Genomic DNA, 72,089 nt, shown 5'->3' with positions numbered 1-72,089 from the left:
AAACATTGCATGATATTTACCAACCTGTGTTTTGTCATTCTGTTTATTAACCACACTGTTTAAAACACATTTGTGTTCTCTGTGTCTATAAATAGTTGGGTATTTTCTTAAGATAATGTATAAAAGTTGGTGAATAATTGTTCTTAGTTTTTCTCTGATTTGTTTGGCATTCTAAGCCATTTCTCACCTCGTGTAACAATTGTTCAAACGCTTTTTCAAATAATTATATAACACTAAGAAATACTTCCGCCTTCAATATGACATGACCACATCTTCCAACGAGTGCAAAATTAAGATAAAAATTCTGGAGCAGAGCCCCACTTATTTTTAGAGCGAGAGAAGGGTAGAAAAATAGGTCACAATGGGTGGAAATTTCATCGGTATTTTTAAAAGAATGACTGCAGCTTGTGCAGAGGTAAGAGAACGTGGGTTTCAAGAAAATTCCGCCAGGAATCTATAAAAAGCATTTGCTTTCATGACAACTCCAGCTTGACATCGGCTTAACCAATGCAGCCAGGTTCACGAACTTCTAAGAAAAAATACTAATGACTGGCACAGACTGCCAGAAGCTGGCTGCTTTGGTACCTTATTTGGTGTTATGGGTGTTACATTTGGTCTTCATTCTCTATGTGAGAAAATGCCCTGAATTCCATTCAACCTCTCCTACCATATGGAGAGCTGTGTCCAGGAATTCACTTCAGAGGGGAATTCCTCCCTTTTTATGGCATAGCATTTTAGTGCTCTGATTTTTTGCACAACCACTAACCCCCTCCACAACCCGCCCCCAACCAACAGCTCATATTTAATGAGGAAAGGGCCCTGTTGGTTTTGGTGTCTCTGGACTGGAGAGGGGTAAAAGCAGCTGAGATTCCCATCCCATACACAATTCATTAACTTCTGCTGCAGGAAGTTAACTGGTCAGGAAGTCTTCAATTTAAAATTTAAAAATAAGGGATCTCCCATTTAAGAGGGAGATGAGAAGAATTTTTTTTCTCTCAAGAGTGTGTGAGTTTTTGGAACTCTCTTCCCCAGAGAATGGTGGAGGCAGGGTCAATGAATATTTTTAAGGCAGAAGTAGATAGATTCTTGACTAACAAGGGAGTCAAAGGTTATTAGGGATAGGCAGAATGTGGAGTTGAGGCCACAACCAGATCAGCCATAATCTTATCAAATGGCAGAGCAGACTCGAAGGGCTGAATGGCCTACTTTTGCTCCTAATTCATACATATGTTCATGTCATCAGTAGAGCAATATTCCACCATTTACACATCAAGTTCAGGAAAAGAGGGAAAATTGGAGGAAAAGACTACAAAACCGTGCACAATACCTTGTAAAGTACATTTTAACAATTGATTTGAGTTCAGCTTTGAGTGCAGGAGAAAGAATATTGTCCTTGGTTTATATTTCATGATTTCTGTATTGTCAATGGAGTCATTAAGAATATGTACTGTATATGAGGTAATGATGCAGCACAGAACTTTGGAGTGAAAAGCTACTATATTAAAGTTTTACTCTGTAAACTGTGGTAAAATTTATCTTATAAAAACAGGAGTAAGCAATTTAATCCTCAAATCTATTCTGCCATTCAATGAGATCATGGCTGATCTGCGACCTAACTCCATATGGCCTTTGTCTCATGTGCCTTATCAACAGCAAAAGAGAAAAATTTATCACACCAATATTATGACCTATTCCATAAGAATAGCAAAAAAGTAAACATTTAACATCAGGTTGAATACCTATTGAATGCTTGAAATATTACTGTAAGTCATGATCCTGTATATAATGGTTGTATTCATTCTTGAGACATGACTGTCACTGGCAAAGCTAGCACTTATTAACCATCCCTAATTACCCTTGAGAGGGTATATTACTGGAATGAATTGAACTGTTGATTTGATACCATGTGATTTGTACATAAATTAATATATATTAGACAGTGAACCTAGATGCTGAATACTATAGTTTTTATGCAAAACTTGTCATTTCATTAATAGAAAATACATCCATTTCTTTGCATTTAATGTTATTTTCCTGAGTGTTTACAAGTAGAATATTCAAATTGCAACACTCTAAATGAAAACTGCAGGAGAGCTTAGAACATATTTGTCCTTTTAATATCTGAATACATTAGTAATTAAATGGATTGTCATGATTAATAAAAGTCTGAATTGAGTTAAAATTCAGTTATTTACAAATTGACTAAAAATGTCATTTCAGTACTTGGGTTTCGAATTTGATTCAGGTTATGGGCTGATGATTAACACTTCAAACTGGTACACAAATTTTCAAGATGTTTTATCCCAATGTATGATGTGTGCTCAAAATTGCAATATTTTTCAACTTATAAATTAAAATCATTCAATCCTGCACTAGAATATTTCCACACCCATCCTTGGAGATAATACAATGGGCTGAATTTTCTGGCTGACGCGTGGGTGGTGGAGAATGCACATCAGCGCTTAAAATGTTGTGTGCTGACTTCGCGCGAGCGTCCCGACGTCAGCGTGCAGCGTCGTGATATTTAGGTGGGCGGGCGCGCTATGCAGCGTGACACGTGCCCGCCATTAATTAAAGGCCTTGTTAAGGCCCTTAACTCGGCAGTTGAAGCCAATTTTGAGGAACCCGTGCGATCTTTGCCTTGGCGCACGGGCCCAACGGGCAGACGGCTAACTGATTTTTTAACAAACCTCATCCACGGGTGGGATATAAGGGCTCAGAGGGGTTGTTCATGTTTTTTCTCAAGTATTTAATGCAGAAAGTGTTTTAAACTTGTCTGTGTGATTGTTAGCAGTTCAGATCGATTTCCAATAGCTTTCTCTGTACTTCGAAGCTTCAGCTCAGCAGTCTGCAGACAGTAACCTTTATCGGGCCTGCAGCTTTCTGGAGGCCTCCATTTAGCCTGGGCATGGCTTCTGACATCTCCACTGGAGGCAGCTCCTCTGAGGAGGAAGGGAGGGATAGAATAAGGAGGAGGCCAGGAGTGGACAATCAGCCTCCAGGGGAGCCACCTTTGGGAGGCCAGGCGCAGGCACAAGGGCCGCAGGGCCAAGAGGTTGTCCAAGGTGGAAGGGGCCGCAGAAGACGCCACTATCCTGCTGCCAGGGTTTACAGGCAGTGAAGCAACTATCTCAATATGACTGAGGTGCAGTGCCGAAGGAGGCTCCGTCTGTCAAGGGAGATAGTCAACTATATCTGTCAGATGATTGGCCCTGAGATCTCCTCTAACTGTGTGGTGGACACCCCATGCCAGCGGTTCTGAAGGTCACAGTTGCCCTCCACTTCTATGCATCTGGCTCCTTCCAGGGCTCGATGGGTGATCTTTGCGGTGTCTCCCAATCAGCTGTAGACACTTGTGTCAAGCAGGTTACAGACGCTCTGTTTAGACAGGCATTGACCTTCATCCATTTCCGGTGTGACCAGGCAAGTCAGGCACAGCGAGCCAGAGGCTTCGCGGCCATTGCTGGCTTCCCCCGTGTCCAGGGTGCTATAGACTGTACGCATGTGGCTATCAAGGAGCCAGCAGGTGAGCCCGGTGCCTTCGTCAACAGGAAGGGCTTCCACTCCATGAACGTGCAGATAGTGTGTGATCACAGGATGCAGATTCTACAAGTCTGCACAAGGTACCTAGGCAGCTCCCACGATGTCTACATCCTCAGACACTCCCAGGTGCCAGCGCTCTTCAGTTCTCTGGCTCGGCTGGATGGTTGGCCGGTAGGTGACAAGGGCTATCCCCTCCGAAGGTGGCTCATGACGCCTCTCCGCCATCCAAGAACTGAAGCTGAGGAGTGCTACAATAGGAGCCAGGGCACCACAAGGGCTGTGGTGGAGAGAGCCATCGGTCTTCTCAAGATGCGCTTCCGTTGCCTGGACCGCTCAGGGGGCGCACTCCAGTACCCCCCAAATCGCGTCTCTCTGATAGTGGTAGTCTGCTGCGCTCTACACAATCTTGCGCTGGAAAGGGGGGATGCAGTTGATGATGAAGACCTTGACGTACTGATGAGGCACATGATGAATCCAGCAGTGGCTCAGAGGATGAGGAAGCACAGGTCAATGATGAAGGGCAGCACGCCGACCCACTACTACACCAAGGAGGCAGGGACACCCGGGACAATTTAATCCAACGAACCTTCAGCTAGCTCCACACACATGGATCAGCAGGAACAGCATTGCCTGGCGCTTCCACACATGGCACTTAGGTGCCACATCTTCCACCTCATCAGCTGCAACTAAGGACTTAGTACAGAAACATCAATGTCCACTCAAACACTCATGAGATGTCTGTGAAACATACAAATGCAGCACAAAGGAAACACCCTCAGCCATGGTCAGAAAAGTGGACTTTATTCTGTCCAAAATAAAACACAAACGTCGCTCAGACGTACATAAGTACCTTTGCCCTAATCTAGGGTCAAGACAAAATCACCAGTGACATACCCGTGGAGTGTCTAACGTGCCTTATGCTTTCGTTTGCAGGTACCACCCCATCGCTCGGAGTGGCTTGTGAGACAGCCTGTTGACTCTGCTGTCCTGTTGGCATCAATGAGCTTGGCGGCCGTTCTCTGGCCCATGAAGCCTGTGATGGCCCCGCCTGGGAGGGAGTGGCCAGTTCCAGAACTGGCACCTCCCCAGTTGTCACAGCCTCAACGGATGCAACGGTCACTGGCAGAGGGGCGGAGGAGCTGCTGCCCTCATCCGGAGTGCTGAGAGAAGCTCGCAGCGACGACAGGCAGCTGCTGCGCTGACGTGAGGTCACATTGGACCTCCCTGCTCACCGCAGATGCATGGGCACCGAACGGCAACACTTGGTGCCCAGAACATCTCCCACATTGCGAATGACCACCCGTGGCCATTACTGCTGTGTGGACTTGCAGGTCAGAGCGTAACCCCATCAGAAGACTCTCAATCCGATCGAAGTGCCTCTCCATGAGAGTCGCCAATCTCTGTGGAGGAAGCCTGACGCTCTGTCCTGAGGTTCATGCCTTCACTGACACTCTGCCTGGACTCGTCCACCACAGATACCAACTGAATCACACCCTCATGCAACCCCACGCATCCTGCCGCTTGTCCTGCAGCTGCTGCATTGGTGACATCTCCAGAGGCACATCATCACTGCTGGACACAGCATGTGCCTGGTCCCCTGCAGTCCTCTGGCTGCTGGTGCCATCGGCACTCTCTGTCCGTGCCATCTCCTCCAGCGATTGTGAAGTGCCCTCTCCGCTGTGCCCCGGTACACTAGCCGACGTTATATTCCCCACCGAAGTGTTCGTCACTGCGCTGGTGCCTGGCTGGCTGAAATGATGTGCTGCAAGTTGCACGTCTTGGCCCTCAGGTGTGGAGGGGGCTCCGGACGTGTTGGGGGCGGCCATGCGGTGGTGATGCTAAAATTAACAACAAGGACAGTGCATCAGTTAGCATACAGTCAGTAACACCTTTCATCCCTTTCCCCCCAGCCTCATAAGTCGCTCACCCTTCAAGAACCTAAGGAGACGAACATTGGTGAGGTGGAAAAGAGTCAAGAGGAGGCTCAAACATTACACGCGCATACATACAGGCTGGTCAGATGGCCTAAGGAATGCCACATGGAATATTATGTGGATAAGTGTTCGGTTAAGCACTTGGGCAAGACAAGCAAGGTACGGGAATACATGAGTAATGGTAGGACCGTGGGAAGTCACGACGATTACAGGGACCTTGCTGGACAGACCCGTTAAGGTAGCAGAACAGGAACATAAGGCGTTTAACAAAGCCGAAGCCACATGTGCCTTCATTAGCCGTGGAATAGAATGTAGGAAAAGGGAGGTCATGTTGCAAGTGCAGAAAACGCTGTCAAGGCCACATCTACACTTCTGCGTTCAGTTGTGACCCGTGCTTCATGGGAGGGATGGCATTGGAGTGGGGAGAGTGCAGAGGTTCCTGACCTGGATACATGCTGGCCTGGAGAGTTGGAGTGATGAGGAAACATTGCAAACACTTGTGACATTTGCTGTGGAGCACAGGAGATTGACAGCTCACATTATTGACCTTCATACCTTCAACATTTCCCCTTGATGCAGGGATGACTAACGTGGTGGCATATATTTAAGTTGAGTGCCATGAGGTTGACAGGTGAGGTGCTGAGCACCTTTTGGACAGAGTAATGTGGGACGCACTGGCTGAAAGGATGGTGGAGGTACAAACCCTCCTAAGATGTAATAAGTCTTTGGATGCGCAGCAGCGATGCCATGGCATGTTAGGCCATGAGGATAGTGGTCACAAATGGGATAAGGCGACTTTGGAAGGGGCTAGAGACGCACATCCCCAAGGGGCCGAAGGACCTTTGTGTATGATCCACACGTCTGACTGTATCAGTCTGTGAATGAGCAGTGTTGCAGCATTAACGATTGCAGCAGCCATCAGTGGTTTGGATGGTGGGCAGATAGTTTGGATGGGACTGTGGCCCTCAAATACCTGGCCGCTGCACCCCAGCCTCCCCGACATCTGCCGCCCTGGCCGCCTGCCTCCTCCCCAGCTCCATGGCCTGCTCCTCATACGTGGTGAGGCGCTGGAGCAGGGCGTGCCCACCACCAGTCCTCTGGCGCTCTCTCATATTGTTCTCTGTTTTTGCCTGCAGAACAGAGAAGAGGATTTATTGAGGCTGATTGCTCATGTACTCTGCACGCGCACGCCGCACCCCAACCATAGTGGCCCATCTGAGGCCTCCAGCGGCTCCTGTTCACACTACTGGTGATCAGTCCCCAGAAGATAACATGGCTGATCCTAACCCCCTCCCCCAACAGACACCTTGGACACATTCGGCGTCCATCACTTTGAATAACACACGGGTCTTAGCGCCCATGGCAAGGAGGCACAACTAGGTGCAGTGCCGAGGCCAGCAGATGGCTCTTGGCCACGACACCTTGAGGCTCCCCTTCCACCATCTCATCACCATCAATAAGACATGTGTTGGAGTTCTGGGTATGTGTCTAGCTGCCTCCCCTGCAGGTTGCCCCCAGGCTACTCAAATGCGACAAACACCAATATATGCTGCGGGGAGAACCATCTTCTCCTCAACCACTAAGGCTGATGTAAGCATGGTCACTATCTGTTTGCCCACCCAGTGTGCGCCAAATGCCCAATGCAGTAACGACACTAAGATGTGGGGGGCGGTGGGGGGGAGGCCTCAAAGGCTAAGGCTACCTGCTGGGTCAAACGGCCAAGGCTGACATGGTACTCACCCTTCCAGAGTGCAAGAAATCATTGAAGCGTTTGCGGCACTGTGTTCCTGTGCGCCGCACAGCATCATGAGAGCTAACAGCCTCCGCCACCTCCTGCCATGCCTGCCTGGTGACGTGGGGGGCCCTCCTCCTCCCATCCTCTGGAAACAAAACATCCCGATGGTTGGACACCTCTTGGAGGAGGACAGCAAGGCAGACATCTGAGAACCGAGGGGCACCGTGGCCCCTTGCTGGCAATCCTGCAGCCTGCCCCCCTCCTCCTCTGCCCTCAAACCATGTTCTTCCCTATGAGTGGCCATGGTGAACTGCCTCAAGGAGGCTGCCTGGCCACTCTTGATATAGACTGCCGGTTCCCCATTGGAACCGACGGTCTGAACACGCCCACCGCCAATTCGATTTTCCCGTTGTACACGGGAGTCACAAACCCGCTGGGTGGGCCTTAATTGGCCTGCCCGCGCAAAATGGCGCGCGGCCCGTTTTGGCGGCGGCGATTGGCTGCCCGCCCGCCGCCGAGTCGGTCGGGCCCGCCTACCCATCAAGGGCAAAATTCAGCCCAATGTATTAATCCTAAATTTGATCAGAGGTTGCATTCCAATGTAGAAGAGGAACAATAATGTTTAACATGAAAGGATGAAATCTGTACAGAAGTAACAAGACAGAAACTGAAGACAAATCATTTGATACACCAATAAACTGTTACCAATATGGTCACGAGCATATATTAGGGGAAACTTTCGACAAAGGCAATCATAATTAGTCTGACGTAATAGGAATTCTCATAAGTGGTAGTAAGAGATGCAGGAGTAAAATGTATCCATATGTTCAAACTACGGCACTTTAACAAAGAGTAAAGTCGGAAGTTACTGAAGTCAGTGACCTAGAATTACTCTGCATTCCGACAGTGCAGATAAATAAATATGGACTTCCTGAATACATATTGTAATATTCATAGTGTATATCTGCTGGAAACTCCACTAACCTAGACTATAAACAGTTAATGTAGTACCTTCCTGGCCCTGATAGGATATCATAATAGGGTTATACTATTGTATATGGGCTTTCAGAAGCACTATCAAAATGCCATAACTACTGAACCAGTTAATAATGTGACGTTCCAAAAACATTTATAGATTGGAAAAAAATGGTCAGCAACTCACATTTGCATTGTTCTAGGTAACCAACATTCTTCCCTGATCCTCCAAAGATTTTTGTTGGTGATTCTAGAGCCTGTATTCACTTTTAATTGGCTGAGATGACTTCCAATCTCCTTGGCAGATCTTTCCATTGATGAAGTGACTCAAAGCTCTCCAGATCTGAGAATAAAAAAGAGAAACAGAATTTTAGAACAAAGATTTGACCATCAAATCACCAACAATGACATAAGACAATATGACTAATTTTATTTGCTCTTAACCTTTGCATGTATTTTTAAATTATTAGTCAGAGGTATTGCAGCATTTTGAATATTATATAAATAAATGTTGCATTTAACATCCTTTCCTTTACATTCATTACCTCAAATTGTAATAAATGTAATTAGATTGTTGTGTATAATGGTTTACATTTTTATGTATGCAATGTTAGTTATATAAATGTAATTCTGTTCAATAATTTAAGTAATTAAATTATCAGTAATAATTAGCAAGTATATGCAAAGGATAAATAGCAAAGAAAACCTATCAAGATTTGTGCTGCAAGTTAAGGTTTTAATTATTTGTAGTATTTTTCTATGTATTCAATTTTAGCTGTGTTTCCAGTGTTGTCTTTTCCACTCTCTGTCAGTCTTTCTAAATAATTCAACATGGAATGATCCTTTCAGCATACCTTTCAGCATCCTTAGTGCAGTCTATGGAATGACCAGTCATGTATTTTAACCCTGAGAGTTCTGGCATCGTGAATTACATGGAGCCTGTTCCTGCTTCGGAGAGCTGGAAGCGAGTAATTACTTCCTCCTTGTCAATGTTGCACTGGCATCCATTTTCACTGCATGCATTCAGAATGTAATATATAAAGGGAGCTCATGCATACGTTGCAGTCTATAGCTGGATATAATCAGGAGTAGTGCATGATCCAACCACAAATATTAGCATTGGATACACACATTTTTTTTATTATCAAATACATTAAAGCATTATTTAATTTGTTCTAACTATTCACCTAAACAGATCAGAATGGCTGCTCTGTTTGTCTAACACTGAATGCCAGTAATTACACTTGGATGAATTGAGATCCCAAAACTGCTTTGCGATGTTTCAACACAATAAAACACTATGTAAATGCAAACTTTATTTATTTATAAATTTAGCCTGATTGCATGGTTTACAAGTCAAATGGAATGCATTAAATGTTAATTTAAAATTATCTCTAGTCAGAAAATCACCTCCAAAATTTATCATTAATCACTTAATGATATACTACATAGGGAGGGAATGCTCCATCAACATATTTATATCAAAGATAGATTGAAACATTAAAATGTTTCTGCATTGTGCATTGAAGAGTTATTGGAGCAATAAAGGGTGAAAAGAATTAAAATAACTATGTTAAAAAATAATGCAATTCAGTACTAACACCAATGTTTAAAAACACAAAGAATGAATAAGGTTCTTGGGCTCAGCATCGAGCGTTTTCACATCTCCTCACCATGTTCAGCAAAGAAATAGCTCCTGTGGTTTGACTTTGGAGCAACTGAGAAATATCAAAGCCACCAATTGCTGCTGCAAAGCAACTTTTAATGATTTAACTTGCATACGATTGCAACATGTGCCTGATGGAAAGGAATTTGATATAAAGTTATCCTTGGCTAAAATGTAAGCATGACCTTTCCAGAGTTAAGTTAACCAGTATACTTTATATTGTAATTAACTGGAAGGGGATTGGGATTGTTTAACTTTAACTTGGATTTGATCTTACCAAAGTTCATTTCAAATATATCTCACTTTGCGCAGTGAGTGCAGCTTTGCTGCAAACTCTCAAAAGGGAACTGGCCTAGTTCCTCACTGCTGACACCACTGTGCATTGAAGGTAGGTGGGGTGTTGGTCCTCTGATCATGAGGATCGGAGAGACATTTACCAAGTTGTTCCTTCCCTAAATGTGTTGAAATGTGTCACTCTCCCAGGAGATTGTGCAGTTGTTTGGGGGTGGGGAGGCAGAAGAATGAAGCTCACAATGAGCAGAAGTTGCACCATGACAGTATAGAACTGGTTCAATGAACCAACTGGTCCTTTCCTGACTTTCATTTCTTTATGTTCAGATGACATTGTTTGATTTTTCCTTTTTAAGTTCTGCCTTTCATTTTTATTAAGCCACTTTGTTCCTTTATCTTAAACAGCAAAAGTGATGTGCTGACATTGAACTACATTTCTGGAAACAGAGTTTGCACTTTTTTTCTCCAATACAGTAAATCACAAGATTGTTGTTTATTAAAGAAGAAGCTTTAATACACTGACTCATTTAAAGAGTATTTAACTGAGCTTTATGGTGTGGATTTGGAGGTTAACACATCCTACTTACCTATGCTTAGAGGTTAACCAGCTCTAACTTGTGAAACTAACAGCTGGAAATTATAAAATTAGTGGCATTTTGAGACACTAAATTGTGTTTACAAATAGATAAGGTGGAATTTTATGGCTCCTTTCGCTGGTGGGATTTTCCAGTCTCGCCGAAGTCAGTGAACTTCTAAAACGACTCGCCGTATTTTATGGCCCTGCCCCCACCGCGATGGTGCCATAAAATTCCGCCCATAAAATTTTATTGTGGCAAACCATCCACTTGTTCAAAGATCATTGGACTATATACTTAGAATAAAAATCAACAAGAAACCTGCCTATGATACCACAGAATAGCTTTCCCTCGCCAATTTTCATTTACTCTCCCTTCACCTTAGTTATTGACTATTTGCTGAGGTACACTTCCATGCCTTCACCACTGCCTCCCCAGCTGAGATCAGCTAACTCAACACAGACCAATGACCAAATCCAACACATTTTTGGCTTCTTTCTCAGCTACGCATTGGATAACCTTGGTCAGCCTTCAGAGAAGTATTCCAACAATACTAAACAAATTGAATAGGGAAATGTGTAGGTTGGAGCCTGGTGTCTGCAATATTCCCTTAATCATTAGCAATAATAAGCCCCCACTGGTTCAGTGATCTAATCCAGTGTGTAGCTGAGTTACACTGTTCGAGATAGTCCTAGGTTAGTCCCCCGTTCATGGTTAGTTAGTTGCTCAGAGCCAGGATGATAAAAGAAGTAATTCAAAATAAAATGACTACTCTGGAAATATGATCAGTGCACTTGCACTTAGAAGGGACATTTTGTTCATCATGTGGTCCAATAGATTGAGGGCAGAGTGAGCTACCTTCAAGATTGGTTTAAAGCCAGAAAGTGAGTGTGTTCAAACTGAGCATTGTACTAATTGTGTCCTGGAGACTAGTAAGATCCAATCATCCGAGGAATGTTGTTATTTTAAGTCATAGATAACTTTGATAATGAGATTAGGTCTACAAACGTGGATGCAAGATACTTGCTGGGGAAGGAATAACTGATCTGTATCAAATATTATCTGTGGAATAAAGAGCTGTTACAGCTTTTATTCTGATAGTCAATCTCTCACCTCTTAATCTAATTCTCCACTTTATCTCACAATTTCTTGTTTGTCTCCATTTTTATGAATTTTACTATGGTGTTTGGAACTTTCATCTCTTGTTCCTCCAATGTTCACCTATCTCATCCTCCTCCCTGCTTCCTCAATTTGTTACAATTATGACTCATGAATAATTCCTAGAACCTCCAAAACATGGACTTCTTCCCTCCATCTTACAACTTGCAAGCTTTTAAAAACTGACCCTTCCCCTTGAATGCTACTTCTTGATTTACTTCCCCCTCTCCACTATTCTCTTCAACCTTGGAGGCATCCACACTATGTACATCAGTCTTCAGTTGGTTTTCTCAGCAAAGCTAGGGACTCCCTACCCACCCCCACCCCATGGAAGAGTTTCTGTCACTCTCCCCAGTATTCCCGACAAGATGTATTGAATTCTTCTGGGAGATCCACGTGTAAATGCCCTGTTGGATCTTTTAATTGAGAATCTAATTCAACAGTTGTACTATTATATTGTCATCCATTAACAAATGTTTTATCAATAGTTTTTGCAAAACCTAAATTTCTTTTGCCCCAGAGAATAATGGAGAAATTTATAACTTGGGGGAGGCTGATTAATATTTCCGACATGTAATGGAAATTCTCATGAGAAAAGAATTATTGAATCATTATATTATTGAAAACAGCATTGCTCATTTCTTAAGTACTTTTTTCAGTCACACTCAGCACTCCTCATTATTCAAACACAGTAATTGTAAAGTGAAACAGTTAAACTGGTAGAATGACTCAGTGTTAGATGTGCTCCGCGACCCAAATAACACACATTTGCACTGGAACTGAATGAGTTTAGACAATGAACTGCTAGTTTATAGCATTACACTTTTAATTTTCAGAATCACAAAATTGTTACGGTGCAGAAGGTGGCCATTCGGTCCATCGTGTTTGCACCAGCTCTCCGAAAGAACAATGCCATTCTCTTGCCTTTTCCCCTTAACCCTCCACATTGCTTCTAGTAGAATAATCACCTAATGCCTTCTTGAATGCCTCAATTGAGCCTTTCTCCACCACACTTCCAGGCAGTGTATTCCAGACCTGAACCACTTGCTGTGTGAAAAAGTTTTTTCTCGCATTGCATTTGCTTCGTTTGCAAATCACATTAAATCGTGTCCTCTCAGTCTCGATCCTTTTAATTTTATATTTATATTTTATACTTTTGATAAATGTGCTTGAAAAACAAACACAGGTACATCAATTCACATTCTATCAAGGTTGAGTGCAGTAATTACAAGCTGCACAGAGCATCACACACGTTGTAGCGCAATGCGCTGTCTACAATCCGTAGAATATTCACCAATCTCCTTCCTGCAGTATTGGTGAGTCTAAACATAATAGTCTAATAGTATATCTCTCACTCTGCTGACTGGAATGTGGGACACTCCTTAAGCATTGAACTACCTGGAATACTGATGTCCAAAATGTAGGACATCACCTTTTCAATATGCACATGCATAGCCACTCGCCATAAATGGAGATCTGTGTTGTTATGAATGAGCATCTTTAAAAGATTTCTTGACTGTTAACATTTCTGACTGAAACAGGCCATAGAGGGGAGGTGATGGCGTAGTGGTATTCTCGCTGGACTAGTAATCCAGAGGCCCAGAGTAATGCCCCGGGGACCCGGATTTGAATCCCGCAGATGGTGGAATTTGAATTCCATAAAAATCTGGAATTAAAAGTCTGATGATGACCATGAAATGATTGTTGTAAAACCCCTTTAGGAAAGGAAATCTGTTGTCCTTGTGTGGCCAAAACAAACCACTACAGAGTCACAAAAAAGGAATGAAACTAGACAGACCACCCAGCATCAACCTAGGCACCAGAAATGACAATGGCAATCTCAGACCTGTCGACCCTGCAAAGTCCTCCTTACTAACACCTGGGGGTTAGTGCCAAAATTGGGAGAGCTGTCTCACAGACTAATCAAGCAACAGCCTGACATAGTCATCCTTATGGAATCATACCTTAATAGAGATCATTACGGGTATTGTTCCTAGACAACACCATCACCAGCCCCGGGTATGTCCTGTCCCACCGACAGGACAGACCCAGTAGAGGTGGCTGCACAGTGGTATACAGTCGGGAGGGATTTTCCCTGGGAGTCCTCAACATCAACTCCAGACCCCATGAAGTCTCATGGCATCAGGTCAAACATGGGCAAGGAAACTTCCTGCTGATTACCATGTACAGCTGATGAGTCAGTGCTCCTTCATGTTGAACATCATTTGGAGGAAACACTGAGGTGGCAAGGGCACAGAATGTACTGTGGGTGGGGGACTTCAATGTACATCACTAAGAGTGGCTTGGTAGCACCCACTACTGACCGAGCTGGCCGAGTCCCAAATGATTTAGCTGCTAGACTGGGTCTGCGGTGAGGGAACCAGCAAGAGGGGAAAATATACTTGACCTCATCCTCACCAACCTATCTGCCGCAGATGCATCTGTCCATGATAGTATCAGTAGGAGTGATCACCGCACAGTCATTGCGGAAACCAAGTCCCGCCTTCACATTGAGGATACCTTCCAGTGTGTTGTGTGGCACTACCGTGCTAAATGGGATAGATTTTGAACAGATCTAGCAAATCAAACCTGGGCATTCATGAGGCGCTGTGCGCCATCAACAGCAGCAGAATTGTACTCAAACACAATCTTTAACCTCATGGCCCACCATATCTCCCACTCTACCATTACCATCATGCCTGGGGATCAACCCTGGTTCAATGAAGAGTGCAGGAGGGCATGCCAGGAGCAGCACCAGGCATACCTAAAAATGAGGTGTTAACTTGGTGAAGCTATTACACAGGACTACTTGCATGTCAAACAGCATAAGCAGCAAGTGATAGACAAGGCTAAGCGATCCCACAACCAATGGATCAGATCTAAGCTCTACAGTCCTGCCACATCCAGTCATGGCGGTGGACAATTAAACAACTCACTGGAGGAGGAGGCTCCACAAATATCTCCATCCTCCATGATGGAGGAACCCAGCACATCAGTGCAAAAGATAAGGCTGAAGCATTTGCTACAATCTTCAGCCAGGAGTGCCGAACAGATGATCCACCTCGGCCTCCTCAGGAGGTCCCTAGCATCACAGATACCAGTCTTCAGCCAATTCGATTCACTCCATGTGATATCAAGAAATGGCTGAAGGCACTGGATACTGCAAAGGCTATGGGCCCTGACAATATCCTGGCAATAGTACTGAAAACTTGTGTTCCAGAACTTGCCAGGCCCCTAGCCAAGCTGTTCCAGTACAGCTACAACACTGGCATCTACCCAGCTATGTGGAAAATTGCCCAGGTTTGTCCTGTACACAAAAAGCAAGGCAAATCCAATCTTCCAATTACCACCCCATGAGTCTACTCTCTATCCTCAGTAAAGTAATGGAAAGGGTCATCACCAGTGTTATCAAGTGCCTCTTGCTTAGCAATAACCTGCTCACTGATGCACGGTTTGGGTTATGTCAGGGCCACTCAGCTCCTGACCTCATTACGGCCTTGGTTCAAACATGGACAAAAGAGCTGAACTCCTGAGGTGAGTGAGAGTGACTGCCCTTGATATCAAAGCCGCATTTGACCGAGTGTGGCATCAAGGAGCCCTAGCAAAACTGGAGTCAGTGGGAATCAGGGGGAAAACTCTCCGCTGGTTGGAGTCATACCTAGCACAAAGAAGATGGCTGTGGTTGTTGGAGGTCAGTCATCTTAGATCCAGGGCATCACTACAGGAGTTCCTCATGGTAGTGTCCTAGGCCCAACCATCTTCAGCTGCTTCAACAATGACCTTCCTTCCATCATAAGGTCAGAAGTGGGAATGTTCGCTGATTATTGCACAATGTTCAACACTATCCACAACTCCTCAGATACTGAAGCAGTCCATGTCCAAATGCAGCAAGACCTGGACAATATACAGGCTTGGGCTGACAAGTGGCAACTAACATTCATGCCACACAAGTATCAGGCAATGACCATCTCCAACAAGAGAGAATCCAATCATCGCTCCTTGATGTTCAATGGCAGTATCATTACTGAATCCCCCACTATCAACATCGTGGGGGTTACCATTGACCAGAAACTGAACAGGACCAGCCATGTAAATACTGTGGCCTCAAGAGCAGGTCAGAGGCTAGGAATTGTGCGGTGAGTAACCCACCCCCGACTCTCCAAAGCCTGTCCACCATCTACAAGGCACAAGTCAGGAGTGCGATGGAATACTCCCCACTTGCCTGGATGAGTGCAGCTCCTACAACACAAGAAGCTTGACACCATCAAGGACAAAGCAGCCCGCTTGATTGGCACCACATCCACAAACATTCACTCCCTCCACCACCGATGTACAGTAGCAGCAGTATGTACCATCTACAAGATGCACTGCAGGAATTCACCAAGCCTTCATCGACAGTACCTTCTAAACCAAGGACCACTACCACCTAGAAGGACAAGCACAGCAGATGGATGGGAACACCACCACCAGGAAGTTCCCCTCCAAGTCACTCACCATCCTGACTTGGAAATATATCACCATTCCTTCACTGTCGCTGGGTCAAAATCCTGGAACTCCCTAACAGCAGCATGGGTGTACCTACACCACATGGACTGCAGCGGTTCAAGAAGGCAGCTCACCACCACCTTCTCAAGGGCAATTAGGGATGGGCAATAAATGCTGGCCCAGTCAGCGAAGCCCATATCCCATGAATGAATTAAAAAAGAGATGTGCGAACTTGGCGGTGCAACTGTTCCTGGTTTCTGGTCTCAGTTAAAAGCCAGGACATGCTGCAGAAGCTAAATTAATTAGCCACTGGTACTCACTGGCCAGGGAGTTAGGGATTGTCTGGATCTCATTTTGAGCTGACCGGCTGCTCGGGATGGGTTTGGTTTGGAGGGTGGGGGTGTGGTTAGGTGCAATGCCACCTCAATACTGCACAGAAGTGTCAGGCGGAAACAGAATCATGTACTCAAGTTTCCAAAGTGGCTTAAGCCCATAACCTTCTGACTGAGAGGTGAGAGTACTGCCACCAAACCACGACTGACACACACTGACTGCAGATAGGTATCTACAGTATTACTGCAGCTTTTCATGGAATACTACCAGACTGCATCCTATTTGACATAACAAGAAGAGATTTGTGCAATGGTTGCAGTTGATGGAGATATCAGGAAAATAATGCATACTTTCTATATTCTTGTTTGTTCACACCACATGACCGCAAGTCAGCCTCTGGTGAATTATTCCGCTACAGAAACCAAATAAACAATCAAACAAGTACATAGATACAAAATAATAGAGCACGTCCTCAATTGCTGAAGCAGAAAAAAAATCGTGAAAGGTGTACTATTTTTAAATATGAGCAGAAAACTTGTAAATGGAGATCATATTAACTCACTATATTTGCGAGAATGTGGTGCTTTAACTCCAGCTAAAAAACCAACAGGTCCTTAAAAATAAGCAAAGAATGAAACAATGAAGTAGATACTATACAGTATCATAAAGAGGCAATATCCAAATTTGTGAGGATTAAGGCACTTTAGAAATATGTTGATGATCTTAAAGGATGTAACATGGAGCTGAAGTGTAGAGGTGATCTTATTTCATTTTGAGGGAAAACCTAATGTGCTTTTATGTGGAATTAATCCATTCCCAGCAATCGCAAACAGCAAAAAGTAATCACGTATACTAAGTTGGGTCCACATGCCATGAAAAGGAAAAATGGACTTTCTGTCGAAACAAAAAAGATGGCGGCTACAAGTCACATGACTGCAGGATTGGCCATTTGTTCTGGGAGCTAGCACCAGGAGTACGAAGAACAAAAGAATCCTCCTCTCTCAGCCTGTGGAATCTCATACCTCATTGCACAGATTCCTTGTAATTAGCAAAAGCAGGGAAAGTGCAGACAAACTGGTTCCCCAACCTAAACTATCACAAAAGAGATATGTTGAAACTCATTATATTGGAAGAGATGCTAATAGCCACCTCATCTCTTTCCTTAGGGTGAACAATGGAACTCTGGCCAGAAGCACAAAACTGATTGTTAAGCTACAATTAACCATAATGGGCCATGTCACATGACATTACTCCTAAGGCGAGTTTGCCGCGAGTTATTTGTAAATTGGATCACACAACCTGAGGGTTTGGGAAAACACACCACAGCATACTTTGAAAAGAATTCAAAACACCTTCTGCTTATAGACAGTTGGTGAGAGAAAATAAGTACAGTTTGCCCGTCTCTTTCCTGTCCATAACAACTCCATAAGCCACTCCATAAAATTGCATAAATTGATTACTAACATTAAATAACTGAAAACAAAATATAATTCAAGAGGCAGCATTGTCTCAGTGGTAGCATTCTTGCATGCGAGGCAGAAGAATATGGGTTTAAGCCCAACTTCAGTATTTATGCACATTATCTAGGTTGATACTTACGTGCAGTCTTAAGGGAGCACTGCATTACCTAAAGTGTTGTCTGTTTAAACAAAGATATTATCTGTTCTTGACGTTAAGATCATATGGGGAACGTTGGAATAGGAGCACAGGTAATCTACTGTTCTGGTTACCATTATATCTCAATAAACATTACTGAAAACAGATTGATTGGTCATTTATCCCATTGTTTTTTGGTGGAATCTTGCTGCATGCAATATTTGCAGAACAACAGTGAATATGGGCCCAATTTTAACTCTGTGCAAGTGGATGGCTTTTGAATGAGTTTAAATGGGGTCCTATATTTCAAAAGCACTTTGGTATAATCCGAGGATTTGTAAAGCTGGTTTACACATGTTAAAAATTTATTAATTAAAAATATCTACACCCTCTCCAAGTGTGCTGAGGCTGAGGATTTAGTGGAATTGTCTAATTGTTTATTGGTGACTGCTCTGGGATGTTCAATCACATTGGGCTGGATTTTATTGAGCGCCATGTTTCCCGTCCCCATCCCTGCTAAAAAGTCGGTCGGAAGTGTGCCCACGAGAAAGCCAGCAGCCTGTAACCAACACGTGGTGGGGTGTTCATTGGCGAAGGGTGAGTCTTCTGCCCCCATCTGAGAAGGAAGTCCTGCCTTTGAGAGCTGCTGGCCAATTTGATTGGTCTACAGTTCTGCAGTCCCAGCAGCGCCAGGTTCCAGTGGTGGCCACTGCTGGGGCTACAGGTAGCCCCTGAAGAAGAGGAGGATAGGGGAGTTGGACTTCAGGGTAAGTCTGGGGTATTGGCAGGGCTTGGCTAGCAGACCCCAGCTAGGGGGTGAGTAGCCAGATTAGAAAGGCCAAAGAGAGGAGGGTTAAAGGGCGGGGGTGGCTGTATGACCTTGGGGATGGGATGCCTCTGCTGGGCATGGGGACTCCTCCAAAGGAGGTCCTCCCTGAACTTACTCAACACCAGCTCGCCCAGTAATACCTGCTGGGCTATCTGCTTGGACTGAGCATCACTCTGTAGGAGAAAAATTAGTGGTGGGGATGAGATGAGGCACTTAAGTGGCAATAAATTGGGCACTTTAGGGCCTCAATAGGGCCAAGGGTGAGTGGGAAGGTGGTAGGCAGGCCACATGCTGCATTCTAAGTGCTGCCCTCTCTTTCAAACATGCCTGCAGAGGGCCATAAAATCCAGCCCATTGTTGATTCTTGTGCCTGTTGTACTTTATAGGTTCAGAGGGCAAATTGACTTGCTCTATCTGCAACAAGTAATTTAATTTCTTTGAAAATACGTACAAGTCCAATACATTACATGCACAGTGTGAAGATTCAGAATGACAAACTGATCTATTGTGAAACAAATATATTTTAGTTAGTGCCAATGTAGACAAATTGTTACTGTGAGTGCATGTTGCCTGCACATTCATCAATTGCACACTCGTTTTATTTAATACCTTCAGACAGGTATTAAAATATGTCAAGAGCACTTCCAGTGGCTTAATGGGTAAACACAGACCCCAATATGTAACTGAGCCATATTAGGTGCTTGATCCTTAACTTGTGGCTTCTTCTTATCGTGTCCACGGACAGTCTATACATGGCCCAGCCAGAACTGGACATTTTTGCACCTTGTTGAATTCGGCAAGATCTGCCACAGTGCAGGGTTCCTCTAGCGATAGTCATTGCAGGAGATGTTGCATAGTCTGTGGCTGAATTCCACATTCACAAGTTGTCAGGCAGGTTGTAAATCCCCATTTGCTTAGTGACACCTTTGAATGACCTACACCAGTCCTAAGCCTGTTAAGGCACTTCCAGGTTGCCCAGTTGCAATTAGCTCCTGGGGGAAGGCTTTCATCCAGTAGACGCGTTCACGTCGCGGCCCTGTTTCAACCAATTCTACCATCACCACGCACAGCAAGTAGTGTATACAACTTGTGGCTGACTTATCTGATCTCGGAGGTAGAGTGCTGGGGAACTACAATAGCCCTCAGTGTCTCTGGCCTATGAAGGACACAGTAACAATATGCAGTAGCTGCATTATTTTATATATACTATTTAGTCTGCAGTTTAATTTTACGAAGCTGGTACTAGTTTTGAAAGTAATAAAAAAAATAGTCTCAATTTAAAACTGTTTCAGTGCTTTAATGATACTGTGCCTCACAGACAAGCTGGCTCAGTCCTCACTGAGCGCTGCCAGCAATATCAGCTTGGCAATTTTAATTTCTTGCATGGATCATGCAAATTAAAAAAAATCCAAGGAACCTCAGGATTAAAGAGGAGAACCTCAGGATTAAAGAGGAAATCCTCTTGTAGAAACTCATGGCTGTGCACTGACATCCTTTAACCCACTGCCCCACTGAAATTACTTTGGCATAGCGACTGGGAGGAAAATTAGCCCTCATGCTTCTGATTTTGCTGGAGATACATTCACAATGTAGCAGAAGAGTACTCACCTCACCAATGTAGAAACTTCCAAAGCAATCTCCACATTTTTATTTCAACATAGAGCACCTCTGTTCCTTTCAGCTTGTGCTACTTTGGACTGGTAAATTGCAGAAAGTTTCTATGTGCTGCAAGCAGCAGAAAACTCAAAAGGAAGTTTGATTAGATGTAAAATAATAATCTTGTAATTTTCTTTTCACACTTTAGCTTTGTGACCTGATTTGAATTATAAGATATAGAGAGAGAAAAATTGAACAGGAAATCAGAGAATATTTTTTGTTATTAAAGCGGCAATATTTCGTCACAGCCGTGGTTGACTAAGTTGTGGTAAATGCAGCCGTGGGCAAACATCTATAAAAGCCCCATTAGAAAACAAGTACAATACCAGAGGCTGGCAAATCACCCCGGCTTCATTCTTTCAAGCTGATCAATCAGGGGCTAAAGAGTGAGAGAAAATAATGGATCACAACACACGAGTTTTGGTTAATCTAAAGTCACTGGTGATCCTGAGCATGCTCTGGATTTGTGGATCGTATGCAAGTAAGTCCCAGAATACCTCTCCTTTCATTATATGTAGGTTATTGTTTCATCATCTAGTCACATAATATTAAGATAGAAAGTTATAAATGTTGCCTCAGTAAGTTATCATTTAACAATTGGAAACAGAACATGTTTTAAACTTAACATGCAACATATTACTGGGATAATGAGATTTTGGTGATTTTAATGTAAAAAATGACAAATGATAAGTTTTCAGCCGTGGTTCAAATGGCAGTACCCTTGCCTCTGTGGCACAAGGTTGAGGGTTTAAATCCTACTCCAGAGTTTTGAGCACCAAAATCCAGGTTAATACTCCTGTGAAGTACTGAGGGACTACTGCACCATTGGAGGTGCTACCTTTCAGATGAGGTGTTAAAATGAGGCCCCTTCTGTTTGCTTAGGTGGTCATAAAACTAAAACTAAAAATAGCACTATTTCGAAGAAGAGCAGGATAATTGTCCCCAGTGTCCTGGCCAAAGTTTATCCCTCAATCAACATCACAAAAACATATCAGGTCATTATCACATTGCCTTTTTTGGGAGCTTGCCATGCAAAAATTGGCTGCCGCATTTCCTAAATGCCAACTGTGACTACACTTCAAAAGTACCTCATTGGGTGCTTTGGGACATCTGTAGATTGTGAAAGGTGCTATATAAAATGCAAATCTTTTTTTCCTTTCTTTCTCTAGTTTTGTTGCTTTCTCCTTTCCTACCCTGAAGATGGCCTTTTGCACTTGAATTGAAATGATCAGCTGGGCAGCTGAAATTTGGGTGGAGAGAATCAAATGCCCCTGACAGACCCTACCCAATTTTCTTTCTGTTGAAATTAATGTGTCGATATTTGGACAGACTCCATTAGATGTGTTCGGTCCACTTTGCCCGATTTTCCTCCATGTGCTCCATCTTGGTCAATTGACTGTTGAACTACCTCAGCTGATTTCCAGATGGACTTCTGGACTGATTATTACTGTCTCCCTAGTGTGAGGGTACTGGGGACAAGCACCCGCTGACTTCGGTTGGTATCCTTGTTGCCCAAATAGGGAAAGGGGATCAAAAAGAGGTGATAGAAGAATAAAGAAGATGCTGCCATGTGGAGCTGGTGGAGATTGAAGAGAAAAATGGGGCATGACCATGGGTCATGTGCAATTCACTATGTGAACTCTCAATAGTAATGTGCTTAATGTGGTTGACTCTTAACTGCCCTCTGAACAAGGGCAATTAGGGATGGAGAATAAATGCTGGCCTAGCCAGCAATGCCCACAGCCCTCAAGTGAATAAAAAATATATACAGGCTTGTAACACTTCTATGAATTCCTTTTTTCAGTAAGCATATCTATGAAAGACTGTTGCCTCAAATATTCAAAAGGATCTCTGCCATTTAGGCGCATTGCTGGCTACGTGGAGCAGAAGTCCAATGAAGTTTGCCGGATAGATGCGATTGTGTGAGTACAGTTAGTGATCCCAGAAGGCAAATCATTTCTGAATGGTACAATTTAATTTAAAGCCAATCAGAAGTTATTCTTTTCCACCATTTGTTTGAACAGACTGTATACTGTGAAAAATCGGTGGGTTTGCGCAGATCCTCAAAATATATGGGTGAAACGTGCACTTCGCTATTTAAGGTAAGAGCACAAACATTGATTTCATCCCCCCAAAGACTCTGTATATTTAACAGATTAATAAGAACCTTTGATTATCCTGGAGTTTCAATGACACACCCCAAATGTCAGTACTATTTAGATTGGTACACAATTTGGGTGTAAATTATGATAACTATGATGACTTTAGCTTTTAGTTAATCATTTGTTGCCAAAAATTCCAACCACTGAGGAACTTAACGTACTATCCATACACTCGGATCAAAGTGGGAAAAGGTGATGCATTAACATTTTGAAGGATCTATAATTACGATGGAATATTTTTTGATTTGCAGTCAGAGGCTGGGGAAAATGTCCCAGAAGATCACAACTGTTCAGCCTACATCAGCAAGAATTAACTGATGTCTTTATGACCATCCTACAAGGTTACTGTACAGTTTCTTTTTACAGCAAAATCTTAAGCACTTAGAATTAATTAAAGCCATTCTGTAGTATTAGCTGCTGATACATGTTCAAACTGTATATATACTGATCTAATTAATAGCAGGTTGCCTGAAGATATGAGGCTACCTTTGGGATTAATTTTGGGCATGTTACCTTCAAAGAATGTATTTCTGCATTAACCCCTAGTATGTTGACGTTGGGGTTTCAGCGATGGTAATGTCGTTGAATGTCAGGGAGATGGTTATATTCCCTCTTGTTGGATATGATTCTTGCCTGGCACTTGTGTGGCATGAAAATTACTTGCCTATCATCACAAGGCTGAATATTGTCCAGATCTTGCTGCATGCAGGCATGGACTGCTTCAGTATCTCAGGAGCTGTGAATGATACTAAACCACGTGCAATTGTCAGCAAGTATGCAACTTCTGGCCTAGGGAATCCAGTAAGTGGTAATCAACAGGAGGTTTACTTGCCTGTATTTGACTTGATTCCATGAGACTTCATTGGGCAACATTGAATGGAAGCAACAGGGGTCACACCCACCAGCTGGAGAGCATGGTGGGAGCCCTGCATCACTTCTTTTAAGCACGGCCCTACAAATTAAGTGCCACTTAGGCACTTAACTGGACAGCAGCAAGCCTTTCCTATGATCAAAGACCCCGGGGGGGTTGGGGTGGCGGGGTGGGGGTGGGGGGGCAGAGTCCCACCCATTGAGAGCTGCTAGCTAATCAGAAGCCAGCTACTCTATTGAATGGTAGCACCACTGGGGAGGTGGTGACTGCTGCCGGTACTAAACGCACCCAAGGCCCAGTATCATTGCTGAATTCCAGGCTACAGGCAAGAGGGGGGTGTTGCAGGGCGGGGGTCACAGGAGGAGGAGGGGTCAGCAGCAAAAGTAGGGGGATGGTTCTCAGCACCCCTACCCCCTATTCCTGATGCCGGGTCCCTGAATCAGGTACTGAGTGCCTTTGAACAAGGGGCTTGCACCTCCGGAAACCTGCAAGCAACCCCACAAGATTATTTGCTTGTCATGCTTCCTACATGGCAAGCCCCCTGTGCACTGCTGGGTTAATGCCAGCGGTGGCAGGATGAGGCCCTTAATTGCAGGCCTCAATTGGCAGCAGGAAGCGAAATTGTCCACGAGCCTTCTTGCCCTGGACTTAATTGGGGTGGAGGTGTGAAGGCAATGGGATGCCTCCTCCAGCACTAAACTTGCCATGGGGGAGGGCATTAAATTCTGTCCATTGTTGAGGACTCCTGGGGCTACCCCATCCCGACTGCAAGCTACTGTCCCACCACTTCTGGTGGGTCTATCCTGCTGGTGGGACAGGACATACACAAGGATGGTGGTGTATGGGCCATTGTCCGTAAGGTCTGATTCCGTGATTATGACTATGTCAGACTGTTGCTTGACTAGTCTGCGAGGCAGCTCTACCAACTTTGGCGCAAGCCCCCGAAAACTAGTAAAGAGGAACTTGCAGGATTGTCCAGGCAACATGTGCCTTTGTCATTTCCAGTGCCTAGTTCAATGCTGGGTAGTCCATCTGGTTTTATGTTGATTCAACTTTTCTGTAGCGGTTTGATACAACTGACTGGCATGCTCAGCCATTTCATTTTGATGCTTGCTTATGTTCCTATAAAATGAATCATAACTATGTATTACTGTGTATTGTCACAACAGGCTACATTCCGTGTGAGATGGTTATTTGGTTCTGTATCTTTGAATTACAATGTTATATTTCTGACATAATAAAATAATATAAACCTGTGTGTGACTTTGTTTATTTCTGTCTGTCTCCAAAGAAAAATAAATCTATTTTGTCATGTTAACTAGTGCCCTCTAAACATTCAGAAGGATATAGGCTCTATTACTACCATGAGGATGAAGGCAACATCTGAGCAGCAAGATTTATGTAAACCTCAGAAATGGTTTTTTAATAAAAACAAATATCCCAAATACTGGGGCCAATTCCACAATGTATCCCAGCAGAACTTGAGACTGGAGAAACGTTGTTAAATTGCAGGCCTAAAAACCATAGATCACCTGAAGTGCAGAGTAGAACATAACAAGATGGAACCAGCACCAGGGGAATAGAGAATGAATGTTTGCCATTCGCATTGTCCTCTGCAGAACTGCCAAACAAATAAGATTGTCTCTGTTCTGTCAAGTTCTCCTGGTTTTGGTTGGCTGATTAAAATTTGAGCACTTTGAAGACTTTTTGGCAATTCTTTCATGACAATCCTGTTTTCTTTCTTGCTCTCATTTTGTTGAGTTTTCCCATTTTCTAGGAACTGCTTTGCTGCTTATTTTCCAATGGCTGTTTCATTTAGTATTGACACAATTCTGATCAAGGCTATGCTGCATCTGGGGACCAGGCACACATGCTCAGTCGGTGGCTGATGATGTGCCTCTGGAATCGCTCGTGAGGCAGCAGACACTGGAAGTGCAGTAGGGTATGCAGGAGGACCTGCCGGAGACACATGAGGCTATGTGTGGCATGGTGCCCGTGCTGGAGGAGTCCACGTGGATCATCACCAATGCAATGAGCCTCATGGCCGGGTGCTATGCTTCCTCCATGGAGAGATGGTGACACTTGTAGAGAGGCTCTTCCAGGAGAACAATCAGAGCCTCCTGGGGTTGTGCTCGGACCTGCAAACACTCACAACGGCATTGACCTCAGCTGGCCATTGCCCATGTGGTAGATGGATTGGGCACCAAGTATCCTAGCTCGGTGCCCATCCATGTACCATGAGCAGGGAGGTCCGAAGTGGCCTCACATCGGCATAGCAGCTGCCTGCCATCTCTGTGGGCTCCTCTCAGGGTGCTCCAGATGAGGGCAGCAGCTCCTCTGCCCCTCTGCCGGTGACCGTGGCATCTGATGAGGCTGCAGAAACAGGGAAGAAGCCAGCTGTGGAACTGGCCGCTCTCTCCCAGGCGGGGCCAGCACAGGCTCCACGGGCCAGAGGATGGCCGCCAAGGTCATCAAGGCCAACAGGACAGCACAGTGAGCAGACTGTCTCAGATGCCAGTGCCAGCGAGGGGGCAGCACCTAGACGTAACTCCCATAAGTGTAACTTTAAGGCACATTAGGCACACCATGGGTTTCTGACTAGTGGTTTTATGTTGCCCCATATTAGTTCATTTAAGACTTGGCATGATATGCAACACTTTTTTTTAGTTTTTGAACTTACTTTTGTAAACTCAATAAATTTTGAAATATTACCATGCCTCAGGGTGATTTCTTACTTCTGCAGGTGGATGGGAACCTGTGATGTTATGAGTGAGTTGTTTGACATTGAGCTTTATTGGCAGGGGCCTTAGTTAATGTTACTATCCAGGCAGATTTAGCACTTAGGTATCGAGTATGGAGCCTGCAGCCCTGGCATGTGTTGAAGGTCCATCTTTGGTGTGCTAGCTGAAGGTTCTTTGGATTAAAGTCTCCTGGGTGTCCCTGCCCCCCCTGCAGTAAGACCGGGTCAGCGTCTACCCCCTCAGCATTTCCCTATGCGTGCTCACCCTCAGACTCACAGCTGGACTCATTGTGTGCAGCCACAGCCACTGCGTCTACATTTTCGTTGTCCACTGCATTGCCCCTTTCCAGCGACAGATTGTGGAGAGTGCAGCATGCAACCACTATCAGCGACACACAATCTGGAGGGTATTGGAGTGTGCTCCCTGAATGGTCCAGGCATCAGGAGCGCATCTTGAGAAGACCGATGGTTCTGTCCACCACAGCCCTTGTGGTGCCGTGGCTCCTATTGTACCGCTGCTCAGCTTCTGTTCTTGGGTGGCGGAGGGGGCGTCATGAGCCACCTTCTGAGGGGATAACCCTTGTCACCCAGCAGCCATCCATCCAGCCAGGCTTTATCGCATTTATCGCCACTTTGTCGCCTTTATCGCCACTGGCATGGGGTGCCCACCCACACAGATCTCAGGGCCTTTCATCTGACAGGTGGAGGTGACTGTCTCCCTTGAGAGATGGAGCCTCCTTCGGCACTGCACCTCAGACATATTGTGGTAGCTGCTTCGCCACCAGTATACCCTGGCAGCAGGATAGTGGCGTCTTCTGTGGCCTCTTCTGCTTGGACTTCCTGTTGGCCCTGCGCCCCTTGTGCCTGCGCCTCTGCTCCCAAAGGTGGCTCCCCTGGAGGCTGAATGTGCACTCCTGGCCTCCTCCCCCTTCTGGCCCTCAAGGGCTGTAACTACATGAATAATTAATGGCTGGGGCACATCGGAGAACATCACCCACCCGCCCTCAGAGGAGGCGCCTCCAGTGGAGAGCACATCTCCCATTCCCAGGCTAAGGAACGGCTTTCTGAAACCTGCAGGCCCCAAAGATGATCTTCACTGTAGAGTCCTGACCTGAAGGCTGTTACTCCTATCCAAGCATGGTATGCTTGGTGTGAATTCTGGTATGAATTCTGAAGTATTCCTGCTCACACAGGCAAGTATCAGTAACTTTCACAATTAAATATCTGACAGATAACATTCGCGATCCCACTCACCCCTCTTATCCTGCCTGTGGATGATATTTATACAAATGTCTCCTACCCACCTGCCCGTTGCGCCCCTGTGATGTCCTGATGATCGTACGGGTGCCGAAAAATTACAGTCAGTTGCTGCCTCAAGGGCCGTAACTACATGAATAATTAATGGCTGGGGCACATCGGAGAACATCACCCACCCGCCCACTTAAATACCGCGATGGCATGCGGTGATATTGGGATGCTCGCCCGATGTTACCGCGCGTCATTTTATGCGTTGGCATGCGGGGCCCGCCCTCGCACGCCAATGGGAAAATTCTGGCCCTAGAGTACCACCAGCAGTTCTAGTACCACACCAGAGGAAGGATATATTATACTTGGAGGGAGAGCAGTGTAGATTTATTAGAATACTACCTGGACTCTAAATTATGAGGGGGGATTACACAAACTAATGTTGCATTCCCTGGAATTTCAAAGGTCAAAAGATGATTTGATTGAAGTTTTCTAGATATTAAGGAGAACAGATAAAATGGATAGAAACTGTTTCTACCTGTTGGGGAGTATAGGACTCGGGGTAATAGTATAACATTGATAGTGAGGCTTTACAGGAGTGAAATTAGGAAATACTTCTACATGCACAGAGTGGTAGAAGTTTGGAAATCTCTTCCACAAACAGCAATTGATGCTAGACCTGACGTTAAATTTAAAATGAGATTGATAGTTTTTTGACAGATCGACCTAGAATAGGCATACCTAATGTCTCTGTAGTATTGCCTCACCCTGAACTGCCACTTTCTAATGATGTACCTGATGCTGCAGTTCCTGATCATGTCGATCCAGTGGGAAAAACTCAAGTGTTAGAGCTACGCCGCTCTAACTGAATAATAAAACCACCTCAGTGACTTAATCTTTAATCACCTGACCTGTATATACATGCGTATGTTGTGGGTTAAAATGTTCTTTGTAAATAGGAAATGTAAAAAAACTAAAAAAGTACTGCCTATTAGAGGTCATGCGATTGTTTTTAATGAATGAACCCTATGGGCAGAATTTTCTTGCTGGCGTGTGGGTGGCGGAGCCCGCACGTCAGCGTTTAAAATGTCGTGTGCTGATGTCGCGTGAGCGTCCCGATGTCAGCGCGCGGCATCGCGATATTTCAGTCAGCGGGCGCGCACAGCCAAGGGATGCTCTCCCGCTATTAATTAAAGGCCTCGTTAGGGCCCTTAACTTGCCAATTGTTCAGGATTTTGAGCGGCCCGTGCGAACTTCGGGTTGTCTGCTGTCCTGTTGGCGTCGATGACCTTGGCGGGAATCCTCTGGCCCGTGGAGCCTGTGATGGCCCCACCTGGGAGGGAGTGGCCAGTTCCAGAACTGGTACCTCCCCAGTTGTCGCAGCCTCAATGGAAGCAACGTTGACTGGCAGAGGGGTGGAGGAGCTGCTGCCGTCATCTGGAGTGCCCTGAGAGGAGCTCGCAGTGATGACAGGCAGCTGCTGTGCCAACGTGAGGTCACGTTAGACCTCCCTGCTCACCGCACATGCATGGGCACCGAGCACCGACACTTGGTGCCCAAAACATCTCCCACATTGGGAATGACCACTCATGGCCAGTACCACTGTGAGGGCTTGCAGGTCAGAGCGTATCCCAATCAGAAGACTTTCCATCCGATCGAACCTCCTCTCCATGAGAGTCTCCAATCTTTCTCTGGAGGAAGCGTGAAGCTCTGCCCTGAGGTTCATACCTTCACATACACCCTGCCTGGACTCCTCCATCGCTGAGACCAAGTGAAGCATACCCTCATGCAACCCTGCCAGACGCTCCCGCGCATCCTGCCGCTTGGCCTGCAGCTGCTGCATTGGTGACAACTCCAGAGGCACGTCATCAGTGCCGGACTCAGCATGTGCCTGATCCCCTGCAGCCCTCCGGCTGCTGGCGCCATCGGCACTCTCTGTCCCGAACATCTCCTCCAGCGATTGTGAAGTGCCCTCACCACTGTGACCCGGGACACTAGCCGACGGTATATTCCCCACCGAGGTGTTTGTGTCTGTGCTGGTGCCTGGCTGATGTGCCGCAAGTTGCACGTCTTGGCCCTCAGGTGTGGAGGGGGGGCTGCGGTGTCGATGGGCGCGGCCATGTGGTGGTGATGCTGAAATGAACAACAAGGACAGTGCATCAGTTAGCGTACAGTCAGTTAAACCTTTCATCCCTTTCCCCCCCAGCCTCATAATTCGCTCACCCTTCAAGACCCTAAGGAGACGAACATTGGTGGGGTGGAAAAGAGTCAAGAGGAGGCCCAAACATTAGATGCACATACAGACAGGCTGGTCAGATGGCCTCAGGAATGCCACATGGCATGTTATGTACCATTGGAGTGGGGAGAGTGCAGAGGTACCTGACCTGGATGCATGCTGGCCTGGAGAGTTGGAGTGATGAGGAAACATCGCAAACACTTGCGACATTTGCCGTGGATCACAGGAGATTGACAGGTCACATTATTGACCTTCATTGCGTTAGGAGGGGCATAGAACAGGTGGGCAGAAGGCAACATTTCCCCTTGGCACAGGGATGAGTAACGTGGTGGCATTTATTTAAGTTGAGTGCCATGAGGTTCACAGCTGAGGTGCTGAGGACCTTTTGGACAGAGTAATGTGGGACGCACTGGCTGAAAGGGTGGTGGAGGCCCCAAACCCCCCTAAGTTGCAATAAGTCTTTGGCTGTGCAGCAGTGATGCCATGGCATGTTAGGCCATGGGGATAGTGGTCACAAATGGGATAACTTTGGAAGGTGGTGGAGATATGAATCCTCAAGGGGACGAGGGACCTTTGTGTATGACCCACACGTCATAGTGTCTCAGTCTGTGAATGAGCAATATTGCAGCATTACCGATTGCAGCAACCATCAGTGGTTTGGATGGTGGGCAGATAGAGTGGATGGGACTGTGGACTTCAAATACCTGGCTGCTGGACCCCAGCCTCGCCACCACCTGCCGACCTGGCCGCCTGCCTCCTCCCCAGTTCCATGGCCGGCTCTTCGAATGTGGTGAGGCACTGGAGCAGGGTGCGCCCACCTCCAGTTCTCTGGCGCTCCCGAAGATTGTAATCACTTTTTGCCTGCAGAACAGAGAAGAGGATTTATTGGGGCTGATCTCTCATGTACTCTGCACGCACACGCCGCACTCCAACCAAAGTGGCCCATCTGAGGCCTCCAGCGGCTCCTGTCCACATTACTGGTGATCAGTCCTCAGAAGATAGTATGGCTGGTCCCAACCCCCTCCCCCAAAGGCCATCTTGGACACATTCGTCGTCCATCACTTTGAATAGCACACGGGTCTTAGCACCCATGGTAAGAAGGCACAACTAGGTGCGGCACCGAGGCCAGCAGATGGTACTTGGAAACCACACCTTCAGGCTCCCCCTCCACCATCTCATCACCATCAATAAGACGTGTGTTGGAGTTCTGGGTATGTGTCTAGCTGCCTCCCCTGCAGGTTGCCCCCAGACTACTCAAATGCCACAAACACCAGCATATGCTGCAGGGAGAACCCATCTTCTCCTTAACCACTAAGGCTGATGTAAGCATGGTCAGTATCCGTTTGTCCACCCAGCGTGCGCCAGATGCCCAATGCAGTAACGACGGCAAGACATGGTGGGGGGAGTCAAAGGCTAAGGCTACCTTCTGGGTCAAATGGCCAAGGCCGACATGGTACTCACCTGTCCAGAGCACAGCAAGTCATTCAATCTCTTGCGGCACTGGGTGCCTGTGCGCCGCACATCATCATGGGTGCTTACACCGTCACCCACCTCCTCCCACACCTGGCTGGTAACATTGGGGGCCCTCCTCCTCCCATTATTCGGATACAACACATCCCGACGGCTGGGCACCTCTTGGAGGAGGACAGCAAGGCATGCATCGGAGAATCGAGGGGCACAGTGGCCCCCCGCTGGCCTCTCCTGCAGCCTGCCCCCCTCCTCCTGCTCATGCTCCTGTCCTGTGACAGCTGCATCTCTCTCTCCCCGAGTGGCCATGGTGCCTCAAGCAGGCTGCCTGGCCACTCTTTATACAGGCTGCCGATTCCCCATTGGAACCGGCGGTCTGAGCACGCCAGCCCCTGCGACTATTTTCCCGTTCTCCACGGGAGTCGCTAACCCGCTGGGCGGGCCTTAATTGGCCTGCCCGCGGAAAATAGCGGCACGGCCCTTTTCGACGGTGGCAATCGGCTGCCCTCCCGCCACCGAGTCCATCGGGCCCGCCTGCCCATCAAGGGCAAAATTCTGGCCTATGTGTGGGTAATCCGGAGAGGGTGGGGCCTTCTAGTCATGGACATGGTTCAAGCATGTCGCTTCCAAAAGAGTCCTCTGTAATGAAGTTATCTGTTTCAAGTCCGATACATCAAGTCATTACAATGGGGCAGTTGTTTTGTTGATGGATCCTATACTGACACCATTGTCCTACCAGAAAGTCCATTCCAAATAATATATGTATACATATGCAAGTGTTATGACACAGCAGTTGGTAAAGGTTGAGTTGTTTAAACCTCAGAGGGGAACTTGAGCAACTGTCATAACTTATATTTTCAATTGGTATGTTTGAGATGCAGCTCTGAATAAGACCACCGAGCCTCAAGACGTTTTTTATATAAAACTAAATTAAACATTTATTAATTTAACAACAAATTAAACACATACACATGTCTACAAATTACTACCATAATAACTTTTAAACAAATCCCGAAACTAATCACCCCCAGTAAATCTTCACCAAGGCAACAGTAGACTTTAGACAGACACCAGGCAAAGCACATTTGTCCTTACAAATTCAAAATGAGGTACCTTGTAATTTGCTTCCTTTGTAGACACAGTTGTAGGCTTACAGACTGGTTAGATCTTAAATGCCTCTGCCTTACACATACAAACTCTTTTCTGTTTATACCTAGCTTTTCCTTTGAATGTAAATTTTCCATTGTATCACCAGGCTTTTGACGTTACATCTCCTAACAATAATACCCTTTCATTTTACCAATTTTATTGGTAAGCTGAAAAAATATAAAGACATTGCTTGGCATCTTTTAGCTATGTGCAAGATCTTACTCTGACTCTTGAATGCTTTATTTAACAAATACGAATTTACACTTTACCTTCTATCCTCCTTACGTTTATCTAATTAACATCTCAAAACTACTATGCATCAAAGCACCCAAGCTAGCTGGCTTTAATCCAGTTAAGACACACATAGTGAAACACATAGGCACAGACCCCACTACAATTCCACTTTAAAAATAATTTCCAATAACATTATAGACATTAGTATCTCTTCATGACAGCAAGGCCCGATCTTTAGCCATTTGGTGCAATGATTATGACTGTTCAACCTCAATTAAGAAACAGCTTTAGCCTATACATGAATAGATAAATATTGAGATGAGATCAAAAATATTGTTTTGGAAGCATTGTTTATTGACCTGTGTAATACATTTGGTTTTGCATATTCATAATTTACAAAAACATTCAAAATGAGTTACAATTCACCTGTCAACATATGTAGAAATATAAATTTAATTTTGAAGAACTTAATAGCTTAACAGCTGAATGCTTTTTGAGATATTGATAAGATGTGCGTAGGTTATAACATTTAAGTGAGCAACAATTTTTTTAAAAATTCCATCATTGTAAAGACGTGACATTGCCTGATGCCCATGGGATTAAGGTAGCTGATCCTTTCACTGCTTTCTCATTTCTTTCCTAGAAAAGAAACATAAAAGGGGAATGAGATACAATACCTTTTAAAACCAAAGTGCAGGAGATTTCAACATTCAGGTTCATTAAATTGATTAATTCAACCTTTTCCTTTGGTTGTCACGGCTTGTTCTTAGTGAACATGCTTTAAAATAATGGTTGTCCAAAGGTAAAATGTATTGATCCAGTGTCTTACAGAACTGATATATGGTAAGATATTCTCTGTGCTTTTTAAGAACAGTAATAGTCCAGAGGAGAGGAAGCTCTGTAGAGTGTCCTGCTAGCATTTCTACATTAATTCAGGTTTCATTTGTGCTTTTGATTTGGTAAATAAATTTGACAAAAATGGATAACTGGTAAGGTTTTAAATTCTAGTATATTCAAACTTGCAAGGTCATTCTTAGTTTAACAAAAAAGTGAGCACATTACAGCTTATTATCAATAAAAAAGACACATCCTGCACTGAATAGTTTAGTAAAAATTTGTACATTGTCTAAAATAATCTATTCCCTTACTTCAGAAAAACATTGATAGCGTTCTTCACCCAGCCATCTTCTGGATTTCCACAAATTCTTCGGCCTCTCCTTGTGTAAAATCTGTAAATAAATATTTTTGAAAGAACTATGATTAAATTGTTTGATTACTGAACATATTGTGTATTGTTAAATATATTTACAGAGAGTAAAGAATACTTTAAAGCATCTTTCTCTCTTTAAAGAAATCAAAGAACAATTTGCACTTACATGACTGCATTGATATCGCAGAGTTCATTTGCAAACTGCCTCACATAACCTACAATTAGTTTCGGGGGTAAAGGTTTCTTTGAGTATAAAAGGCAGCAATCTACCGGAGACTGGGCATCTGCATTAAACAAAAGGACAACAGTAACAAAGATTGGTTAGAAAGGAAATGATTTATTGCAAGGAAATGATATGTTGCAAAACAGATGTTGCAAGTTCAGGTGAAAGATTAAAAAAAGAGTAGCACATAGTCACCTGCAAATGTGGATGTGCCCAACATATTGAGCATGAACAGTCCCATTAACAAAGCCATGGTCAGCTTCCCAAAGATATAGACCAGCTGAGTCATTTGAGCGATTTATCACAACAAGTGTCAGCACTCAGGGGATTGTAAAGTTGATCTGAATTGACGAGGTTACAATCTGCTTTTATACCTTTTTCTCTCAGCATTTTGGGGAAATTTATGAAAAGGAATTTTCTTAAAGAGAACGGGAGTGACGTAAACCTCTAACCAGAAAGGATTTCCGATTCATTTTGCATCCTCCCACAAAACAGTCGTGATCACCTGTTATTAGCCCTACCCACCATCAAAAAAAATGTTTTCAGGCCATGAACACTCAAAGCTCTTAACTTGAATTTACATTTGAAAAGCTTTGTATCCAAGTAGGTCACAGGGAGAACAAAACCCCCTAACCTCAATATCAAGATGAATCAGTATATAGGTCTCAAGCTGACATTACTAGAAAGACCACAATCATTTTTACCTGTGAAAACTTTCCTTTGTCTTCATGCGTCTCAGTGTCGGTTGAAGAATAAAGATTTTTCTTTGTCCATATATGCTTGAAATAATTGTGATAATCTTTATGTAAGAATATTACATGAATGAATACTCAGAAATTTAACAGATGATTCTTCCTACGGAACATCGTAAACAATTTATAATACAGTGTAAATAGCTATTAACCTTAGAAAGGGTAATTGCAGTTTCACATCACAACTGAGAAATGTTGGCCGGGATTTTCTGACACTGCCATCAGTGGGCATCGGCGAGGGTGGAACGGGAAAATTTGAAGAGGCGTTGATTTTTAACAGCCCTCCAAACTTTCCCGTCCCTCCCGCAATGATGCCCGCCAGTGTCAGGGCTGGAACATTCTGCCCAAGGTACCCGTAATTTACCAGGAAACTAAGAGCGGGAAGGTCAATCAAGTTAGTGTGCCAATTGAATCTCTCAATCAGCATAGATGGATTACATTACAAATCTTACCTCATTATAACAATAGGGACATGGATAAAATAAATGACTTCTTTTGAGAATTTCAGAAATAAGCTTGATGCTGGTGTATGCATTAAATGCCAAGTAGACCTTGTGTTTTCTTCCAGGCAAATGAGTCCTGTTAAGGAGCAGTGATATTATCATTTGTACGTGAAGGATTTGATTAAATCAATGAACGAAAATGGAGAAGTTTCAACTACAAACAACCATTGTTTTATGAGGATGTTTACATGAAATTTTTTGAGTATAGAAACGAAAGTTGGATCTGAAAAATGTTTGCTAACGAATATCTCTTGTTGGCTTCATGAAGTAGCCATGTCAGGTACACTGTTCAAATTACTTTTGATGCCAGTAAAATTCAATATAGATAAATTAGTTTGACTGAATCTTCATCAGTCCTCACTGGAGCTTGGAAGTCCTCAATTGGTTTTGGATAGTTGAACCTCAAAGAGAAACTGAATAATTAAACAAGCATTATCAAATCGAAAATGTATAAAATTGATTTTTCTTTCTGTTATATTCATAAATATAGTAAATGATTTTGGTTACTTTTAATTCTGTTACATATTATTAAGCATTCTATTTATAAGAAAATTAATCAGATGTGTTTTTTGTAGGTAATGTAGGAATCCTGTTTCACCATTTAATTAGGTCTTGGCTGAGGTGTATTTTAATTAATTCCAACTATCAAACTTGGTTCCATATTCCTTGGGCTGGATTTTATAGCTCCCCCGCCTGGTGAGTTTTTGGTAGAGGGGCGGGGGCATGTACAATATGAGGAGTGGCAAGCCCACTACATTCCTGCCCACCCCTGAGCTATCCCCCAGTAGTTGGGCGGGCGCTGGAATTGGAAGCCCGTTCACCACTTTTAAATAAATAATTAAGGGTCAACTGAGATTGTTACCCCAAGCCAATTGACCCAAATATCACGCCATAATGTGGTTCACCTGGGCAGGCGGGCAGGAGTGGGCAAGCTGTATTTTTAAGCAAACTGCTTAAAAGGCAGGAAGGAAGGGGAAGGTATATGCCACGTGTGCATCAGGGGTACCCACCCCCAAGATGACAATCCCACTTTGTCCCTCCCCACCTGGCCTCCAAAGCCCACCCCTTCGCCGCACTCACCTCCTCTTCCTAGGTTGCTAGATCCCTTCCCACCCTAAAAGCCCCGGACCTACCTCACTTGGGATGTCATCACTCTTCCTCATGGGATAGCTTGCACTCTCAGCAGTACCCAATACTGAGTCCTGGTGCTGCTGGGGCTCCCAGTGCTGGCAGCCAATCAGATTGGCCAAAAGCTCTCGAGTGCAGAGGCTTGCACCAAAGGGTGGAAGTCCCACTCTCTGCTTGTTTAGCCTGTTGACAGTGCATTTTGGCTGCTTGGTGGGCTTCCTTTAGGTGCATCAGCTGCTGCCTGACCCTTGCAATGGCTCATTGGGGGTGGGGCAGAATGTGCCCCACACCCTCCACACTGTGAAACCCTGCCCCTGACACCCTTTCTAATAAAAACCTATGAGTCTGAGTTTTGAAATTTGTAATTGACCATCCCAACCTCAACAGCTTTTTGGAAAAAACAGCCAAGGAAATGGCTCAGGATGAAGTATCAGCAGAGAATGAACAATTGGACCTGCCTTTGGGCAGAACGAACATGAATGAATAAAACTTTCCCTTATCTACTTCCTCAACTAATTCAACTAGGTTTGTTAGACTTGAATTACTGTGTACAAATCCATGCTGGGGTCTGTCTGATTAGTCCATATTTGCCCAAGTGTTCAGTTACGCTGCCTTTAATAACAGATTCTAGTAACTTTTTTACAACAGACTAATAGGCCTATAATTTCCTAGTTTGACTCTTGTGCCCATCTTAAATGCCCTTTAGAATAGCAAAGAATTCAATTTTGTCTAAAAATAGAAATAGTCAGTATTTAAACATTTGGAAGAGCTTCAAGATATCCGGAAAAGATGGTCAATTCTGGGCCTGCTTTTTAGATCTTCCATTTAGAAGTTTGAAGATCTCTCTTAATTAGACTGTAAATTCTGTCTGAATGGGGTTTATTACAATGAGGTTTCCTATTATTTATCTCTTCTATTAGCCATATATAACTTCTTGTTTTTCTTCAGCTTTTCCCTTTCTCCAAGTAGGCAGTTCACCACCACCAAGAGCAATTAGTGATGGGCAATAAAAATGTTGGCCTAACCAGTGATGCCCACATCCTGTGAAAGATTTTTTTAAATGTACCAATTCTAATAAAGAAAATGTCTGCTCCTCAGCTGCACAATGGGACATTAAAATACCATGTAATTTGGGATGAAGCATATTATTCCTATTTTTTGCTTCCCTTTGTTTGTCCAGTTTAGATAATTGAAGGTTGGATAGTTGCTGGCCTCAGGCTTGCTCCCTCCAAGGAATGAGAGACATAGATAAAGGTACTCTAGAGTCTCCCCATATTCTTCACATACAGCCCATTATCAGGATTGTTAGCTCAATAATAACATTCATGATCAGACCTGAAGGATCTACACCAGTGTAAATCCTAATATTGGATTCCATTTGCCTGTCCATGGTGGCCAAGTATTCTTGGATCCATGAGTGGATGCAGAAAACATGATGAGAGGCTATTTCAGCTCTGGAACCCTTACAATACATGCCAGAGGTGTGATATTTGATATTTCTAATAAAATAACATATCATTCATGTTAGCGATAATATATTTACTAGATCAACTCGATGAAGAATTTTCACAGCAGCAGCTCCAGTTTGGTACACGGCATAGTGAACAATTGTTCCCGCTTCCTTTGGGCCCATGTGCAGACACCAATCACGCAGACATCACCACATTTGCCACTTCCTACCTCCTTGATCAGCATAAATAAAATCTGTGGTCCAAACAAGAACACCAGATATGCTTCCAACCTCTCAGGCTGGTCTCCCTGCTTTGCAAAGTTTGTGAGCCTGCCTACAGCCATAGTTTTGTGGGATGCAAAGGTGGTCATTGGCACCATTGACCAACACACAAAGTTGTTGCTAAGGAAAGTTTTCTGTTAAGATTGCTGCTTCACTTGAGGCTGGATGTTTTTTCTTAGTAATTGCATTGATATGATTAATTGTCAACAGAATCCAACAGAGGTTGAAGGCATAGCTGTTTCATTGGATGCAATGTCTTGTAAGAATTCAACTCTTTTTGTCTTAAAGTATGACAATTAGACACTGGATGGGAAACACATTCACTTTGAGGTGCAAAATGTTATAATTGAAGCTATAACATTGTGTATCTGACTTTGGTCCTGAAATTAATTCACAGCAATGTTCCCTTTAAGTTACCATGGGTGCATGACCACACAAAAAACTAAAGGGGCTATGTATTTAAACAAATCACCCATGTACTGAATAAAAATTAGGGTATGTTAGCTCACACTATGACATAAAAGCAGGACACAATTTTGATCAATAGTAAAGTAGTATAAGAAGTGAAAATAACCTTTATACCAGAGTGATCATGTTGTTTTGTTCCAAATATCTTAGGTAGTAAGGCATTACTGTGGCTTTTTTGTTTATATTTGCTCCCTACCCACAATATGTGAAATTAGAACATTTGTAAAATGCATTTTTTTTAATTTAGAAAGTTGCTTAGACCTTTAAAGATATGTTTGTCCTTTGTCAATTGAACATCTCAGATCTTATTCAATGACCACCAGTACAGTGGCATGCACATGTTACTGGGCTAATAATCCAAAGGCATAAAAACCTGCAGATTTGAGTTCCAATATCATGGCGGCAGCTGGGGAATTTAAATTTAGTTAATTAAATAAATTTGCAATAAAAAGCTAGAATCTATAATGGTGACTATAAAGCAATTGGATTATCATAAAAACCCAACTGGTTCACAAATGTCCATTAGGAAAGGGAACCTGCTGTCCTTACCCAGCTCTGTTCCCTTCTGTCATGGGCCACTTTGTTCTGCAAGAGAAAGGGAAGAATATGAGTGATTGTGCTGCATTGTGTTTGGGTGATGTGTCCGTCAAAGCTGCAAAGCTAGAGGTGTATGGATGTGGCAGGAGCTGGCATTACTGCAATGTGCATGTGGATGATGTGGAATATTTGGATGTTAGGCATGAGTTCTGAATGCGGATGAGTGCTGATGGGTGAATGAGAAAGAGGTAGTGCATTGAGCAACATGAGAGGCTGGTGGAGCGGTGGATATGAGATGTCCTTTGAAGATGCATGCACTGACATTGACCATCCACAGAACCATCACCTCCAACCTCCTGTCCACCTCCTGTGCCACGTCAGTGAAACTAGTAGTCTTTTCTCTTCCTGGTACTCCATTTGTGCAGCCCTTACATTCAGTCAGTGTCAATGCAGGCAGCCAGCCGCAACTTTCTTCCACTGAATGCAGCTGCCCTTTAAGAAAGGCAGACTGCCTTTAAGAGAAGCAAGCTATCTGCACCATGTGATATCAGCCAACACTGCTCACTCCCCTGCTGAGTGCACATAGAGTTGCAGCATGGGCCCTACTCAAACCAACGATACCATCATGTGAATGACGAGGGCAGCCCAAGTTAGGGGCAATGGGCACGGGAAGGCCTTGAACCATGATCTCCACACCCAAAAATGGGCTGCAACTCATTCTTAACCTTTTAAATCTAAATGGCTTGTCAGATGGAAAAGAACTCATTGGTTGGAAAATTTAACCGCCTGAAAAAGAATGCAGGGATTATGATGTGTGATTAACCCATATCGGTTACTTCTGATGCAGGCAGCATGCAAACCTTGTGCTATCTGTTAATTTAAATGTTGTAGTGTGCAGCCAGTTGTGTGGCTGCATACCTCAAAAGGTGGTGCAAAATCGTGACAGGCTAAGACAGGTTAAAGCTTAACTTAAAGCACTACTTAGTCAGTTTACGCTTTTTCAAGGGAAGGTGCATTGTGGCTAGAGCAGGTGCTGGAAATTGTTCTACACAGGTTTACATAGGATGCATGGCACAGAAACAGGCCATTCAACCAAACCAGTCCGTACTGGCATTTATGCTCCTCTCAAGCCTCATCCCATTTTTCCTCATCTAAATCTATCATTGTAACCATCTATTCCCTTCTCACATATGTTTGTCTGGTGGTGGTATGTTACAGTTCATTCAGGAAGTTTGAGGCAACATGCATGTTGTAACCTGGAGCTATGGATGGTGACGCTAGAGGCTCCAGCTTTCTTTCCATCACATGGCTGACCAGGAATTTCTCCTGCCCTTACCGCCTGTCATTGGCGTGTGTTGGAAGGATTTGCAGGTTGATACTCAACCTGTTTGGCCATGTTATGAACGCACCTCCCTAGGTTATCAAGTCCTGGGTGGCAGTCGAACCCATAGCTTCTGGCTCAGAGGCAGGGACATGCTGCACCATAAGACCTGCTTGCTTAGCCTCCCTTTAAATGCATCTACACCATTTGCTTTAACCAATCTTCAATGCGTTCCACATTCTTGCCACTCTATGTGTAAAGAAGTTTCTTCTGAATTGCCTATTGGATTTCTTGGTGACTATCTTATATTGATGGACTCTAGTTATGCTCTTCCCCATAAGTGGAAACATTCTCTCTGTACCCACGCTATTAAAACCTTTCATAATTTTAAAGATCTCTATTAGGTCACCCCTCAGCTTTCTTTTTTTAAGAGAAAAGGAACCCAGCTCATTCATTCTTTCCTGATATATATGTTCACGCATTTCTGATATAATCTTTGTAAATCTTCTCTGCACCCTCTCCAGTGCCTCTATAACCTTTTTATAATATGGCAACCAGAACTGTAGACAATACTCTAGGTGTGGTCTAACCAAGGTTCGATACAGGTTTAACATAGCTTCCTTACTTTCCAATTCTGTCCCTTTAGAATTGCACCGTTGCTTTTTTAATGGGCTCTGGGTGACTTTAAGAGATTGGTGTATTTGTACTCCCAGATCTCTTTGTTCCTCCATCCACCTAGGTTGTGCCTTCCAATTAATAAGTGACCTCCCCACTCTTCCTACCAAAATGTACTACCTCACATTTATTTGTGTTGAACTTCACTTGCAAGTTATTTGCCCATTCTGCAATTTTACTAATGTCGTCCTATAACTTGCTGCATTCCTCCTCAGTATTGAGCCAATTTGGCATCATCAGAAATTTAGGAATTGTGCTTTTGATTCCAAAGTCCATTGTTAACATAACAGCGGCCTCAGCACTGATCCTTCTGTAACACCACCACTCACCTTCTGTCACCCTGAATGCCTATCTGTTACTCTCACTATCTGCTTTCTGTCTTGAAGTCAGTTAGCAATCCATTGTGCCATGTGCCTCCTGAGTCCACTTTCTCTGATTTTATTCATTGCACAATCCTTGAAGCACATCCTTTCCAACACGGAGGTGATGTCCATTTGTGAATCCAAACATGTTGCAGTGTGTGATGGCTGATATCTCAGTTCCATTGCAGCACAAGCCGAAGCCACCCTATGCATGGATGCTGCAGTGGATAGTGAGATTAAAGTCACGCATGATGAGATTGCTCACATACAAGTTGAGCTTGCTGCCATGGCAAGTTCAGTTGGTGCCATCATGGCTACCGACACCAGTGTTCAAAAGGATCTGCAGGGTATCACAGCAGTTTGTAATCTGTGCTGCAGCAGATTACTAGGATTGCTGAAGCACTGCCCTGGGGGAGTCAGTGGGTCCATAGAGCACAAACCTCCTGTCTCTTCTCAGGATGACAGCATTCGTCCATTTACCACTGGCATTTTGCTAGTGCCCTTGCTGCCGCCTGTCAGCCAGCCCAGACTGGTACTGGTTATGCTGATATTTGACTCCTGTCAAAATGATGCAATATGAAGTCCGGCCTCTTAGGGACAAAACAGTTTGAGAAAGCCTAACAAGGCCATCTGCAGTCCCTACCACTGAAAGTTAGCAGCATTTCACTAAACGTGCTGCAGCCACTGGGTCGGACTGTGTAGGAGCAGAAAGACCGAAAAAGGCAGTTGGAGAAAGACACTAAAGCAATATACAATGGTGATAATCGACAATGGTATGCGATGTGGTACAGTTTGATTGGAATGTTTATTTTGTAGTCGCTTTTATTTCGGAATTGTGGTAAAGAGGAAACTCTGATGGTCAGTAACAGAGGGAAGGTAGGTTTTGGGAACGCTGCTGAATAGGGAATTCGAATTTGCATTCAATGATATCGCAGTCGGATGAGCTGATCACAGACAGCCAGGTCAGAAAGAGGGTGTTTTGGTTGTCTCCTCCCTTCCCTCTCCTCTCTTTCTCCTCTTCCTCTTCTTCCTCTTTCTCTTCCTCCTCTTTCTCCTCCTCCTCGTTCTCCTGCTCCTCAGCTTCTTACTATATAGCAGCTAGCAAGGGCTGCCCCTCATGATGACGAGTTTGTGCAGCATGCAGCAGGTCACACAAATCTTGACACCCGCTCTGCCAAGTACTGCAGGGCTCTTCCTGACAGGTTCAAGCAGTGGAATCATAATTCCAGTGTGCCAATGGTCTACTCTTATCACATTTTGTGTGGCAGCATGGCTTTTGTTATACACATGCTGGTCACGTGTGTGTAGCTTTCATACCAGAATCATGAGGCATGTGGCCAAAGGATAGTCCTTGTCACCCAGCAGACACTCTCTGGTTTGCTGTGATGGTTTAATGGAGAGCCACAGAAGGAAGGCATCATGACTGCTGCCAGGAGACCAGGCATTGACTACACAGTTTGCTGTGTAGGTCACACACCAGCCGGATGTTGAGGGAGTGGAATTTTTTTCGGCTGTGGCCTGAAAGCATGGTGCAAGCAGGTTCAACTGAGGCATTCAAGGGGGCATTAGATGATTATTTGAATAGAAACAACGTGCAGGGGTACAGGGAAAAGGCAGGGCACTGGCACTAGGTCATAATGCTCATTTGGAGAGCTGGTGCCTCCTTCTGTGCCGTTAAAATTCTGTGATTCTGTGATCTCAGAGTTGACGAACTGCGCCTTCAAAGCGATGTTCATGCAGCTAATGGCAATCTGTACCATGGGAAGCATGCAATCCTTGCAACGCCTCGGGCTCACTCTGCCTGCCTCTCTCTGGCAAAAGACAATGAATATGTTTAGCTCTCTTTTTGAATAGAAAACTTTGTGACCTCCTTATGCAACAGAGGTTGGAAAACTGGGAGATGTTGCTATTATTGCCTGTTCCAGCCTGGAAAGAGCTGGATACATAAAAGTTCATGGCCAAGGGCACCTTCACAGTCATTGACAATCCTTACCCTACTCTGAGGCTGTAGTTGTGGTTGCAGCAAATGGCAGATTTCAGTGAGGGCGTCCTTACTGAAGTCAGATGTCCCACATATGGTTGCTTGCTAAGGTTTAGATAGGAGGCTTGCTCCCTGAACACCATGAGTGCATATGGCTTCCTGCTGTGAGTCCTTCTTCCCTCTGCCTCTTCCCTCTTCCAGCACAGTTTGTTCTCCCTGTCATGCTGTATTCCAAGGGCAATGCCTAGTGCACCCGTGCCAGGAGCATGTGGTTTGTGCAGAATTCTTGAAGTCAGGACAAAGTCCTTCAGCACGTGCCACAACCCTCCTTTTACACAGCAGCAACTTTAATCACCTCTAGCAACCACCAAGTACTTCTCTATTCACAGCAATATCCAGTAGAACTCAATCAGCAAGTAACTTGTAAATGTCCTCCCTGCTATGTGAGGTTGAGAGAGGTCATAAACTGGAGCATTGAGCTTCAAATGGCAGTACTTGTGTCAAATCAGCATTATACACTGATTGACATCACAATCTGCTTACTCTGCATATTTCTGTTGGATGGTCCCTGCATGTTCTATCATCCTCAGCAAACTGACAAGAGGGAAAACAGCATTCATAGCATCAAGAAACCTGGCTCTAAGGAGGCAAATTTCACTGGTGTTGACTCTTTCCAACACATTCTTTTGGAAGTCCCTATGTAAGGGGAAATAGCCAGAAGCGTATTTTGAAGAGAGATTGGATATGAATAAAAAAGCTTGAAATTTATATGGCACCATCCTTCACATCTCAGAAGTATCTCTAAGTGCTTTATGTACAGTAAATTACTTTGGAGTGTGGAGTGCAAGGCTTTTATGTTTTAGGTTATCAGGTTCGCTTTGTCCAGTGAACGTGAGCTGCGCCCTTGAAATTAACACACATTAATTGGTGCTTGAAACAATACAGGCAGAGAGACCAATTAACTGAACAAACACTGGTGGTTTATTGGAACTAAGAACAGAGCAGTAACAAAGTGTGTGCTTCTTCAATTCCCTCCAGCTCTAGACCTATGGTTACCCAAGTAGCCCACGCTGTATAGCAATTGGTCGATACAGTCACATGGTCAGTTAAATACATTCTCTTAAAGGTACATAGAACTCCACTTTACCAATCCGTCCCCCTTTACTTGAAGTAGAATTGACAAGCATCACAACATCCCAATAATTTACATGAATAACTATTTACAAGTCAATTCTCTCAGGAGGCTTCCTCAGATGTGTCAAGCCTCGTAGCTCAATGACCTCAGTTGGTTTTTCTGAGACCCCTCCTCAGGGGTCAATTGTCCACCAGGCTGTTCGGTGGAAGTGGGCAAGTCTGTATCTTCAACCCTCTCAGGTCCAACAGGCCCCACTGGTACTTCCAAATCATGTGACATTTCTTCCACGTGTGGAGCAGATTCAAATGCAAATGATGATGACATTCCTCTTTGTGGGACTGTCTCTCTTCTCCAGAGATGATCCACGTGTCATCTAATTATTCGGTCGTTTATCGATACATTATAGGAGAGAGGTCCTGTCACTGCACTCACTTCATCTAATAGCCAACTGGACCCCTCTCCAAAGTTCTTCACGAAAACTGTGTCTCCCACTGTGAAATTATGGCCATCATGTCAGGTCTTCTGGGTCTTGGCTTCTCTCCACCCTCCCCCCTAAATTCGGCCTGATAAGAGTTAGACGGGTGCAGAGACGTCTCTTCATTAGTAATTCAACGGGGGCAATAGCGGCGGTCATGTGTGGCATCATCCGGTATGCGAACAGGAACCATGACAACCTGGTGCTGATGGAATCCCCGTCCAACTTTTTCATCCCGGACTTAAAGGTTTGGACTGCCCGCTCAGCCAAACCATCAGAGGTGGGGTGGTGAGGCAAAATTTTGATATGAGTTATTCCGTTGAGGGTTGTAAACCTGTGGAACACCCCGCTGTTAAATGCAGTCCCATCACCTGACACAAGCAAATCCGGCAACCTGTGCACTGCAAAACTTTCTTAAGCAATGCGTATAACGGAGCCAGTACTGTTGATAGATTTGGGAGAAGTCGCCCATAGTAGTTTATCATGTCTAAGAAGGCCTTTAGCTCTGTAGTGTTCTTCGGTGTAGATGTCTTGCGAATAACCTTGACCTTTTCTTCCATCAACCTTATGGCCCAAGTAAACTACCTCCTTGGCTTGGAAAATACATTTCTCTCATTTCAAGTGTACCACCACTTGTGAGAAGCATTTCAGCGCCTCCTCCAAATTAGCTAAATGTTCTTTGTCAGTTTGTCCAGGGACTAAGACATCATCCATATATATAACGACATGGAGCAGCCCTGGAGGTAGGTTTTCCATGGTACACTGGAAAATAGCACACGCCTATGAGACCCCAAAGGGTAATCGAGTATATTGATACAATCCTCGATATGTATTGACGGTCACGAATTTCCTCGAGCCCTCTTCCTGCTGGCCGGCGTGGCTCACATCGAGATTTGAATATGTGCTTCCTCCTGCCAATTTCGAATATAATTCATCAATCTTCGGTATTGGGTGTCTATCAAGTTTGGACACTCTGTGTAAGTTAACTTATAGTCACCGCGTAAGCGAATACTTTGGTCTGGCTTCAGGACGGGAACTATGGGTGCTGCCCACTCAGAAAATTGCACCAGTTGTAAGATACCCAACTTTTCCAGCCTGTTTATCTCAGTCTCAACCTTGTCCCATAGAACATAAGGGACTGGTCTGGCTTTGATAAATCTGGGGGTTGCATTAGTGTCAACGTGGATTTTGGCTTGTAGCCCAAGAATCCTTCCTAGCTCGTAACTGAAAATGGAAGTGTACTTTTGTAACAATTCCTGCAAGTTTCTTGTTCTGATTTGAAAAATCTCGGCCCATTGTAATTTAATCTCTTTGATCCAGTTGCAACCAATTAAACTGGGGCCCACCCCAGCAACTACTATAAGGGGTAAATTCACAGATTGATCCCCATACTGAACCAGGACTTGACATATCCCTTTCACTCTTATTTCTTCACCTGTATATGTTTTTAATTTAATGCCCAAGTCTTCCAAACTTAAAGGATGGACTCCTTTATTGAAGTGCCTGAACGTATGTTCTCCTATGACAGACATTGATGCCCCAGTATTGACCTCCATTTTGATGGGTTGTTCATTGACTCTAATGACTACTGGATTGACTCAGTTCTACCCACTTTCAGGTTGTGTAGTGAATAGATGTCAGATTCTGCTTCCTCTGGTTCTTCAATGAGACAGATTTCATGATTTCTATGTTTGTTTTTAAAATGCTGTCTCAGTCTATCTTTACTGTGCCGCATTATGTGACCATTGCGATGGCAGAAAAAGCATTCAATATTTCTGAGCTGTCGATCACCTGCAGGCTGCCTGGATGCATTTTTCTCATTAATGTCGTGGGTTTTCACTGTAGTACTGTTGTTCTTCAATGGCCTGTACATATTGGGCGTTTCCTGCCTTTCTGCAAAGTCCGACATTTTCATGCCTTTTGTTACCGGCCCTTCCCTCCCTACAAGATGGACGTGAGCTGCACCCTTGATATTAACACATTGGTGCTTGAAACAAGAGAGAAAGCAGAGGGCAGAGAGAGAGACTGATTAACTGAACAAACACTTGTGGTTTGTTGGAACTAAGAAGAGAACACTAACCCAATATATGCTTCTTCAATACCCTCCAGCTTTAGATTTACAGGTACCCAAGCAGCCCGCGCTGTATAGCGATTGGTCGATACAGTCACATGGTCAGTTAAGTACATTCCCTTAAAGTTACATAGCATTCCACTCTACCAGAAAGGCAAATGTGGTTATTATTACCTGTACAGCAAGATTCAATAAAGCATTAAGATTAATAACCTGTTTTTATTGGCAGTGGCTGAGGGAGCAATGTTGACCAGGACACTGGGTGATCTTCTTGCTCTTCTTTATTTAGCGTCATCAGCTCCTTCTCTTCCATATGAGCAGCCAAATGGGACCACCACTTAAAAACTCACCCGTGACAATGCACTGCTTTTCAGTGATGCACTGGAGTGTCAACCTAGATGTGTGCAAATAGGGCTTGGTGATTTGACACATAAGCATAGCCTTTTACCTCAAAAATTGCAGTAATTATATAATTATCTAACAAGCTTTTAGCTTTAACTTCATTAATCATGATTCATTTTTCCCCCTAAAATAACCACATGGGTCACAAAATAACTGAGAAAAAAGGCTAGCTACTTGAAGCCGTGATTCCAAAGTAATGGCCCTGGCAATATTAGCGGAGCTTTTAAATAAATGGCTAAGCAAAAAAGGAACAGATTGCTTGTGAAGAATTTGAATATGAAATCATAGATGTTTTAATAATATTATCTTGTGTATTTAATTGAAAAGTGAAGAGATTCAACTTGTACCAGTAAAGAATGAGAGCAATGAAACCACTGTACTATACATGGTATATACGTAAATTAGCTACAAAAATGTATACTTTATTGATATGCAGTTTACTTATATATTCCATACATTTGAATTTCATAGGGATAAATGAGGAAAAGAATATAAAAATGAGAGTTAACTCTAATTACACTTTCACTACATTAAAATCACTTTATTACCATGGTCACACACAATACCTCAGATGTAAATATGTATTTGTTGATATTGATTACAGTTTTTTGAAGTTACAATAATCTTTGCAAATTAAGCTCCTTGCAAGAACAATTGCAAAAGAAAAAAGTAACCTTTATCTAGGTCTCTGTGCTGCTTACAGCACACTTATTGCTCATACCGTGCAAATGACAACAAAATTGACCACAGTTTGCAGGATATAAAGTTGAGACATGAAACAAGACTAGCTTTGAGGTAATTAAATGGTACTTTTTTTCTGTCGTAACAGTTTCCAAAGTCAGTGGACCCATCCAATGCTGTCTTTCCATTGCATTGCACTAGATTTTTTATGATCACGTTACTTAGATTTCTAGGTTCATGTGTTAATTCCAATTTTATATTTTCCAGTAAATAAAATGTTAACTGGTATTTATTTGTATTTATTGACTAGGTGTTCCGACAAATGGATAAAGTTAACTATTTATAACCCTATCTTATCCTAACCTTTGTAATATCACCTTCCTCTGTCCCTACATCACTCCATTTGTTGTTGAAAACCTCATTCGTGCTTTTGTCAGGGATTACTTCAATGCCCTCCCAGCTGACCTTATCTGTGAATTTTGGCTCTGCTAAAACTCTGCTGCCTGTATTTGACCCCACGCAAATGTCTTCTACCAACAGCCCTTGTCCTTGATAACCGACGCTAGCTCCTGGTTTGCCCATATCTCCACTTTAATCTTCTTATGCTTGTCTTAAATCCCCGCATGGTCTCTCCATATCTCAATAACACTCTCTAGCACTCCAAATTTCATAAGCTCTTTGGCCCAGATTTTCATGGAATTAGGCCAAGTTCAGAGGCCTTTAAAAATGGCAGCTGGAACTCCTGTGAATTCTTTTGTGAGTACTCACGCAAGTTTAGGAGGTGTGAAGTTTTATTTATTCATTCATGGGATGTGGGCGTCACTGGTTAGGCCAGCATTTATTGCCCATCCCTAATTGCCCTTGTTCAGAGAGTATTTTAAGAGTCACATGCGGACCAGATTTCCTCCCCTAAAGGGCATTAGTGAACCAGATGGGTTTTTACAACTATCAACAATGGTTTTATGGTCATCATCAGACTTTTAATTCCAGATTTTTATTGAATTCAAATTTTACCATCTGCTCTGATGGGATTTGAGCGCAGGTCCCCAGAGCATCACCCCGAGTCTCTGGAATACTAGTCCAGTGACAATACCACTATGCCATCACCTCCCATTAATCTCAATGAATGACTGTGCTTGTTTGACAAATTTTTGACGTTGCAAGCACAACAGCTTTTATCACAGTAGACTTTCAAAGCCTCTTTGCTTATCATATCAGTTTCAGGATCGTTTCAAAGATTTGCCAGACTTGCAAATGGCTCATTGGTTCTATACATAATGGATATTGGAAGAGTGGGCATTCAGGGAGCACGGGGAGCATGGGATGTGCATAATGGATATGGAGGCATGAAGCGGGCATGGGGGATATAGGCGGCATGTGAGATATGAGAGGGCATTGAGAAGGCATGGGAGATATGATGGGTTATGGGAGGTATGAGGGGGTATGGAGAGGACATGGGAGATATGAGGGGTCCTGGAGGAGGAACAGGGGGGTTGGATGAGTGGTAAGGGGCTTGAGGGCCTAACATTCATGATTACAACTGAGCCGATGTCCCAGTAAATGGACAAGGGTATTCTAGCCTGGTGGCCTCGCCATCCACCCACATCCATTGCCACCTCAGGTTTTCCTCCAGAGGTGGTGGGCCCAGCTCCATCCTGACTCCTCCTCCCCAGAATGAAAATATGACTGGCGGGGACCTCTTTAACAGAGATGGGTTTGTAGAGACGGGAAATTTCCCAACTACCAATACCTGCCTTCTTGAGGAAACCCAGCCCTCTGCTCCTCTAACTTCAATGTCTTGTGCACTCTCTCTCTGCATCGCCCAGCCATCAGCAGCTGTGGTTGCAAAGCGTAATGACACACAATACGGGGGTGTAAACCTAAACTGGGGGAAACATAAAATAGCCTGCAAAGAAAAGCAGTTTTGCAGGAGCCGGTATTCTAAAATATGTTTGTCTTCTGTTATTTTTATACTTTCTGCTAGGCCAGTCAGTTATACAAAAGAAACTAGAACCTCTCAGCACCTTACATCATGTTCATCAATGTTTGAAGGCACATGTAGTGCGTTATCTTTTAATTTTGCCTCTTGTTTAAGTGTTATTTGGGTGTAACTACCAACTTGAAACTGTGTCTCAGAGTCAGAAGGTTGTGCAGTCAAACCCTGCTCCATATTCTTGAGGGGAAAACCTGGGTTGACATTCCTCTGCAGTTCTAAGGGGGTGTTGCACTGTCAGAAATGTAAACTGAAAGCCAAGTCTACTTTCTTGTGTGGGTGTAAAAGAGCCCATGGTACTGTTTAAAGATAACCCAAAGATGTATTACCAATACATTAATGCTAAAAGGTTAGTTAAGGAAAAAGTGGGACCTATCAGAGATGAAGATGGGAACTTGTGTGTAGATGCAGAGGCTGTGGGAAGGGTTTTGAATGAATATTTTGTCTCCGTGTTTACAAAGGAAAGGGAGAATGTAGATAGAGTAGTCCAGGAGGAACACTGTGAGATATTGGACGGGATAGTCATAAAGAGAGAGAAAGTACTCGAAGGGTTGAAATTCTTGAAAGTTGGTAAGTCACCAGGGCCAGATGGATTGTTTCCGAGGCTGCTGAAGGAAGTCAGGGAGGAGATAGCAGATGCTCTGAGGATGATTTTCCAATCTTCACTAGATACAGGGGAGGTACTGGAGGGCTGGAGAAATGCAAACGTAGTTTCATTGTTTAAAAAGGGATCAAAGGAAATGCCAAACAATTATAGGCCAGTTAGTCTTACATCGGTGGTGAGCAAATTAGTAGAATCAATCCTGAGAGATAGGATTAACTGTTATGTGGAAAGGAATGGATTAGTCAGGGATGGTCAGCATGGATTTGTTAAAGGAAGGTCTTGCCTCACAAATTTGATTGAATTCTTTGAGGAAGTGACAAGAAGGGTTGATGAAGGTAGTGCAGTGGATGTTGTGTACATGGATTTTAGCAAGGCATTTGACAAGGTCCCACATGGCAAATTGGTCAGGAAAGTAAAAGCCCATGGGATTCAGGTTAATGTGGCAAACTGGATAAAAGGTTGGCTTTGTAACAGGAAACAAAGGGTAATGGTCGATTGGATGCCCTTGCGAATGGAAATATGTCTTAAGTGGTGTTCCACAGGGCTCGGTGTTGGGACCCTTGCTGTTTGTGTTATATATTAACGATTTGGACGTGAACATGGGGGGCATGATTGGGAAGTTTGCAGATGACACAAAGATTGGCCGAGCAGTGGATAGTGTAGAGGATAGCCATAATCTCCAAAACGATGTAGATGGGTTGGTGGAGTGGGCGGCAAAGTGGTAGATGGATTTTAACATAGGTCATACATTTAGGGAGGTCAAACATTTACAGGGATTACAAAATAAATGGGAATATACTAAGAGGGGTAGATGAAGTGAGAGATCTTGGTGTACAAGAACACAGGTCCCTGAAGGCAGCAGTTCAAGTGGACAAGGTTGTAAAGAAGGCATATGTAATGCTCTCCTTCATTGGCAGAGGTATAGAATATAAAAGTAAGGATATAATGTTGGAATTGTATAAAACTCTGGTCAGGCCACAACTGGAGTATTGTGTGCAGTTCTGGTCACCAAATTATAGGAAGGACGTAATAGCTCTGGAGAGAATGCAGAGGAGGTTTACAAGAATGTTGCCAAGGTTAGAAAAGAGTAGCTATGAGGAGAGATTGGATAGGTTGGGGTTATTTTCCTTAGAACAAAGAAGGCTGAGAGGTGACTTGATTGAGGTGTATAAAATTATGAGGGGAATAGATAGAGTGGACAGGATAAAATTGTTTCCCTTGATGGAGAATTCTAGAACCAGGGGACATAGATTCAAGATAAATGGCAGAAGGTGTAGGGGGGACATGAGGAAGAACTTTTTTACACAGAGGGTAGTGGGTGTCTGGAATTCACTGCCCAAGTTGGTGGTAGAGGCAGAAACTTTAAACTCTTTTAAAAAGTACCTGGATCTGCACCTAAAGTGCTGTAAGCTACAGGGCTATGGGCCGGGTGCAGGATGGTGGGATTACAAAGGGCACCTGGGTGTCCTTGGGCTGGCATGGACAAGATGGGCTGAGTGGCCTCCTTCTGTGCTGTAACTTTTCTATGGTTCTATGGTCATTATAACATCGCTGTTTATGGGGCCTCACTGCGCATGAATTGGCTGCTGCATTGCAGCATTACAACAATGACTATACTGCAAAAGGTATTTCATTGACCGTAAAGCACTTTGCGATGTCTTGAGGTCATGAAAGACACTGTATAAATGCAAGTTATTTCTTTTTTAAATGATAAATGTTTGAAGCTGAGGAGAGCCATGTATTTCTCCACAGTCGATGTGAATAGGAACTATTAAAGTTCTTATTCTCTGTTTGATCAAATCGTTGCATTGTTTTTGCAGTGTTGCTGATTGCACAATATTCGTCTGTCTACCACCAAATTCTGTCTATACCAACTTATACTGATTTGCTCACTTCTTGTCAGAGTCTTAACTATTCTTTTGATGACATTCACAAAGCTGAAAGGTGAGGAACAGAATTAGGCCCAGTATACTTTCCAGTCCGTTGCAACATAAAGAAAAGAGCTGCTTAAAGACATTGAGCACTCGTAAGGAAACCACAAGGTACAACCCGTCAGCAAGTAATCTTGCCTAGCCCTGGAAGTTTTCCCGATCTCCCACCACAACCTCTGTGGGAGAAGATTGGTGGAAACCACAAAGAAATGGCATCAACTTCAAGACCACGTCTATTTTGAATTCTTAGCAAAGTGCTGTGAGGGGATGTTTTTCAATTTTATTTCATAGAATTTCCATGGCCTTTCATGCTATTCCTCGTAAGGGCACCCTATAATCTTTGGGGTCAGCCATTGTGTCCACTCTTGTTGGTAAACGGGTTGTTAATCTAGGGAATTCTCTGTCCCGGAGAGCGGTGGAGGCTCGTCCATTGAATATATTCCAGGCTGAGTTAGACAGGTTTTTGATCTACAAGGTAGTCAAGGGTTACGGGGAAAGAAAAGAAAGTGGAGTTGAGGTGGGGACAGGAAGGGGACAGGAAGGAAAATGGAGTCGGATCAGCCATGATCTCATTTAATGATGGAACAAACCCAAGGGGCTGAATGGCCTACTCCTGCTCCTATTTCTTATGTTTTTATGTTGCTACAATGCAGGCTAGTCCAACACCTGGACCGTGGGCCAGATGCAGCCCACCATGCCTGTCTATCCTGGCCCGTGGAGCTGCTGTTCAAATTACTGGTAAGACAGGCAAGTGAAGTCGAAGATACTGCAAGGAGCTGCTCCTCCAATAACAGGCTGTTCCTCTCCCATGTGCGCTGATGAGCATATCAGCAGCAAATGTGGTAGACAAATAGTCTGTGATGGAAGGACCAATGAACATCGGCGATGGTGAGTGTATTGCAGAGAATGAGATTTTCGGGGGTAGTGGGGAGAGACAGAGAGAGAGAGGCCGCTGCCGGGCTGGAAGGGAGTGGGGGTGGGGGGTCAGAAGAGGGTGGCTGCTGGGCCAGGGGTGGTGGGGCGAGAGACCGGATACCGGGCTGGTGGGGAAAGAAGAGACTGGCTGCCGGGCCCAGTGACGTGGTGAGGGGGAAAAGACTGGCTGCTGGACCAGAGGTCAAGGAAAGAGAGACTGCCAGGCCAGGCTGAAGGTAAGAGATGTAGTGAGGAGGATAGTCTTAGATTACAGGAGGATATAGACGGGCTGGTCAAGTGGGCTGATCAGCGGCAAATGAAATTTAATCCAGACAAGTGTGAGGTGATGCACTTGGGCAGGACAAACATGGGAATACACAATGAATGGTAGGACCCTGGGAATTAGCGAGGATCAGAGGGACCTTGGAGTACATGTCCACTGGTCCCTTAAGGTAGCGGGACAGGTAGATAAGGTGGTTAAGATGGCATATGGGATACTTGCCTTTATTAGCCGAGGCATAGAATATAAGAGCAGAGAGGTTATGCTGGAACTGTATAAAATGCCACAGCTACCGTATTGCGTGCAGTTCTGGAATGCGTATTATAGGAAGGATGTGATTGCACTAGAGAGAGTGCAGAGGAGATTTACCAGGATGTTACCTGGGCTGAAGAGTTTTAGCTATGAGGAGAGATTGGATAGACTCGGGTTATTTTCCCTGGAGCAGAGGAGATTGAGGGGGAACATGATTGAGGTGTATAAAATTATGAGGGGCAAGATAGGTTAGACAGGAAGGAACTTTTTCCTTTGGTGCAGGAATCAATAACCAAGGGGCATAGATTTAAAGTAATGGGCAAGAGGTTTAGAGGGGATGTGAGGAAGAATTTTTTCACCCAGAGGGTGGTGGGAATCTGGAACTCACTGCCTGAAAGAATGGTAGAGGCAGAAACCCTCATAACATTTAAGAAGTATTTGGATTTGCATTTGCGATGCCTTGGCATACAAGACTATGGGCCTAGTGCTGGAAAATGGGATTAGAATAGTTAGGTACTTGTTTGACCAGCACAGACTCGATGGGCTGAAGGGGCTTTTTCTGTGCTATAGACCTCTATTACTCTATGACTCTATGACTAAGTGTTTGTCTGGCTCACTCGCACTCCCAGGGTTCTCACTCACCCTCTCTCCCACATGCCAACATAAACTCACACCCACTCACACAGTGGGTGAGGGTGAGTGAGTGAGCATCCTGAAACTGGGGGCAGAATCGTCTGTGCCCTCTGGCGTTGGGCGTGCTCGGGGGCAGGAGTGGACAATATGCAAGAAGGCCGAAAACCGTTTTCACAATGTCATGAAACCAGTTTGTGATCATCTGCTCAGCCTGTTGATGGCGGTCCGCCCTTCCCACCACCAGACGTTGGAATTACATTGTAAAACATCTGCATATCATTATAAAACCAGCTCACTGGAATCATACCCCCAGCTACTGTATCGTATGCCCACGTCAGCATGATTGCACGCCAACATGTTGCACAACAGCCTATATAAGGCATGCACTTGGTGGGCTGCACTTTGAGGGGAACTTGGAGGTGAGTGCACAGTAACGTTGCACAGTACTCACCCAGGTTGCCTGTTGGACTTCAAGGTTGAGGCACATTGGAGGTGTGGGGGGCAAGGGCTGCCTTGCAGTTGCATTGATTTCGGGCGTGGGGGCAAGAGCTGCCCTGTGGTTACGGCCACTTGGGGATGGGGGCAAGGGCTGCCCTGTGGTTGCGGTGCATTGGGAGGGTGGGCAAGGGATGCCTTGCGGATGAAGGTAGTGCACAAGCATGTGTGGGGTGGTGGGGAGGGAAGTGGCCACACATTAGAGAAACCTTGTATAAAGTGACCATTCTTCTGCAGCTGAAACATTTCATGTGATATGATTGGAGTCGGGCCTCTAGCTTATCTGGCCAATCAAACAACGCAGAGGCATACAAGTGCCACCAAGTGTTCTTGAGCTTTTCACCCTTGGGCACAGTCTGCAAAGTAATGAGCATTTTAGTGGACTGCAGAACAGCTGGACAACTACACATGTTGTACAATCTTCTTGTTAAAGCTGGCCATGTAGCAGTCACTGCTGGAGGTGCTCACAGCCCCTTGCAATATCAGCATCCCAGTTTGGACCAGTCTCCCCCATGGCTCAAGCTAACAGTGCAGCCTTACAGTGCGGGTTAGGAGAATGCCTGCACCTGAGCTGAGAGCACAGCATGCAGTCCAATGGGCAAAGCTGTCAGGTGGAGTGGGGTAAAGGTGGATGGGGTTTCGGGCAGCCATGCAGCTCACTAATCTCTGGCCATCCAAGTAGTGGCCAGCACTCTCCGGGATGCGTTAAGAGGTCTTCAGACTTAGCCAAGACAGGTTTTTAGTATACCCAAGCTAACCCATGCATCTCTCTCTTTCATCCTGTCTGGTGAACTAGCTGTATGCCTCGTGACGTACAGAGAGCAAAGACGATGGAGAACACAGTGACAGAGGCACCTGGCTGCGCAGAGGGAGGAGCAATACCCTCAGGAAAAAGGGATGGATGGGGCTCCCGCACACGCTGCTGAAGAGTCACAGTGAGCTGTCGCTGGTCGGTGCCTTGCTAGACCCAAGGTCTATAGACGCTGCTTTTCATTCCTGCAGAAGACCAAGAACCAGTGTCACTGAAGACTGTGCATGTCTAGGGAACTGGTCAGCCACATCTGCCAGCTGGTGCAGGATTTGGCACTATGGAGTATTGGGGGGCATCCACTGCCAGTGGCCTTGAAAGTGACCGCGGTGCTCAATTTTTATGCCAGTGGCTCCTTTCATGGCTCCAAAGGTGACCTCTGTGGGATCTCACAAGCCTCCACCCAGAAATGCATCCATGAGGTCATGAATGCCATCTCCATGAGGTCACACAACTTTATGCATTTTGTGCAGGACCAGGAAAGCCAAGATGCAAGAGCGACTGGATTTTCCCAGATCTCGGGTTTCCCACAGGTGCAGGGTGCGATCAACTGCACTCACATGGCACTCAGGCCTCCATCGCAAAACATGGTCAACTATGTCAACAGCAAGGGGTTCCAGAATGTGCAGCTGGTGTGCGACCACCTCAAACGCATCCGGCTGGTTTGCGCGTGGTTTCCAGGGATTGTGCACAACTCCTACATTCTCAGTCGGTCACAGATCCCTGAAGTCATCCAGGGTCCACAGAAGCTGCAGGGATGGCTCCTCAGGGACAAGGGCTACCCGCAGAGGGCATGGATGATGACGCCCATGCAGCAGCCTCAGACTGCAGCAGAGCGACAGTATAACGAGGCTCATGCTGAAACTCGCAACTTAGTGGAGCAGACCATCGGGATGTTGAAAATGAGGTTCCGGTGTCTGGACTGGTCTGGTGGAGCCCTACAATACAGTCCACAGAGGGTGTCACGCATCGTCGTCGCCTGTTGCGCCCTTTACAACCTGGCACTGCAATGGGGAGAGGAGCTGCTGAGGAGGAGATGCAGGAGCTGGAGGCCTCCTCCGATGAGGTGGACATCAACTGTGATGAAGGTGAGGAGGTCTTGAAGGCGACGATGACAGCATTGAGGCCCTTGCACTGGCCAGACAAGGCAGGCGCACTTGGGAGGCCCTCATAGCTGCTAGATTTGTGGAGGATGATGACGACGTGCAGTGAGGAGACACCATAAGATCCTCACATTGCATCTATGATCTTTTGACTTCAGTCTGGCTTATGACAATGCGCATATGCTCTGTGAGAATGCTCCTGTCATGGACTTGCAGTCGAGGTCTTAAAAGTCACTTGATTGCAGGAGGATGATGATAACATGCAGTGAGGATACTCCACAGATCTTCACATAGCCTCTGAGAATGTCTGACTCCTGTCTGGCCGAGGGCAGCTTGCTTGCGCTCTGTGATCAGGGTCATATCATAGAGACACAGTCATAAAACATAAGAGGCATCTTACCCTTTGTCTGCCTTCAGCACCTGAGTCCTTCAGGAGCACAGTGTCACTGTTCACAGATGTTGAAGAGATAGGGGCCAGCCCCACCTTAAAGATGCTGAGAGCACACAGAGAGAATGATGGAACTCTGTGACGCCTGCCTACAACATTCTGGCAACAATGACAAGCACCATCGAGGTGCAGGCATCACTAATTTGTCCAGGGAGTGTGAGGCTGGATCATCACTTTGGTCTGAAAGCTGCACAAAACACAGGGAAGAGGCCCTGGACTGAGTCACCTGCCTTTATCTTGTGCAGAAAGTTTTTGCATCTGAGTGACACAAACACTGCTCCTCAGAACAAGGAGCACGGAGCCTTCTCGGGAATTTATTAACAATAGTGAACATTACATACAAGACATTAACACCCGTCCCCAGGCTGTGCAAGTACATCTTAACTTTCCTATCACTGCTGTTGGGTATTGGTGCTCCTCCGACATCCACAGCAGAAGTGGAGACAGCCTGCTGACTGCTGAACCCTGTCTGTGATGACCTTGGTGGACATCCTCTGGAGTGCTCAGATCAGAAGGGCCCCGGCCCATTGTGAGGCAGTAGCACCCTCCTCGAGCTGTGGAGTTGAAGCTGCTGAGGTCACAGGAAGAGGGGATTCAAACGGGCCGGACACTCCCGGAGTCACGTGGATGGGTGGCCCCGAGATGTGCACTTGCTGATCCTCCTCTCTATGGGCGCCCAAGGACCCCAGTCTGACCACTTGAGGAGAAAGGGTAGCTGGAATGAGATTGGGCTGCCCTGCACCCTTCTAGCGTACTCTGTTTGTGGGCCAACTATGCCGGTCGCGATGGAGTTCAGCTCATGCAGCAGTGCAGGAGTGATGCCCTGGACCAAGGTCTCCAAGGCAGCCACCATCCTACCAGTGTTGACCTCGGTGCGTTGGAATGCTGGTGCTATCACCTCAGCCTGAAGGCAGATGGACTCCTCCATCGTACCTTGCAATCTGAGGAGTGCAGTGGACATCCCTTCCTGATGTTCCCCAGCTTGCCTTTGTAGCTCCAGAAACTGAGACATGACGGAGCCCAGAGGCTCGTCATCTGACATGGACTCAACAAATTTCTGGCCTCCAGCAGCCCTCCGAGTGCCAGACACCTGGAAAGTCTCAGCGTCCACCTGCTGTGGATCAGGCAGTGCCATGTGCTCACCAGATTGTGATCCCGAGGCTACTGTAGAACAAGGTCCCACCGAGGTGTGTGTCTCTACACTGACGGAGGGTGTGGGTGAGGGCTGTAACGGGTCTTCAAGGAGGATGCCTTCAGATTCCTCTTCAGGGGTTTCTCTGGGGCTTGATTGGAGGCCCTGGTTCAGGGACTCCATCGCCTGTTTGGCAGAAATGCTTGCAAAAGCAAGGAGAGATCATTAGTGCATGACAGTGGCCTATGAAGTAGGACACATCACTCACGGCATGGTTGGCTGTTGGATGTTGGACTGCTGGATCCTCACTTGGTAGAGCAGCGCCGACCACACCGTCAGCACAGGACCGGCCCAGATCCTCGCCGACCAGCTTGGTGGCTCCGTTTTCAAAGTCTGCGAGGGCCTTGATTTCAGGCATTCCTCCACCAGTCTGTGACCTCTCCCTCTTGTTGAGTGCCAGCTTGTCCTGCATGAATTGAGATGGAAAGAGTGTAAGCAGGCCACCTGCCAGGCCAGATGATAAGTATGCCTGGCATGTGTGGATGGTGAGTGGTCCCATGGATGGGATGAGGGCAATGAAGGTGCGTGTAAGAGAGTGAATGGTCATATCCCTTGAACTGGCAGTGAGTGAGGACCCTGTGGATGTGTGATGGGTTTGAGAATGTGTAAGTTGAGTGACTTACCCTGGTGGGACGGAGGAGATCATTGGCACTGGGTGGCTGTTCTCTTTTCCAGGGCATTGGCACTGACCACCGTGCCACCGCCTCCCATGTTGGATTGGTGATGTTGCTGCCCATCGTGCAGCCAGATGGGGTTAGAGGACATCACAGCAGGCCTCCACGGCATCCAAAAGATGCTCGGGGGACCCATCATTGATCCTGGAGGCTGCAGTTATTTTGCCTTTCGTGGTCATGTCTTCCATGCAACAGTCATGGGCTGGGAGCACCGAGAGGGGTGCGCGCGGCTGCACTTTAAATATGGCGCCCAGCATGATGACGTGGTGAGGTGATGGCATGGCAGGTGAATGAGAGCCCGCGCACCATGGAAACGGCTTCTTTTCCAGGAATGCTTAATTAATGCAGCGGGTTTGGGACAACATGGCGTGAGAAGCCGCCATTGCGGCTGGCGGGTAAAATGTCATTTTACCCACTCGCTACCGCACTTAGCGCAAATCTGAGATGACCCCCCTGGGGGTGAGCCGGACACACACTCTCGCCACCTCAGTCTCTAATGGTCATCTTAATTAATTACTCATTTTTAAAAATGATCAATTTAGTGCTTTAATTTTGCTCGGCAAGTTGTTTCTTTCCTTTATGCCTCAACTCTTTTTAGAGTTTCATATTTAATGTTGCCCCAAACCTTATCCTTTGCTTACCGGCCCTTTGAGTGAGAAAAAAAATTGGAAATATGTCCGCTCCTGCGGAAAGTTTGGACAAGTCTGCTATAATGCCCCCTGCTTTCCAATTAAATAGAGCCACGGTGGTTGGTAGTTTCTTCCGGAATGGATGAACTAATGGAGCAGCTAATTGTTCACATAGGCTTTTGAGAACTCAAGGGCCTAAGTCTACTCATAGGCTATTCTTACACAATTGGTAAAATTCATTACGTAATTAGGATAGAAGTGAGAGTGTCAGCCACGATTTGGACTCAAACCTGAAAACTGAGAGGTGTGAAGCCAACACCTAACCACATAACCACTCCATGCCTTAGTGTTCAGGCAAATGTCTGTTTAACACGATAATAAGGTGTGTGTTAGTATAATGACAAAGGCATAATACTTTCAGAAAATACATACAATAAGTGCTTTGGAAAATAGAGCACTCTGCTTTAAATGAAATTAATTTGGATGTCCCAATAGTTAATCTTCTTTGAATTTTGGAACTTTCTTTCATAAGAATGTTAACAATAGAAAATTCTGGAACAATTTAATATAGTAGCACTTTGTTGCTATTTTCTTTCATTCGATTCTGACTCAGTGGTGTCCCTGAAATCAACAGGAATCTAATTATTAATTTGATCAGGAGACCAAACAATGATGAAAATGTCAATAAATACATGTGAGAAAAAAGGCTTGAAGATTTTAGAGAGGAAACAGAAGTTGGAGACAAATGATAAATGATTTACTCAGTAGAAGACATCAATTATTGAAAATAAAATTGGACTGGGCTGCTAATCGAGTGGCGGGATTGTGATCTGTGATTAATTCGCGCCTGTTTCGTAGCACTGCAGGCATTACACAAACACATGCCTATCTCTGTATCATCCAGCTCACAACCATCCATGATATAAAAACAAAAAAACTACTGCGGATGCTGGAAATCCAAAACAAAAACAGAATTACCTGGAAAAACTCAGCAGGTCTGGCAGCATCGGCGGAGAAGAAAAGAGTTGACGTTTCGAGTCCTCATGACCCTTCAGCAGATTTCCAGCATCCGCAGTAGTTTTTTGTTTTTATCTCTGTGTTTAATTGACTGCCACTCCTCTTCAAGAAATGCCTACCTTGAAGAAGTATTGCTCTGTTCTCCGACAGGATTTCCGTCTGTCTCTTTTGCCTTGTTCACCTTCATTGCTTTCCATTTCCAGGACATAAAACGTTTCTCGGACTGCTGTTCCCGTTGCATTCTGAGATCCACACTCAGTGCCATGCGCATCCATGATATATCTGTGCTGACCTAATTCTGGCCTTTTAAATATCCCCGATTTTAACTGGCCAGTCATTGGTGGCTGTGCCTTCAGCTGCCAAGGCCCTAAGGATTCCCTCCCTAAACCATTCTGCCTCCCCACTTCTTTCCCCCTTTAAGATGCTCCTTAAAGCCAACCCCTGTGAGCAAACCTTTGGCCCATCTGCCCTTATGTGGGTCGGTGTCAAATTTTGTTTTATAATGCCGCTGCGAAGTGCCTTGGAACATTTTATTGAGTTAAAGGCGCTATATAAATAAGAGTTATTGTTGTTTTGCTCAATGCTCAAGGCGAGGGTTGGAGTGAAGCCACGACTGAGGCCGTGACCAGCAACTCACCTACAAGTTATTGATCATTCCATTGAACAGCACTGGTGTCTGGGGGAGGGGGTTTCTCCCTGCTGCTGAATGAATGTCCAGCTGTGCGTGTCTAAGAGAGGCATTAGCTGGAGCAGTGAGGTTGGAAATGACAGCACAGGCATCAAACCACCTATCATGATCTGCCTGCTCTGCATACTTCCAGTGCATGTTCCTAACAGCCACACTAACGTCCTCACCAAGATGGCATTGGGCTGCACTGGAAATGTGTATGGTAGAGGCACCATTGGTGCCACAACAAAAGCTGTAGCACCTGAACAACAGAAGCTGCATAGTCCAATTTTGTGGCTATAATATAATACTTTGAATTAATATTAAGATACTTTAAAGCCCTGATTTTAATCAGCATAAGTATTATGCATTCAGGGCTGAAGCAGACAGCTAACTATCTGTCATCTGGAGCATGAGACCTGGGATATTTTAATTCTTGTCCCTCATTAACTCCCACCTAAAAGCAGCAGAAGCATCATCATTGCTAGTTAGTGGGAGTCAAAACGTTGGGGACAGAGAGGGTGGTCAGGTTGCTGTCAGGGACCCCCAGAAAAATAATTAGGGATTGGGCTAGATTGAGGAACACTGCAGTAAGGGGAAGGGATGGCTGAAGCCCATGGTAGGTTTGTGGGGCCCTGAGAAACACTATTGCTCCCTTTGGCCCACAAGATACCATAAAAACATTTTTTTAAAAACCCTTACTTATATGGGCCTCTTGTGGCCAGGATCCCGGATGTCACCAACTTTTGTTAACAGGTCAGAGACGATGTTGCTCGTTAGTTCTCAGTTAAAATGGCTTCTGCATCTTGATGAGGTAATCAGAATTTGTCTTTGCCTTTTAAGTTAGTCCTTTGTTCTTCCTTCCTATGCCTGAAATCAGAAAATTTAAATTTAGCAGGTACAAATGTGAAACAGCCCCACCCCCACTCCACCCTTCACTGGCATTTAAGCCCCCTCCCCAGCCCACAGGATTGTCATGCCCAGTGAAGACATGTCCTATTCATAACTTCAAACAAGGACTGTGTTCCTGTGGAAGCTTCAGGGACTGTCTTTTATATTTTAAAAGGGACGCTCACAAGGTGGCGAAGATGGCTGCCAAGGGTCAGGTGACCTTTGCAACTTCAACACAGACCACCTCAAACTTCTGGAAAGTTTCTAATTGATCACCCTTGAATGGTCATGCCTAGATAAACACCCCTTTGTGGAATTCAACCCTTTGTTTGAAGTTCAATCAAAACACAGAATCAATAGACTCTCCAAGTTTGCAATTCAACTAAAGAGAGCTGACAAAACCAGTTATCTAATAGTTAAGTCTGAAAGACCACCATCTATCTCCTATTGTGTAGTGATGTCTTTGGACTTCCAACCATTCTGGTTAGACAAGACCAGTATTGGTCATGTGACTGAAACTGGCTGGATATAACGAATTTTGATTTAAAGACCTAGGCAGTCTGCAGAATACACTGAAAGAGACAGCAGCTGCCGAAAAAAAGGTTGTTACCTTTGCCTTTAAGATCCTGGAAACTGCAAAGTTTTTAAAAGCTTCCCAGCCTAATTCCTAAATCCAACTCCACCTGTAAAGAAATTTGACCTCCTGATACAAAAACTACAAGCACCTAGCTTTGTGACCTGCCAAACATTCATATCTTTAATGGAATCCTGCAACAATCTGGATATCTGATTTCAGCTCTTTGAACTCATCTGAACCACAAGTCAAGAGTGAAAAATGACTCCTTGCTTTATTGGGCCTGTCATGTTTTTATAATGATATAAAGGCACTAATCACTCATAAGGGGTTGTGTAAACATGTTGTGGGTTCATTTATTGAAACTAGCACATGTGAAGAGGTATACATGGACAGAAAGCTTGAAGACATCAGCAGCAGAGCTGCATGTGCTATGTTCTGTTCACAGGCCAAAGTGATACTGAGACTGGATCACATGACACACTTCCCCTCTAGTGATGGCATGCTGCCATCCATTAAAGGCATATTACAACAGGGCCTGCAATGACTGTTTTCCAAAAACAAGCCAAACATGTGAACTGTTAACTATTCTTTCGGTTTAACACTTGTAGTAGTACACTATCTTTTTTAATTGTATCTTTCTTGAGTGTGTGCTGTGTGACTGACATTGTATTTAGATTTTTTGGGGTGAGTGTGTTAATAAATAATCCTCTTTATTTAGCCCCATGAAAGTCTGTTGCTGGTTCAGTAAATTCAACACACACTAAAAAAGGCTTAGAAATACCCACATCTACCTTTCCAAAAAATCCACACTGATTATGGACAGTAACATACGAATATGCGAGCTAGGAGCAGGGGTAGGCCACTTGGCCCTTTGAGCCTGCTCTGTCATTCAATAAGATCATGGCTGATCTGACTGTAACCCTCCTGCCTACCCCAGATACCTTTTCAGCCCCCTATTTATCAAGAATCTGTCTACATCTGCCTTGAAAATATTCAATGACCCTGCTTCCACTACCTTTTGAGGAAGGGAATTCCAAAGGCTCACTACCATCTGAGAGAAAAAAATTCTCCTCATCTTTGCCTTATTTTTAAACAGTGACCCCCTAGTTCTTCATTCTCCTGTGAGAGGAAACATCCTCTCCACATCCACCCTGTCAAGACCTCTCAAGATCTTAAATGTTTCAATCAAGCCACCTCTCACTCTTCTAATCTCCATTGAATAGTAGCTTAGCTTGTCCAATGTTTCCTCATAAGGCAACCCATCTACAAGATGCACTTTAAGAACTCACCAAGGGTCCTTAGACAGTGCCTTCCAAACCCAAGATGCCCACCATCTAGAAGGACAAAGGCAGCAGACACATGGAAACACCAGCACCTGGAAGTTCCCCTCCAAGCGACTCACCATCCTGACTTAAATATATTGTCATTCCTTCCCTGTCGCTGGGTCAAAATCTTGGAACTACCTCCCTAATGGCACTGTGGGTGTACCTACACCACATGGACTGCAGTGGTTCAAGGAGGCAGCTCACCACCACCTTCTCAAGGGCAATTAGGGATGGGCAATAAATGTTGGCCTGGACAGCAACGCCCACATCCCATGAATGAATTTTTAAAAACCCACCCGTTCCTGAGAGTATTATTTTTGTAACCTTTAGCATTGACTGCTGTTTTACTCTTGGATTTGTATTCGCTAACCCTGCCTGTCATGTTCTCTTTATAATTTCCCATATTAATACCTTTCTCTCTTGCCTTGTCTCTACTCTTTGCATTTAATACATCTTCCCAAATCTGATCACTTGCCCAATCCCCATCACCAATTTATTTACTTGAAGTGCATCCTCAATGAAAAAAGTGTTCAGCCAGCCTTTTCTCATCAATTTGAAAATAAATGGCATAATAAAAATAATTATATCAAAGCCTATTATTGCCCTGGAATTTCCTCAGATACACTCCTGTTCTGCTATTGTAACTTGGACAGAAATAGTGGTTTAAAAAGGTGCATATTTGACACTCCTTACCTCCATCTGTGAAGTGAATTGTGGATTTCGGTTTATTTCTCTTCCCCTGTCCGTAACAGTATTCCTACCAATCGTTGGAAGGGGAGGGATGTTAAAATAGTCCCTTAAGAACTGGACATTGTCATTACAGTTGAGGGATGTATCTGCTTTCACTTAGCCCATGTTATAAGTTACAGAAGACAAAAATAAACTTCCCATCATTAACTGACACGGGTTGTGGTTTCTACTGGTAGTGACTAGTACGGAACCTGGAGGAGTTTGTAGAAAACCCCTAATTAGAGAACATAAGAACAATCTTTACAGCCCCAATCTCTTTAATACGCAGATTCCATCACTACTGTACTTATTTGAAGCACATCCTCAATGAAATAAGTGACGTAATAAAAATAAATTATATCTAAACCCATTATTGGCCTGGAATTTCCTCAGATGCACTCCTGTTCTGCTATTGTAACTTGGACAGAAATAATGGTTAATAAAAGCTTGGACATTTGGAATTCCTTACTTTTCTCTGTCTTGTCCCTCTGCTACAAACGGAAGCTTTTTAAACCCAGGCTTATAGTCGCTTTAATGCTACATTCTAATGATCTCCTCTTCTCCCTTACACTTTTCAACATTGATGGCATTTTATTTTTGTTTGTTCCTGGGAAGGGGGCAATGCTGGTAAGACTAGATTTATTACCCAACTCTAGTTGCCCTGTGAAGGATATGATGGGCCTTCTTTGTGATCTGCTATATTCCTTGTGTTGATGGTGCTCCCACAATGGTGATACACCAGGTACTCTTGGATACTTGCCCAGTGAAAAGGACGTGCAAAATGGATTTTATTTTAGCCTTTCACACAAGCTTCACAATAAAGAAAATTAAAGAAGTAACAAACAGTTATTCTGCTTCTTCCAGCTCGTGGAAGATACTCTTCAAAAAGATACTTCTTTGTAAATTACAACAGGCACGTTTTTAAAGATAATCCATATTGACTTGCTGAACAAACATGCAAACAGCAATTCTAAGAATGTATTATGAATAAAGCATAAATGGATAAATTATAAAGTAAATGATATGCAGTAAGTGGTAAGGAAATTACAACAGATGTCAAGAATTAGGTTAATGCAGCAAACACGTGATTATCAATCAGTTTAACAATAAAATATTTTAGGAAATGGACATAATAATTTCAGAATTATTTGTGTACAAAAGTCACAGACTGAAATTATTCTGTACATTTTTGAGGGTGCTTTGTTGTCAGGTGTTCCAAGTTATAGGCCAGAGGCTCCTAGGCCTGACTTTCATGATCATAGAAATCTATGACAAATTCACGGGGTAACGTTCTCCATATACGCCTCATTGTGTGAATATTTTGTCTTTTATTCAGTATAACTACAGATGACCTGATTACAATTTTGATCAGTGGATTTTGAAGTTATGGTAACTGCTGAGTGGGTGCGTGCATTCTGGAGGCTGTTCAGCATAACAAGAGCCTGTCCTCCTTTAAATAGGTGAAAAGCGTTCTTGTTTTATCCTTTTAAATCAGTGATGGTGAACATGAGCTGGAAGAAGGAGATGGGTTTAAGAAAGAGGATAAACCAACAATTTGGATAGTTTGTGTCTATCCACATTACCATACATGTATATTTTCCTCAGTCCCAGTTGGCATGTACACATGGACAAGCAAACCTCCAGTATCTCTTAGTGAATAATATGACAACTTTTGGAGAAATGCAGAGGAAATGTTGTGTCTTGATTATCAATATGACACTACAGCTTAGGGAAGGTAACAAGATGTTGATGTAAAAATAACTCCTAACACCATCGAATATGTTTAGCTAAATTGGTTGACTCTTTCCAAAAAGCTACTGAGCAAATATAAAATAAATTATTGGGAATGGGAATGAAGGTTGGCAAGATACCGGTCACAGTTGTAGATTGAGCTAATTAAATATTTGTGGAGTGAGAAAATGTGGGGTGAGGCAGTTGATAGAAGCCACCAGATCAGATTATATCCTGGAGATGTAGGAATGGAGTTCATAATCTGGGATTTTGCCTGATAACCTTTGACCATTAAGGAATATACATGGAGAACTTTGCTTCAAGTGAATAAGTGCTTGGGGAAGAGTTAATAACAGGATAGACTGCACATAGCCAAAGAAAGACATCAGTCTGCTGATCTGATTAGCTTCTTGTTGCATTTGTTATGTTCTTTTATTTGTAAGTACCAGCATTCACAAATTTAGCACCTCTGGACACAAGGGCACATGATATTCACTTATATTTTACATAACTGAAAGGATAATGCTAAATATAGAGTGACAAGGCATTCCCAGATACATACTTATGTAATGTTCTGCAATAGCAGGACTGAGATCACTTCACGCTTGCGACTTTAAGCTATATGGGGATCAGAATTGGGTCACAGTGACCACTGGGTATGAGTGCAAGCATTAGTAACACCACAGCATTCTTATGTTCTTAACCTGCTGTGTGAAACTCTGAGGCACCTCACACTTTTAACCATGACTGAATGGGCTGCTCACTGTGCGGTGGTGTCAACTGACACTTACTAGCCTGAAAACTCTTAAAACCTTCAAACTTTTTAAAATCATTCAAAAGCAACACATGTAATAAAAATTGTGGAATAACTGATAAAGAGAATTCAAGCACTTTACTGACTAACCTCTGTGGGCAATTTGAGGGCAAGTGGCTTTTCAGATAACATCTTCTGTTTTAGTCCCAGGCTTTAATTCTCAGTAAGATTAGATATATATCTCACAATGTGAACTAGTTTACTCAATAAACTGTCAGCTCCAACTTCCTGTTTCCTTTTCTTTAAATTTGGCATAGTTTTTCATGAATCTTAATAAATAAAATGTCACAATTTAATAAGAACATATTTTTAACACATAAAATTACAGGTGTTTTTCTTATCTGGAACATTAACCCAAATCTTACTTAATTATGTTCTTGACTTCCCTTTGTGCTACAACTAATTCCTTTTTAAAATACAAATTTAGTACCAATAGATCATCAAATTTTAATTAATTCAATCTTCTCTGTTCAACGTTCCACTATAGGTTCATGAGAAAAATAATAGCTTACATTTGATACAAGTCAGGGGAATAGCATTTGAAGTTGAAAATATTGGGTTTTTTCTCTCATTTTATGGTGGAGGAGTATTGGACCATGGCCTGGATTTTAATTTGTTGGAGTGTGTAGGTTTTGGTGTGGGTGAGTAGTTTAAAATTGGGGAAACTGACATTATGTCAGAAGGCTAGCTCCAACCCACTGACTTTCGCATTTATTGCAACGTGTTGGCTATGTGAAGCAACCCCCTCAGGATAGGTAGGTTGGCAATCAATGTATGTAAACCACTTAACTAGCGCAATATTGACATGAGCTTTGGACTTTAACTTTGGGCCCACGGATTGCCTGGGCTCTCTGGAACCTGCCACTGAAAGGTGGCAGGAAGACAGCTGCAATTGAAAGGGCTGAAGCCATGCCAGGGAAATTTTCTTATTTATTCATTCACGGGATGTGGGCGTCGCTGGCTAGGCCAGCATTTATTTCTCATTTCTAATTGCCCTTGAGAAGGTGGTGGCGAGCTGCTTCCTTGAACTTTCTTGAGGGAGTTCCAGGATTTTGATCCAGCAACAGTGAAGGAATGGCGATATATTTCCAAGTCGGGATGGTGAGTGGCTTGGAGGGGATCTTCCAGGTGGTGGTGTTCCCATGTGCCTGTTGACCTTGTCCTCCTAGTTGGTAGCAGTCATGGGTTTGGAAGGTGCTGTTTATGCAGCCTTGGTGAGTTCCTGTAGTGCATCTTGTAGATGGAACACACTGCTGCAACTGTGCATCGGTGGTGGAGGGAGTGAATGTTTGTGGATCTGGTGCCAATCGAGTGGGCTGCTTTGTCCTGGACCATGTCAAGCTTCTTGACTGTTGTTGGAGCTACATTCATCCAGGCAATGGAGAGTATTCCATCACACTCCTGACTTGTGCCTAGTAGATGGTGGACAGGGTTTGGAGAGTCAGGAGGTGAGTTACTTACCGCAGGATTCCTAGCCTCTGACCTGCTCTTGTAGCCATAGTATTTATATGACTAGTCCAGTTCTGTTTCTGGTCAATGGTAATCCCCAGGATGCTGATAGTGGAGGATTCAGCGATAGTAATGCCACTGAATGCCAAGGGACGATGGTCAGATTCTCCCTTGGAGATGGTCATTGCCTGGCAGTTGTGTGACGTGAATGTCACTTGCCACTTGTCAGCCCAAACCTGATCATTGACCAGGTCTTGCTGCGTTTGGACGTGAACTTCTTCAGTATCTGAGGAGTCGCTAATGGTGCTGAACATTGTGCCATCATCAGCGAACATCCCCACTTCTGACCTTATGATGGAAGGAAGACCATCAGTGAAGCAGCTGAAGTTGGTTGGGCCTAGGCCACTACCCTGAGGAGCTCCTACAGTGATGTCCTGGAGCTGAGATGATTGACCTCCAACAACTACAACCGTCTTCCTTTGTGCTGGGTATGACTCCAACCAGCGGAGAGTTTCCCCCTGACTGCCATTGACTCCAGTTTTGCTAGGGCTCCTTGATACCACACTCAGTCAAATGCTGCCTTGATATCAAGGGCAGACACTGTCATCTCACCTCAGGAGTTCAGCTCTTTTGTCCATGTTTGAACCAAGGCTGTAATGAGGTCAGGAGCTAAGTGGCCCTGGAGGAACCCAAACTGAGTGTCAGTGAGCAGGTTATTGCTAAGCAAGTCGACTTGATAGCACTGCTGATGACCCTTTCCATCATTTCACTGATGATCGAGAGTAGACTGACTGGGCGGTAATTGGCCAGGTTGGATTTCTCCTATTTTTTGCATATAGGACATATCTAGGCAATTTTATACATTGCTGGGTAGATGCCAGTGCTGTAGCTGTATTGGAACAGCTTGGCTAGAGGTGCAGCAAGTTCTGGAGCACACGGTTTCAGTACTGTTGCTTGCCACTACCTTCAGCGTTTCTTGATATCTCGTGGAGTGAATCGAATTGGCTGAAGACTGGGATCTGTGATGCTGGGGACCTCCGGAGGAGGTCAAGATGGATCATCTACTTGGCACTTCTGGCTACAGATTGTTGCAAATGCTTCAGCCTTATCTTTTCCACTGATGTGCTGGGCTCCTCCATCATTGAGGATGGGGATATTTGTGGAGACTCCTCCTCCAGTGAGTTGTTTAATTGTCCACACCATTCACGATTGGAAGTGGCAGGACTGCAGAACTTAGATCTGATGTTGGTTGTGGAATGTCTTGACTCTGTATATCACTTGCTGCTTATGCTGTTTGGCACGTAGGTAGCCCTGTGTTGTAGCTTCGCCAGGTTGACATCTTATATTTTAGGTATGCCTGGTGCTGCTCCTGGCATGCTCTTCTGCATTCTTCATTGAACCAGGGCTGATGCCCCTACTCGGTGGTAATGATAGAGTCGGGGATATGCCAGGCCATTAGATTACAGGTTGTTGTTGAGTACAATTCTGCTGCTGCTAATGGCCCGCAGCGTCTCATGTTTGCCAAGTCTTGAGTTGCTAGATCTGTTCGAAATCTATCCCGTTTAGCACAGTCGTAGTGTTACACAATATGATGGGGAGTATCCTCAACGTGAAGATGGGACTTTGTCTCCAGGAGGACTGTGTGTTGGTCACTCCTACCGATACTGTCATGGACAGATGCATCTGCGGCAGACAGGTTGATGAAGATAAGGTCAAATGTTGGTTCCCTCACCACCTGCTGCAGGCCCATCCTAGCAGCTATGCCCTTTAGGGCTCAGCCAGTAGTGGTGCTACCAAGCCGCTCTTGTTGATGGACATTGAAGTCCAGAGTACATCCTGTGCCCTTGCCACCCTCAGTGTAGATTAATCAGCTGAGGGATGACACTTGGTGATCAGAGGGAGGTTTCCTTGCCCATGTTTGACCTGGTACCATGAGACTTCATGGGGTCTGGGCTCCCAGGGCAACTCTCCCCCAATTGTATACCCCACTATGCTGCCATCTCTGCTGGGACATCACATACCCAGGGATTGTGATGGTGATGTCTCAGACACTATCTGTAAGGTATGATTCTGTGAGTATGACTATTTCAGGCTGTTGCTTGACTAGTCTGTGAGACAGCATTCACAATTTTGGCACAAATCCCCAGAGGGCTTTTCAGGGTCTACAGGGCTAAATTTGCCGTTCTTATTTCCAGTGCCTGGGTTGACCATCTGGTTTCATTCCTTATTGATTTTTTTTACTGGCTTGATACAACTGAATGGCTCACTGGGCCATTTCAGAGTCAACCACGTTGCTGCGTGTCTGGAGACACTTGTAGGCCAGACCAAGTAAGGACAGCAGATTTCCTTCCTGAAGGAACATTAGTGAACCAGATGGGTTTTTTATGACAACCAAC

At 44.5% G+C, this 72,089-nt stretch overlaps 2 protein-coding genes across 2 annotated transcripts; one reads left to right on the top strand and one right to left on the bottom strand.

Annotated features, from left to right (window-relative positions):
- The first annotated feature begins 21,106 nt into the window (after nt 1-21,106).
- LOC144694153 (C-C motif chemokine 20-like) lies at nt 21,107-23,948 on the top strand. Its single transcript, XM_078564496.1, has 4 exons — nt 21,107-21,257; nt 22,581-22,698; nt 22,801-22,878; nt 23,190-23,948. Exons 1-4 carry the CDS (start codon nt 21,176-21,178, stop codon nt 23,254-23,256), a joined length of 345 nt encoding a protein of 114 aa, XP_078420622.1. The 5' UTR covers nt 21,107-21,175; the 3' UTR covers nt 23,257-23,948.
- An 8,496-nt stretch (nt 23,949-32,444) lies between these two features.
- LOC144694152 (C-C motif chemokine 20-like) lies at nt 32,445-34,638 on the bottom strand. Its single transcript, XM_078564495.1, has 4 exons — nt 34,509-34,638; nt 34,257-34,374; nt 34,029-34,109; nt 32,445-33,519 (listed from the first exon to the last, which is right to left on the bottom strand). The coding sequence occupies exons 1-4, from the start codon at nt 34,600-34,602 to the stop codon at nt 33,498-33,500; spliced, it is 315 nt and encodes a 104-aa protein (XP_078420621.1). The 5' UTR covers nt 34,603-34,638; the 3' UTR covers nt 32,445-33,497.
- Between the last annotated feature and the right edge of the window lie 37,451 nt (nt 34,639-72,089).

The sequence above is a fragment of the Cetorhinus maximus genome, chromosome 19 (assembly GCF_964194155.1).
Source record: "Cetorhinus maximus chromosome 19, sCetMax3.hap1.1, whole genome shotgun sequence".
Taxonomy (NCBI): Eukaryota; Metazoa; Chordata; class Chondrichthyes; order Lamniformes; family Cetorhinidae; genus Cetorhinus; species Cetorhinus maximus.
This window is presented reverse-complemented; position numbering and strand designations above follow the sequence as displayed.

Bases quoted from the DNA above. Each gene is read 5' to 3' on its own strand.
- LOC144694153 (XM_078564496.1), top strand. From the start codon at position 21,176: ATGGATCACAACACACGAGTTTTGGTTAATCTAAAGTCACTGGTGATC. The intron at 21,258-22,580 runs GTAAGTCCCAGA...TCCTTTTTTCAG, and splicing joins GATTTGTGGATCGTATGCAA to TAAGCATATCTATGAAAGAC. The intron at 22,699-22,800 runs GTGAGTACAGTT...TTGTTTGAACAG, and splicing joins TGCCGGATAGATGCGATTGT to ACTGTATACTGTGAAAAATC.
- LOC144694152 (XM_078564495.1), bottom strand. From the start codon at position 34,602: ATGACTCAGCTGGTCTATATCTTTGGGAAGCTGACCATGGCTTTGTTA. The intron at 34,110-34,256 runs GTAAGTGCAAAT...ATTTATTTACAG, and splicing joins TGCGATATCAATGCAGTCAT to ATTTTACACAAGGAGAGGCC. The intron at 33,520-34,028 runs GTAAGGGAATAG...TTTCTTTTCTAG, and splicing joins GCTATCAATGTTTTTCTGAA to GAAAGAAATGAGAAAGCAGT.